The following is a 72,089-nucleotide window of genomic DNA, read 5'->3' on the forward strand; positions in this document are numbered from 1 at the left end:
CGTACGCTGGCCTTACACAAGCGTATGTCGGGCGTAGGGTGACCAGATGCAAACCCTAATGTTTAGGGTTTGCACCCCGTTTAAACAACTTATAACTTCCAAAACCCTTATCCTCTCAGCCTCCCTTGCCCTCTCAGTACCCAACTCGAACCCTAATCCTCTTGTTTGTATTTTGGAGATTACTTTGAGATTTTGGTGTTGTTTTGGTGGTTTTGAAGAGAAAGAAGTTTGAAGAAGGAGAAAAGACTTGAAGGGAACTTGTAGATCCAGGGGATTAGCACCATTTATGACTCATTTGAGGTATCAAGCTTCAAACTTGACTAATGCATGCTTAAATTTTATTTTGGGGTGTTTTATGTCACTTTTGGACTCCATTGTTGAAGTTTCTTTTTCTTGGTAGTTCCATACCATAAGAGCTGTCCTTTTGAGCTCTTGGAAGCATTTAGAGTCATAAAAACCGGACCTTGATGGTTAAGCCACAACCACTATTGGGTTTTGCATACTACAACATCCTATGGTGCACATACAACCCTAAATACCTTGGATCTATGTTTTCACTAATTATACATGCAATGATGTTTCCAAGGTATTAAGGCTATAACTAGCATGCAATTGACATATACCATACAAGATACTACTTAGGGTAACATACGTTTTGTGTAGCTTGAAGTCTTGATGTATTTGGCCTTAAGAGCTTAGCCCCAATAGTGTGGAAGCCTCAAATGAAGTCACAACACATCATGAACAAAGGTTGCTCTTGAGAGAGAATCTCCATGCACCAAAAACACCTCCATGAACTCCAAGTACAAGTCTAGGCGTTGTTGGCTATTAATGGACATATTTATATGTAGGATTCCAAGGGTCATGGGTATAATCCAAATCCATACCCATGGGTGTTATGATCCATGATTCATGTGGCCCAACTCTTTATGTATCCATACATAAACTTGGTCCAACATGGATCATAAGCCCAACACATATAAATATAACTAATTACCATAATTAGTCCCCATAGATTTAATTAGTCTCCTTTGATCACAAAATTAATTCCAATCTAATTCTTGATGAATACTAATTAAAACATATGATTTCATATTAATACTTTATTACAAATCATATATAACCTTCTCTCAAGAATCCATCCTAACAAATTGTCCTGATGATATTCAACCCAAATGGACCATGCTACTCTCGGGTCAAGTACATAACAATAATAGTTATGGGCTTAGACATCTAATCCAACAGTCTCCCACTGGATAAGTCTAAAACTATTATTGCAAGTACGACTCCAAAACCCGACTAGCAATCGTAGCTCTTAAAAGCCGTTGTCGAACTCTGACATGGTCAATGACATGTCCATTAGATAAGGGATCATATATTCCTCCATTCTAGATATCATATGGACTGAGACATGGATTATAATCATTCTCTCTGTCCATATGTTGTTTCCGGATTTCCGATTTATGACGACCGACTAATTGAACAAATGAAATCAGTCCAGGCCCGGCCGAGCACTTACGTTTGTCATCACTAAATCATCGAGGGGCCCATAGATATAGCTTTTATCCCTTAAAGGGTAAAAGGAATGGATAAACTTCGACTCATATGCTTGCTTTATTTACTCATCAAATCACACACAACAATGCGTTTTATAACACCAAGTTACTGGTGCGTTTTCACATTATCAATGTGTAACCAACTTGTAGACTGCAACTCATATCTCTCAGTTTGAAGAATATAAGATATTATCGTCTCATGATCACTCGTGATAAAATCCATGAAGTGATTCAAATGAGCGTGGGTTTAATCCAATACTCAAATCTTATTCCAGGAGCACTCATGAATACTGCAGCTATGTCTAGGCCACCTAGACAAACTACAAACCCATTCATGACAGTGTTGCCTCAATACCTACTTCCAAAGTATGATCGATTGTGGACGATTTGAATAACCTAGTTATTCGGGAAGTCAAAACATGCAAAGTGAAACACAAGAATAATACTAATCCTATATGGCCCCAATACTTGTGAGAGTAAAAAAACACCTTTTATTTAATCACCATATTGATTACTCATTATTCATTGTATAATGTTTCAAATAATCAACTTTATACTTGAATCAAAACAATAGTTGTCCCATGCTCCAAGCAAGCACACTATGTTTACCTATGGTCCTTTGTTTGTGGAATAGATCAATTGACAACACTTCAAATGATACTCATTTCACAATTCCAAATCCTTATCGTAAATGTAAGAATACAAGATTCTTTGCCATTTACTGAAATCTGTTAGATTCTAAACTTATATGCATTGATCCTTATTGTAATGACTATGCAAAAAAGCCACAAAGACTCGGCAACAGACATTACAAAGTATTCCAATGGAGAGCAATTCCATGGAAACGAAGTCTCACATTCAAAGTACATTCCTTTGAACATCCTTCTTGCATTAAGTTTTCTAATCTTGCACATATTTGAAGAACAACTTCCACCTATGGAAACATTTCCATATTCCCATTTTTTACTATCTCTTCCGAACAAGAGTTGCCTCTTTTCAGAATATGTCAATGTGGTCTTTCCAAAAATTAACACTATACTTCCAACCGTCCATGAGCAACCAATCTTTGGTAAACCTCATATTGTCCTCGACAGTTGCTTAATCACTTTAGTCATATCCAGTTGTAGTCATTTTCCCTCTTAATGCCCTAGGCATTTGGAAAATTTAGAACAGATGAATATTATAGCACATGTAACCGATCCTATATCCAAAGCATATGGGACACGATTCATGATGTCTCACATAAAGACATGATACTAGACCCGTCTTTTGCTATAATATTTCTATTTCTATTTGCCATGTTCTCATAGTTCGAATTATGAAAAGGGATGCCATAATCATAATCGAATTTTAGAACGCAAATAAAGTAATCATGACTAAATTTGATTAAGGACTCACAATCTATGCCTTTAGAATTGGAATGAAGTAGAATTCCTCTCCCTTAATTATAGCAAAACAACTTTCCAAACCCTGCGACTTCGCAAATTGACACTTTTGTTTTCTATAATTAACATTGCTAACTTGCAACACCTAACATAATAATCATGCTCCCACTAACATGATAATTATTAGCATAACACTTATGCTCCTACTAGCTTTGACATGTATCCAGAAATCAGGTGGACTTCTAGAAATCAATACTTATTGACTTTCTTACCAAAGTTCAGATTTCTGATACGAGATACTTTGATAAGACTTTATCAAAATCATACACCTTTCCTTAGATAGCTCACATGTGTGTCTAAACAATTATGAAGAGGGATGCCGTAATCATAATGTTTAGACCTTTTTCCATTCTCACTAGTCCATGTTAGTGTGCCGGTTAACCACACACGCTCCACTAACGACTTTGAGAATGCAAATATTACAATTGTTATCTACTTAGTGAAAGTGTTTCCTCACCATCATTTTCATGAATCGGAGAGAAACCTTATAACACTTAGATTTTTATGGTGTATGTGTTCCTATCCATGTAAATTTGTCATAACCATAATCACAAGACAAGGTTAGTGACAAATCCAAACTCATATGGACTGAACTCGTTCAACTTTAACTTCTTGCCACCTGGCAGCACAAGGGCCTACCATTGCTTCCAAGTAGTTATGCAAGCAACCGAGAACTCATAGAATTCACATGCATAGTCAACTTTAACTGGAATGGGCACATAAACAAGAATATGTCAACACGATAGGTTATAAACCTCAAGTCGTGTGCTAGTGATAAACAATACCCCTTGATTAGTTCTTGAGACCCTTTTCAAGATCATTAAGACTCCCACTGACTCCATTACATATGATATTCTCTTGTCAATAACCATTCCTTTACAAACAAATATTCAAGAGTTGGTGTGGATTCTTATCAAGAAAAAAACACTTCACACAATTGGTCTTAGTTGGTCTTTGTCTTATCCAAGACATTACAACTTACAAATTTCAAATGTACAAGAGTAGAAAACATTTTACGCTACATTTGACAAGTGTTTTAAACCTTTATTAAGATTATGTCACTCGAGTTACAATCTTTGAGTATTACTCTAAGACTCAATTTTGGAACGAAGTATGTTTCATCTTTTGATTTAACCATTTCAACAATTCACGATTCCTCTTCTTAGTCAAACAAATACACTAAGATGTCCTTAGAGGATCAATTGTGATATGGTTTTTCATAATCATTAGGATGATCATAAAACATGATACTAAAGTACTCTCCCATCTTTTCAGATTGGAGAAACTTTTATCTTTATGCCTAATTTGATTCTTCTCATTCGTCCTGCCATACATTGAAACTTTTCCAATGTTTCAGAATTATACTTAAACTTGTAAGCACAACCATATTTACTAAACTTTAGTAAATCATGACGAATACCCTTATCGTTCTTTGTGGTGGACCTGATCAGCACACAACCAAGTGTACCCTATCTCCTAGTCCTTCACTTGACTCACATATACATGTGAACAAGGAATTAGTTTTAATTTCCCAAAGATGAAGATTCTAATTCATCATACAATACAAGTTGCATGATTCCAAGTTTCTATCCAACTGAAACTTGGGTGATGAGAATCTTTCCTTATTTGGTAAATTATGACACTACCATAAACGAAAGAATCAAATCCATTTTCCAATATTGCTATCAATGGAATCATATAAAAAACAATTTTCACGAATCCCATTGTAAGGATACTTAAAATAAATAAAATCAAAAATTTTTCTTTTATTTTAAAATTGCGGAAAAACTTATCCTTACAATGCAAATACATATGAAAACTATGTTGTTATCTATTCCTAAGCAATCTATCATAACTCTTAAGCAGCAGCTGAAAAATCTGATCTTCGAATCATGCGATCGAAATCCATCTTCGCGATCAGATTCAACATACTCTTTTCTAAGCTTCCTCTCCTTTTTCGATTCTACAAAACATCAAATGCGACCTAATCACATCATGTAATAAGAATCTCCAAATAGGAACTTAATAGAGTTAGATAGTGGACTTTACCTGAAGCATAGTCAAATTTTTGACTTTTACCATCCTACTGAACTTTCAGGCAAATAAGGCAGCTTCGCAACCAATGCCCATTCCTTTGGCAATGGAAACATATGGAATCTTTAGTAATGGTACATGGGACTATCTCAGACTTAGTCTTTCTATTTACCATTTGGTCAACTGGGTTGACTATGGCCGATCCCTTTCCATTGGAAAGAGAAGATTTTTCTGGACTTCCAATGTTTCTATTTTCAATGTCCATGAAAGTTTGGAAAGTAGATCTTCCAATCAAATTTTGCTTTACCAGTTCTCCAAATCATTGCTGATTCAGCAGCAACAAGCAAAATAGGTAAGATCGATAAGGGTCATGTCGTGGTCTGTCACATAGTAGTCCTTAATGAACTCACTATATGACTCGGAAAGTGATTGAAGAACCCAGTCAACAGTCAACTTCCTTGAAACTTTGACACCCAACTCTCCCAACCTGTCAATATGTGACTTCATCTCCAAGACGTGAACACATATGGACATTGCTTCCCAATAGGTATTGAGTAACCTTGCACTTTTCAAGAACTTGTGGGTTAGGGAGAATAATTGGAGGAGGTGGAGGAAGTGAAGTATGATTTCCAGTCCCATTAATGCGCAACAAAGGGATTAATCTTTCACCTTGATTGCCATTTGGGATATCATCTTCATTTAGGAAAGCTTTATCCAAAAGGATAAGGAAGAGCATAATTGTTATAACTAGACATCTATGAGGGAGAAATTCAAGTTTAGTAGATTTAAGCCCTTAATATAACACCCAATATGAAATATTAAGTCTATGACCCAACACAATATTTTATAACTTGGAAGAGGGATGTTGTAATCCAAGCTACAAAATATTTGAAGGTAGGTAAATGATGATTTACCAATTTCCACCATGAAAAACGAAATTTAACATTAGGTTTTAAATGAATTGAAACTCCTAGATCTTTTGAGATTCATTGAACTATTCAATGGCATGTTTAAATCTCGATTGTGCCCTTCAAGTTTGTGACTGGGATGTCGAGGATCACAAACAAAGAGTGAATAACCATGCAAATTAACTTGGTACACTTAATGTTACAACCACCTAATAAATGTGCCGGTTAACCACACACGCTCCATTGATCTATGATTAACATCAAGCTACCCTTTGCCACATATTTTCAGTCCCAGATTAGTGTGCCGGTTAACCACACATGCTCCACTAACGACTTAACAAGGTGCAAAGTGCAATTTCATGTTTTAGCACCAAATTCACATTTTCCTAAAGTAACTAAGATTGGGAATTTAATAAAGTTTAGTTACTTTATATTTATCCTTATACTTTTAATGAAGGGAGAATTAATGTCCTGTCCTACCCGTTCGGCTAACGACCCTCCACCAGTCAAGGAAGCAGTGGGTGAGAATGGACACCCATTAAACTGTCATTTTATAGGCAGTAACCTTATACCCCCCTTATAGATCGGCTTCGTGAATGAGGCCTACTAATGGTAAGACTGACTTACTCTTATACACACACACATATATATATATATATATATATATATATATATATATATATATATATATATATATATATATATATATATATTAAACCTATAATATTATAATAGTATAAGGGTTGAATTTTAAATTTTTAAAATTCTAAGGGTTGGAATTAAAGTATACATGGGGTGACTTTACAAATTCCAAAAATTGAGGGCAAGTTTTGAACTATTCAAAAACTTTTGGTTTCCATAACTTATGAGTTTAAAGTAGTTTAATGAAAAACTCTTCAAGTTCCATAACTTGAGGACAAGTTATGGAAGACTTTAAAAACATTAAAAAAAATGAGACTCTTCATTTTCATAACTTATGGAAATTTTATGAGTTTTAAAATTCATAAATGAGACTTTTCATATAACTTGAGGACAAGTTACAAAAATACATATTATGAACAACTTTTAGATCAGTTTGGATCGAAAACCAATTATCACATAATTTTTCTATTAATCTAAACTAACTCATAAGAACAAGATAATTCATATCATCAATCTTCAAGAAATTAGCATAAACATATAATCTAATACAAATCTTGAAATTATGACAATTATCTTTTAATTGGATGAGAATCATCATTACCAGAACAACAAAAACAAATTTTATGAACAAAAACACTTTGTGGTAATGATTCTAATCCAAAACAGGCCAAAAAAACTCGAATATATGCTGTCAGGGGCTCCAACTCGCCGAGTTCATGAACCAACTCGACGAGTTGGATGACTTTACACATGGACTCGTCGAGTACCCTGCCCAGACAGCAAAAAAATTTGATTTTTCAAGCAATTTTTAGCAAGTAGCATCAAGCATAATTTTAAAACAACCCATGGCTCTGATACCACTGTTGGGTTTTGCATACTACAACATCCTATGGTGCACATACAACCCTAAATACCTTGGATCTATGTTTTCACTACTTATACATGCAATGATGTTTCCAAGGTATTAAGCCTATAAATAGCATGCAATTGACATACACCATACAAGATACTAATTAGTGTAACATACATTTTGTGTAGCTTGAAGTCTTGATGTGTTTGGCCTTAAAGAGCTTAGCGCAAATAGTGTGGAAGCCTCAAATGAAGTCACAACACATCATGAACAAAGGTGGCTCTTGAGAGAGAATCTCCATGCACCAAAAACATCTCCATGAACTCCAAGTACAAGTCTAGGCGTTTTTGGCTATGAATGGACATATTTATATGTAGGATTCCAAGGGTCATGGGTATAACCCAAATCCATACCCATGGATGTTATGATCCATGGTTCACGTCGCCCAACTCTTTATGTATCCATACATAAACTTGGTCCAACATGGATCATAAGCCCAACACTTATAAATATAACTAATTACCATAATTAGTCCCCATAGATTTAATTAATCTCCTTTGATCACAAAATTAATTCCAAATTAATTCTTGATCAATACTAATTAAAACATATGATTTCATATTAATACATTATAACAAATCATATATAACCTTCTCTCAAGAATCCATCCTAACAAATTGTCCTGATGATATGCAACCCAAATGGACCATGCTACTCTCGGGTCAAGTACATACCAATAATAGTTATGGGCTTAGACATCTAATCCAACAGTCTACCACTTGGATAAGTCTAAAATTATTATTGCAATTACGAATCCAAAACCCGACTAGCAATCGTAGCTCTTAAAAGCCGATGTCGATCTCTGACTAGGTCAATGACATGTCCATTAGATAAGGGATCATATATTCCTCCATTCTAGATATCATATGGACTGGGACATGGATTATAATCATTCTCTCTGTCCATCTATTGTTTCCCAATTTCTGATTTGTGACGACCGACTAATTGAACAAATCAAATCAGTCCAGGTCCTGCCGAGCACTTATGTTTGTCATCACTAAATCATCGAGGGGCCCACAGATATCGCTTTTATCCCTCCAAGGATAAAAGGAATGGATAAACTTCGAGTCATATGCTTGCTCTATTTACTCATCAAATCACACACAACAATGTCTTTTATAACACCAAGTTACTGGTGCGTTTTCACATCATCAATGTGTAACCAACTTGTAGACTGCAACTCATATCTCTCAGCTTGATGGTCACAAAGTTTGTTTAAGTACTTAAATCATGTTTTAACCCCCATCTATGCATGTAAAGACATAAAGTTTGTAACTTTATGGATTAGGACGTCTTAAAGGACCTGGATCTATGTTTTAGACGTTAGGACTGAATGGATGAAGTCACAAAAGGAGTCTTTAGGAAGCTGATCAGTACGCTGGGCGTACACCCTGGTACGCTGCGCGTATTGGGTCAACTTCCCGCTTCTGGTCAAGGCCAGCGTACGCTGTGCGTACGTGCCAGGTACGCCACGCGTACGCATACAGAGTGGCGAATATGGGTTTTTAGACCTTAGAAGTTTGGGCCTGGATTGTTGGGCCTCATGGTCCATTTTGGAATAAGGCCCCTGGGCCTAGAACTGAGATTTATGGTATTGGACCTTTTGGGTGATAATGGGTCATTAGAAATTATTTATTTTGGACTAAGGGTATGTTGGGCTTAAGTTAAGGCCCATTTGAGGAATTGGGCCTAATTTGGAAAATTCGGCCATTGGTGGGCCACTAGTGGGCTTGGGAAGACTAATTAGATTTGGGCCTTTCATGTTATGGTGTTGGGCCTTAGGCATTGGCTAAATTAGATCAGGGGTAAAATGGTCATTTTACCCTTAGAAAGATTAATTGTTTTTAACTAAGGGTTATTGTGATAATGATAGCTCGGGGAGTCTTCGGAGCTGCTGTTAGAGATTTCTTGTCGTGAGATTCTGCATTCAGCCTTGCGATGTGAGTTACCTTCCTGGTAGCAGTGGGCCTAAGGCACCAAGGCCGGCCCACTAGTAGGAGTTGTAGTTAGATGATTGTCTTTGTGATAATTATCTGGTATGTCACTATCTGTTATGTTTTATTTGCTTAATTGCTATGATATTATGTGGTAGTGGTAGGGGTGAAATAGACCCAATATCCAGTTCGAATAGACCGAAGGGGAGGCCAGCAACCAGATATGCTCGACAGTATCCGGTTGAAATAGATCGAAAGGGAGGCCGGCACCCAGATATGCCCGGCAATGTATTTGTTGTATGGTATGTGGTATGATGGGGGAACTCACTAAGCTTTGTGATTACGGTTTTCAGTTTTGATTTCAGGTACTTCCAGCTCGAAGGGGAAAGGGCTGGCTTGATCGCATCGCATCACACCATGGTTTTCCGCACTAGTGATTTTGGGATTATGACTCTGATGATGATTTTATATGTATTGTGGATTGCACACTAAACTATTTATCTTTTTATGGTTTTGGAAAAAGAAATGAAATGGGTTGTTTTATGATTATTAAACTTAAAAATGAAATTTTCAGGTTGTATTTTAAGGGTGTTATAAGTTGGTATCAGAGCCTTGGTTTGAGGGATTCGGACACACCTTCGGGGGTGTCTGGACTCAAATCGAGGGTTTGAAAGGTTTTCACAAGAAAAAATATTTTTTCTAAAACTTAAATTAAGGGTTTTGAGAAAGAACAAAGAGTGTGATGCGTGGAATCGGCTGAGCTCAAGTAAGTTTTCCCTAAGATACCCATATCTGTTTGATATGATATATGATATGATTATGAGAATTGCATGCTAGATTAGGGCTTATGGTCTAGGAAGGATGCCTTATATGCCTACTCTATGTGTATGAGAACTGCATGCTAGATTAGGGCTAAGGATCTAGGAAGGATGCGTTGTATGCATACTATATGAGCTTGTTGAACTGCATGCTAGTACTGATTAGTCCGTGATATGATGGCCTGATTAGGATATGCTTGGTTTTGGTTACTCAACGCTCGAATGCTGCTTGCTTTGTGCTTTTAGGAGTTCTAGTTATCTTTTATTAATTAGTAACGAATATGTTAAGTTACATATTACGAGGACTAAATAGTTTCAGAAGGTTAGGTCTAGCCTCATTTCGTAGCTCTTGTTTGAGTCCAACCATTGTAGGGTAGGACCTCTCATTCAAAGATTTATCTGGTCTTAGTAATATGTAATTGTATTCGAAGGCTAGTTAGGGAGAGGTAGCAAGGACTTCTTATGCAGCTGATAGCGGAGAGTGGGTCGAAGATTACCCTAGGTTAAGCCTAGGATGAGATTAGCATGGAAAGCAATAGTAGTGGAAGAGACTTAGTGAAGTCAAAGTAGTCCTTGAGGAAAGTACGGATAGATGTGAAAGGTAGTATGGGCCCGTACTACTGAAAGCAGAGGATCCATACTCGAGTCAACGAGGGTTGAGATAGAACCAGGGAACTTGTAGTGTGTGTGAGACCTCTCGAGGTTATGTATGACCCTGATGATTGTGTGTTTTGTTTCAGAATGGTGGTGAAACGTCACAGATCAGGAGGTTCAGGGTTTGGGTCAGGTTCGGGTACGGGTTCCAAGCCAGTCGATGATGGATTGCGCGAGTTCATAGCATCCGAGATTACGAGAGGCACCCTTGAGGCGACCCCGATGATTTTTAGGTTGATCAAGGAGGGTATCACTGAGCTGATGGAGGATCGCCTTAGGGCATTCAGGAGTGACATGGCACCTGGCCAGTTTGGGACTCGCACACTCTCCTTCAAGGACTTCAGGGGATGTGGATCACCAGACTTCAGAGGGGTGAAGGACCCCATTGCGGCTAGGAGATCGATTGCGGACATCGAGTCTGCACAGTTGAAGAACTTCTGCCCTGAGTAGTTGATGGTTAGGTATGCTATTGTTTGTTTGAGAGAGCGGGCTAGAGACTGGTGGGAGGCAGTCAATGATACTTTGGGAGCCCCATCCATTGAGATTACGGGCCAAGTTTGCACCAGCTTCCGGGCCGAGTTTGCACCTGCTGTGGAGATTCAGCAGCTAGCCAGGGAGTTCTTGGATATGAGACAGACTACTAAGACAGTGGCAGATATTACCGCCAAGTTCAGGGAGAGGGCCTTGTTGTGCCTCAGTACGCGGGTGATGAGGAGATGAAGAAAACTCGGTACCATGACATGTTGAGAGCTGACATTCAGAAACATGTCAGTTACTCAACGTGCCCGACCTTAGACGACATGATAGCCAGGGGACGAGAGAGGGAGATTGTCATAGAGCACATCAGGAAGAGCAAGGTGGAGACTGGGCAGATGACTGGGTTTCGGGGAAGAAACCCAAGGGATTCGACTCGAGGTCAAAGGGCCAGCAGGGTCGGGGCCGCTGTGGGAAGTGCGGCAAGTCACACGAGGGAGATTGCAGGGCATGGGATCGGGCTGCTATAGGTGTGGCAAGACTGGGGACATCAACAAGGATTGTACAACCCCTACCCCCACTATTCAGACATCACATATGCTTTGTTTTCACTATAACCACCGAGGCCATAAAAAGGCCAACTGCCCGAGATTGGTATCAGGAGCACCAGTGGCAGCACCAGCTCCAGCGACCCTGTGGATCACTGATGGACAACAGGGCAAGCCAGATGCTCCTGTGGTGAGGAGCCGAGCCTTCCAGTTGACCGCCGAGGAGGTGCGTGTCGCACCAAATGTGGTGACGGGTATGTTTCTTCTCCCTACCTTTTATTATGTTTCAGTTTTGATATTTATGTTTCATGTATTTTGTTTTAGGATCGTTCCATGTGAACGGTGTCCTAATGTTGGTGTTATTTGACTCGGGAGCTACCCGATCTATCATTTTTCTTGCACTCAGTAAGAGGTTTGCTGAGTCTTCAGGCACGTTAGATTGTGTGACACCAGTCCAATTTTGGTCAAAAATAAATTGATCAATAATCGTAATTGGGATGAACCAAGTGGTAGAGTTTGTAAAAAGGTTTCCAAAAACATAAAGAACACTGAAATCCGAGTTATAACGAAGAAGTTATGACCAATCGAAAATCCGCGTCAAAACCGGTAAAACACTGTTCAGCGTAAAAAGTGAATTTTCGATAAAAGGATTTTTAGCCTTAACAATCTAAATGAAACTTGTAGAATATGTTAAACCGAGAACGTTCATAAAAAGAACGTCAAAATCTGACTTCGTATGAGTAAGTTATGATTTTTCGAAGTTTCGGTTTAGCAGTAGACAGCTAAAAATTCAAAATATAAATCGATCGATATTTAGCCAACGCAACTTAAACGAGAATCGAAGGTCTCGTCAAAAGTAGCACAACAGTAAAAAGACAGACGAAAACGGACGTCGGATGAAGAAGTTATGAATTTTTAACGGATTCCCGTCCCGGTCTGTTTAAAATAATAATATTAAAAATAAAGACAAAACCGGCCGACGAAGTCTAAATGAAAATCGTAGAGTATGATTTTACCTACGTGTGCATATAAAGAACGCCAAAAACGGAGCTCGTATGCGAAAGTTATGATTTTCGCAAGTTTTGACACAAAAATAAAGAAAAATAGGAAAACCGGGCAATTTCGCATGTGACGCGTCACCTCGCACGTGGCAGCTGCTGAGTGGACCGAAGCCATGCATGGCACCTCCTGATTGGACCGCAGTCAAGGTCCACTAAGAAGCGAACAGCCTCGCATCGGACACCCCGGAGACACCCCCTTCGCATGCGTGGCCTTCTCCCATTGGACTGAAGGTTGGTCCAATCTGAAGCTTCCAGCAGCGAACCGCCTGACCGAGCCCTCGCCACCTGTCCGAACCGAGACACGCGTCTGCTTTTCTTCGCTGCCACGTTGCTGATGAGTCACCTTCGGACCGAACCCTCGCACCCCTATATAAAGGGTGCGAGCTTTCTCGGATGGAAGGGTTTTTCACCCCATTTTGGCCCTTTTTCACTCCTCTCACTTCCATAACTTCACAAACAACCCCGAAGGCCCCGGTATCACGTCTAAAGCCCGAAGCAAGCCCCGGAGCCCCGGAATTCTCGAGAATTCATCCTCTCTCCTGTCGAAACTCTGCCCGTTTTGAGCCGATTTTTCGTCAAACAAACTATTTCCGGGAAACGAAACTCTGCCCGATTGGAGCCGGTTTCTCGTCAAATAAACTCTTTCCGGGAAACGAAACGCTGCCCGAATCACCGCCTATTAAAGTGAGTTCATACCCATATAATTTACCTTTTCAATGGTTTTTAAATGTTTTTTAGGGGGGGGGGGGGTACAAGTTTAACACAATAATAAATTGTGTTAATAACTGTGTGTGATAATAATCACACAGAAAGTTTCCGTATGCTTTTAAGAATTACCAAATACTTCCAAAATAACTTAAAGTCATGTTAAATCTTAAAAGTCATGTAAACTCTGTTAAATTCTATGAAAAATGTTTTATAAACTATTTCAAATTATATAATCACCAAAATCATGTTTATATATGTATAAGTATATAAATAAGATTTGAAGGGCTTAGGACTAACAAACTTGCTTCCTTTTCCTTGTTTGGATGTGGAATTAGGGTTGTATTATTTGTCCGAAGTTCGTTTCCTTCTTAATTATATATATATATATATATATATATATATATATATATATATATATATATATATATATATATATATATATATATATATATATATATTATACATATATGAGTACAAAAGGTTACTCCTTTTGGTATCATCACCTTTGTATCAGGCTGAGCAAAGGTGTTCATCCATGAGAAACCATGCTAATCAGATAGAACATATAAATTATAATAGGTATAATTTATGATTCAAAACTAAAGATACAAGTATGATTCACGACTGTATACTTTCCAAGGAAATTATCAAAATACATTCAACTATAACAAGATATGTATAATACCTTTAATATACGAACAACATATTAAAGAAGTAAAGATACATAATGTCGGGTTTGCATTAGCAAAGGTACTATACAGAGTACCCGAGTTAGCAAACACGAGGTAATAATACATTCTGTCGGGTTTGCATTAGCAAAGGTACTATACAGAGTACCCGAGTTAGCAAACACGAGGTAATAATACATTAGACTGGGTTTGCATTAACCAAGGGTACGATACAGAGTACCAGAGTTAGCAAACACGAAGTAATAATTCATGATTCAAGTATACAAGAATACACTGTTTTACAAGAAACTAGGGTTTCGATTCAAGAATATACTGTCAATCATTATTTTAGAATGATTGGGTTTTAATTCAAGAATATATTGTCAATCATTATTTCAGAATGATTGGGTTTTCAAAACTAATATACATGTAACGTTTAATATGCTTTTTATGAGACTCTATATTCAGGTTGTTTAATTCATTTTAGACAACATAGGAAAGCCCTGACATTATAACCAGAATCTCCAGCCGGGGATCGAAACAAGTGTGTGTAGATCTATATCGGGAATTGACAACCCCGCACTCAGGCTGCTAGCTACAGTCTGTCATACACGCCGATAAGTGACAATTGTTATCACTAGTTTAAACGCCCACAAAGCGTTTGTTTCAGGCCATCCGTCATAGTATGGTTATAATAAAAACTACTCATTAAAAAGATATTAACAATACGTTAGTGTATAAACAAATAAACGAAAGTACACCTTCAAAGTACCAGTTTATAGAATACAAAATACAATGGTTTAATACAGTTTTCATTAACACCTAGTGGAGCCAGGCACACTCTCGATTACAACTTTTCAGAAAGGAATACAAATACAAAACAGTAATACAAAGAGAACGGTTTATGGGATTAAACCACTTATCAAATGGAACTTAGTCATTCAATCTCGGTAAACTAGTATAACATAAAAGACCTTTAGTGGTTAATTCTATAATTCCTTAGTTGCTACATCTGAGTTATACATAAGCAATGTCTGATTGACAGTGAAGTGTGTGACTTCCGCCTTACTTCCTGTTCCTTGTTTGGTTGTGGGCTTAGGGCAGATACACCCAGTTGACTGTCCATTCGATATTGTGTTATGTATAATCAGTATAACTAAGTAATTACAGAGGGAAACTATTGAGGTTATCAGTTAATCACCTCAGGAAATATGGGATTTCCTGGAGAAACCAGTGAACTTATTCAAAGAACTTAGGGTATACTTAACAGAACTAAAATACTTATGAACTCACCAGCTTAAATGCTGATCTACTCTTTCCAAATAACTTGTATTCTCAGGAATCCAGTAGACAGGTACACTCCAGAAGCGTTTGAGAAGACTACCTAGTACCGTACCGCGACTCTTGTCTTCTCCTGTACCTACTTCAGTGTTTGAATATGTAATGTTTAAACACTTATGTAAAACTTATACTTATTAATGCAATGGTTGCTTGTACTTTGTTTACTATATTGCATGTGTTGTGATACTTACCTAAAGTCCTCCGCCCCCGAATGTTTCCGCCATTCTGGTTTGGGGGTGCAACAGATTTTCCTTTAGAGGTGGAGGCTGGTGACGACCGATCTGTCCGGGCATCAGAGGTTTATAGATATTGTGTCCAGAGGATGTATGACGAGCGTTACCTCGTGGATTTGGTTCCCATTCCTTTGCGTGGGAAAAAGGTCATCATAGGGATGGATTGGTTGAGCCCTAATGGGGCGTTGATCGACTGTGAGCAGTAGTTGGTTCGGGTTAGGGCCCCAAGTGGGGGAGAGCTGGTGATTCAGGGGGAGAGACCGCAGCATGGATCGGCCATGTGTTCAACAGCGAGGACTAGGCGCTACCTTCAGCAGGGTTGTGCAGGTTACGTCGCCTATGTTATGGACACCCGGGAGGAGGGTAAGGCGACCGTGAGTGACGTGCCGGTTACGCGGTAGTATCCGGATGTATCCCCGGAGGATTTTCTTGGGGTACCTCCGGAGCGACAAGTGGAGTTCAGGATTGACCTATCGGTTAGCTCCTACCGAGATGCAGGAGTTGTCTATACAGCTGCAGGAACTGTTAGACAAGGGATTTATCAGGCCGAGCAGTTCGCCTTGGGGAGCACCGATTCTGTTCGTGAAAAAGATGGACGGGTCACACCGGATGTGTATAGACTACCGGGAGTTGAATAAGGTAACGGTGAAGTACCGTTACCCACTTCCGAGGATTGACGTTCTATTTGACTAGCTACAGGGAGCATCTTGGTTCTCCAAGATCGATCTGCGATCAGGCTACCATCAGATGAGAGTCAGAGATGTAAGTCCCAAGAATCAGCTTGATGTATCAATCAGATCCACTTGATGATGCGGAATCCCAATCAAGTGGATGATGCAAGATATAATGGAGAAGAAGAAGAAGAAGAAGAAGAAGAAGAAGAATAACGTGTTGAATCTCTATGATGTATTGAATAATATTCAATGATGCTCCATACACATGAGATTCACACACAAACACACACTTCTTCTCTATACTTTCTCTCTCTACAATATGATTATGAATGAATGCTCCTTGGACTCCTCACCCTTACATCTATATATATATATATATATATATATATATATATATATATATATATATATATATATATATATATACCATTCTATAAACCATACATATTTGTGGTCCCCCAAAAAATTAAGACATTGTCTTAAAAAACAAGGGAATGGATTTTCAGCCATTGGATTTTAATAGAATGGTGTGGATTATATTAATTGCAATCCATGTGAAGTCTTTTAAACCAATCACAAGACACTTACAATTATTTAGACATCATGTACAAGCCTTAAAGCTTCTTTTAACTCACTCCCACTTACACGGATCGATGAATCATCATTTTCACTCGGATTGTAGAGTCCGTCATTCGTATACCAACATTTCCTCTATTTTGCCCTAACCCTAATTTACCCCAAATTGTTTTCACTCTCATCATTTTCTCAAAAATCTACCGTCACCACCAAGACTGTTCTTTACCACAACTACCGCTTACCCCACCCTCCCAAACAGCCGCTGTTGCGTCCCTCCGGCCTACACAGACACACACACCTTGAAACCCCTCCGACCTATACACTCTCCACTAACCTACTTTCTTACCTTTAAATTCCATGTTCACCACTTGATTCCTCCTTCACCACTCAATACTACCTTCAACATATCTGAACATCCACCATTCTTTTCTATCTATGTATGCACGAATCTGTAAATCACCACAAGTATACCATGACAATACACCACGCAACGCCACTTTACCAAATCTGAACAGCTGCCACCGAGGTATCTCTCTTCACCTTCATCCATCGTCCCTTCTTTATCATCTTTATTTTAGTTACAAGACCTCATTTTATCCCTATCTCTCTATGTGTGTGTTTTTTTTATGATTGTGTTTCTTTTTCACAGAGGAAGAAAGGATTGTGTTGGTTGTGGTTTATGGAAGGTGGACCTTGTCTACAAGACATCCAAGGATATAACTGGTAATCTATTTTTTCAATGTAATGGCCTTTTAGGGTTTGTTATCCCCTCCCTTAATGTCTCTGCGATCGACAATGGAGAGGATGGCCACCACTACTCAGATGTCAATCTGTCTACATACATATACCACCACAACACACAATTGTTTCAAAATACCCTAGCCAAACAAGCCCCTTCCTATATTCTCATTCCATGCTTGTGAACAACGAAGGCTGAAGCAACGAAAACCGAGTAACTTTCTCTTAATGGTTTCATGGTGGTTGACAAGGTTTTCCTTGTCTATCAGTTACCACTGTCGTCGCTGTCACCTGACCTTCACTTGGTTCTAATGAAAAGAAAAAGAAAAGAAAGGTTTGTGAATTTGTAAACTCGATATGGAGATTTTTGGGTCCAATTTTTAGGGATTACCATATCATCCTCATCTCTCTTTATATCTCGATCTACAAAAGCAAGTGAGAATCATTTGTGTTTTTTGTGTTCCTTCCTTGATGAAGGCAGATCCAGTTCCATTATGTTTTTCTCATTTTCCTGAATTATTTCTTTATTATTTTTGTGTTCTTGCTTGATGAATGTTTATGTTCTATTTGAGTTTCAGGTTGTTGTGTCTGATATTCAAGTATTCAAGTATCCAGGAGCAGATGTATTCAAGTATTCAAGTATGCAGTTGTGTCTGATATTTGTATCAGGAGCAGATGTATTCAAGTATCCACGGCCAAGGTATCTCTATTACTATTTTGTAATAAAATACACACACTAGAGCAGGAAAGAAACACTATTTGGAAGGGGATTGTTGAATTTGTGGTAGTATGATACTATCAAGTTTCAGCAACTTTAAGAGACTACAAAAGAATAAAATGAAAGGGTATCATGGTCCCCTTAATATTCTTTGGTACTTAATTAAGGATTAGAAAAGTACTAATGGGATTGTCATAAATCCTTTCTGGCTTCAAAAAATACAGGTTATCACCCATTTTTTCCTTTCTTTTTTTGTAATAATTTCATATCTTATCTTTGTGTGTATTGAGTTCGATTTATTATGGCATGTTCTATGATTTCATGGTTAATAATGCTTTAAACAGATGTTTGATTTTGTGGATTGGTTGTACGATGTATTCATTTGCAGATTTGGTTGAAATTCTTATTCTAATATATTAATTTTGATGTTATTTTTCCACCACAAGTTACAGGAATTTGTGGTGGATTTGCAAATATTGGATGATCAAGGAGCTTTATAGCTTGAAAGCAACAATGCTAAGATGGAAATGAACAGTTCAAATTGTATTTATCATTTATTACAATTTCTTAATTTAATGACCAATTTATTTACAAACTTGGTTAGACTAATCAATTTTCTTGACACATATCATATTTGTGAAGTTGGATTTGATTTTAAGACAACTTAATAATGATGAGTTGCATTGTGTTCAAGGTTTGAGATAATTTCAACGCCTACTTTTATAATTTCAATGTCCATTATGTTTTCTTAAGAGTTACATACGTACATTTAGATAGTGACATAAATTTTCCCTAAATAAGACAATTTTTCCCTTGACCAAGTTTTGGAGATGAGGACATTGTACAGAGTTACTCTTGGTTTGAGGATTTTGATAGATCATTGTCAGTTTGTCACAGATGTTTTCTAGCTTTGGTATTTGGTTTCACTAATGTTAAATGGTGGTATTAAGTGGTTGTTCTATATAATATTTCATTTTATTTTCAATTATATATCAAAAGTAAAAATAGTTAAATGAAATTGATTTATTTTACTAAATCAGTTGTATTTTTAATTGTTTTCTCTTTTATAAATATAAGAAAATTTTATGTCATAAAATATTAATATTAACATAAAAAAGACAAAAAATTTATTTTGATTTAATTGCATACGAAATTATAGTTCCAAATTCATCAGATACATAAATACCATATGTTTATTACATGTTTGATCGCTTTGGTTTACTGAAATTAATATATTTAGCCCGCAAGGTTAATTTCATGATTGAAGGTCCAGAAAACTTAGGGGTGGCAAATCGGGTTATCGTGTCGTGTTTTTGTCTGACACGACACAGCAATGTTCTATGTAACACAAAGACGACACGACATGATGTCGTATTTTTTTTAACTAAAACAAAAACGAACCGATTAAAAAACGACAAACACGCCACGACACAACAAATATAACATAATTAATAAATTAGTTTATTTAATTAATATTTAATCATACATAACACGAAAAACACGACAAACACGAAAAATATGAAAAATAAATGCTAAATCGTGTCAATTTCGTGTCGAATTTTAAACACGAACACGACACGACACGACATCCTGTTTTTTACATTTAACACGAACATGACACGAACACAAATTCGAATTTCAATTTCGTCCCAATTTCATTTCGTGTCGTATATTTTTGTCGTGTCGTGTCAACAATTGCAACCCCTAAGAAAACTACACATTTGTGTATTACATGCTTGGTCCCTTTGGTTTGTTGAAATTAACATATTTAGCCAACAAGATTAATTTCATCCTTGATGGTCCATCAAACTACACTTTTATAACACTTTTGGGCCTCTTATTCCATTTCCGTTAAAGGGAATCGTTCATGGACCCTTAAAGGGAACCGTTCATGGACCAAACATGTAATTTACTCTAAATAGTAATATGAATGTAACATTTCAATCTCCATCCGAACAAAAAAATCAAGACCTAAGAATTAAGGGTTTGTTTGATAGTTATTTATTAGGTTAGAAGCTTAGACCGAGTCAGAAACAACATTGGATACCAAACACTTGGACTCAATCCAAAGTTTTTTTTTTGGTCCGGATCAAATGAAAGGTAGTGGAACCAAATCATGGAAATGGAAACGAAACAAATCATGGAAATGGAACTAAACCTATTCATGAAATGATTTTGTCATTTCACAAAAAAATAGTATACTTTTATTTTTAACCCAAAAAAAAACAATGTAATTTTATTTCTAACACAATATAGTTAGGAGAAAGCAAACTTATCATCGTTTTCCAAAAAACAGAACATGTATCGATATTTTTTTTCATAATCACATTATGCACCCCCTTATAAAATAATGGTATAATAAAAACCAGAACAATAAATAACACCGAATATTAAACTATTACACCCCCGCATCCGCTAAAAGGTTGAAATGAACTATCGAACACGAAAAGGATACTAATCACCGCATTAAAACTATCTACCGAAAAGAACTATCTGGCGCCGCTGCATCGCGCGGGTACGCTACTAGTATATATATATATATATATATATATATATATATATATATATATATATATATATATATATATATATATATATATATATATATATATATATATATATATATATATATATATGGACCGCAAACTCAAGGGCCAAACCCAATGCTAGGCCGAAAACACATGGGTTTTCGGTCCAAGCTACAAATAAACTAAATATTATTTTCGGCCCAAGACTAAAAATAATAAATGCTTAGAAAAGCAAAGTATAAACCATATTTTTGACCCAACAATCTACCCCTTGATTTATAGCTTTCTTTTCTTTGACCCAACAAACCCCCCCTAAAAATGTAGCTGACTTTTCTTATCAATATTCATTTGGAGCTTGGCTTCAGCTTTTTGTCTTCTATTTCTTCACAACTTCAAGATGAACAACTGAATCTTCTAGGTAAATGACTTCATCTTGAACATATGGGCTTTTCTTAAAAATTTGACTTTGAACGCATGTTGGGTGCGGAGGCTTCTTGTATGGATTCTTGAAAATCTGCGCTTTCAGCTTGAGAATCTTCAGAGAGAACGAATCTTCTAGATCACTTCAGCAGGTACATAGATTGCAACAAATTGATTGAGGAGGCTTCAATGGAATTTGTCACATAATCTTCAAGTACAACTTCACCTTGCTTCTGGGGTTAAAAGATTTAATGTTGAAAGAATAATCTTCATTTCTTGTTCCTTCGAATGAGCGGTACAGCCTCCTTGATCCTCTTCTTCCTTTGAGTTCTTCTTGAGTCTATACCTCCTTTGAATTCTCGTTCTAAGAAAAACAAAACTAAAAATAGAAACAAAACTAAAAACAAATTTAGCACATGAAAAAAATATTTTTGGATTTTCATATTTTCTGAAAAAGAAATAAAAATAGAAATTAAATTTTTTGTATTTTCTTGAATTTTATGATTTTTCTTAATTCTCTTCCCCTTAAATTTATACATAGAGTAGAACTATGAACAAATTTACCAAAAACAAAAATAATAACTAAATTTAAGACTGATTTGGGATCAAAGTTGTCAGATAATTCAATATCGTTTATCAGCACACACCTGCATGTTTAGATCTGGTCAATCGCCGGTATTGTTGTCCACTTAAACACGAAGAATAGTGACAAATTTGGACATATTATAAGTGACAAGTCATTGCACCTATATTTCTAAATAATATTCCTAATAAGACCATTTAGCTGACGACGACCAAGGATATTGTTGTCCACTTAAATTCAGCTGCGAGATCTACAGACAACCTATAAAATTTGTAACGCCCCGATTCTTAGATATTGATTTTTGATATAAGATTTTTATGGATTTCAAGGTCTACTCGACGAGTTGGTTGCCAGACTCGTCGAGTAGCAGCGGGTTGGTCCACGTGTTTAAGTGAACTGCTCGCCGAGTCCAAGTACGGACTCGACGAGTAGGAGCTGGAGGATAAAACCCTAATTTTCGGGGTTTTGCACCCTATTTAAAGGATCATTAGCCTCCCCTTTCACAGCCCCTTAACATTCCAAAACCCTAATTCGTGTGTGTATGCTACATTGGTGTGTTTAAGCTTTGAAGAAATATTTTGGTGAGAAAACCTTGGGAAACAAGTGATTAGAAGCAAGGAACTCGTGGGAATCAGAGATATACTTCAGTTGGCACCCTTTTGAAGGTGTAAGCTGTTACCTTGGCTCATTTCTTCCTAGATCTCTTTTGGGTGAGTTTTTAGGAAGCCTTTCTAGTGTTTGAGCTAAGATCTGAAGTTGCAACTTCAGATCTGAGCTCTCTTTGGTCTCTAAGTCCATAAAGTTGTCAAGGTTGGCAAGTATGAACCTCCCCTCAAGTGTAAGACTTCTTTGCAAGCTTGGTTTTGTCATTTTAAGACTTTAGAGCATTGCATGCACGTAAAGTTTGCAACTTTACATGATAAACATGCCTTGGGAAGCTGGATCTGCAATATGGAACCTTAGCATGGCTTAAAAAGCATCTGTATGGATGGAGGACTGAAGGGACTCGATGAGTTGCATGGTCAACTCGGCGAGTCCGATGAAGATAGTCGTGGGCTCGGCGAGTCAGTTGAGTGACTCGGCGAGTCGGCTAGGGTTTTCCCGACCTTTGGACACATTTGGACTTGGCGAGTTGTAAGGGAAACTCGATGAGTTGGCCAAGGAGTTTACAGCCGCAAACTGTAGGAACTCGACGAGTCACTTTAGTGACTCGGCAAGTTGACAAGTTATGCAAGGAACTCGGCGAGTAGCTGAGGGTACTCGATGGGTTGAGGTCAACATGGATTGTTGACCTTGACCGTTGACTTTGACTTTGACCAAGGGTTGACCAGTTGACTTCTAGGGACATTTTGGGAATTGGAAATTTACAAGCATGGTTCTATCGTGGTTATAGGTGGTGGAGTTGTGTCGGCGATCTGAGTGTTTGAGTTTATCTTCGAGTCGACAGTGTGAGGTGAGTTATCCTCATTATACTAAGGGGTCTAAGGCACCAATGCCGGCCCATTGGATATGATTTCCTAGGAGTTGGTAGTATGTTAAGTATGAGTTAGTGTTGCATGTTAGTTGCTATGCGAGTTCTGTAGATCTGTAGGACTACCTGTAGTATCATGCGATTATATGTATGTTCATTATTTGTGTTATATGTCGACATATTATGTGAGATGGGTTGAGGTGATACTTCTCCGTGCGGTAACCAACAAACCCGGTAGCATTACAGATACGAGCTAAGGGAGACTCATACTATGGGCTCGGTGGTAATCCAGATGTGAGCTGTGGGCCCGAAAGGCATTCCAGACTCACACTGTGGGCCCAGGGGGTAATCCAGTCTGTAAAGTTGTGGACCCAGTATATGATGTATTTGTATATGTGTTATGTGCAGTGTATCGGTATTTTGGGAGAACTCACTAAGCTCTCAAGCTTACAGTTTTAGTTTATTGTTTCAGGTACATTTGGGGATCGCGGCAAGGCGAAGGCATGATCGTACAGCTCCTCATGTTTTGATTATGTTTCTGGGAAAACTCTGATATAGACTATTTTGAAAACAAATCTGTAATAATTGTTGATTTTTAAATGTTTTGAAAAGTTTTAATTTGGCTTGGAGTTTATGGGTGTTACAAGTTGGTATCAGAGCCTTGGTTTGAGTGAATTGGAGGAACACTCGTGTGAATCCAGTCTCAAATCAAGGAAAAGATTTTCAAAATTATTTTTAAATGGTTTTCAAAATAATAATGGAGGATGCAGAGTGTACGATCAGCCGGAGCTAGTAAGTAGACCCCAAAATACCATGTAGCTATTTGATTATGTGATATGTTAGAACAACAGCTATTTGCAAGACTAGAAACTTAACTGAAACTTAACTAACACTTAACTAACAGCTAAAAGCAAGTAAAAATCAACTAAATTCAATAATCAAAAGGGTTTCAGTTTAGGTTCGATTCATTTACTCCTATGGTTAATTTTATGGAAATGCAATGGATTAATTGTTATTGGTTACCGACTAAAGTGATTAGATTCACATCCGTTATTACCAATCCTTAGAAAACAAATTAATTTAAGTAGTGATCAAGTGACTAAACTAAGAATTTCCTAGTTTAATTATTCGGATTAAATAAGACTTGTAATTAGCTAATTAAATTAGTAATTCAATTAACCCCTTGTTGATGGTTTATCAAACAAGCTCACACATTAATTTACCCATTCTCTAGTTAATCCTAGTTTCACATTCACTATTCCTAGGCACATAACAATGTGTTCACATAAATCACATGAGATAAGAAATTAAGAGATGTTCATGCAGCTTAATTACTTAGCAATTAACAGAAAATAGTTATGGTTAATGCATAAGGTTCTTTAACAAGCTTAATTTAACAAAAATTCACCAAATAACAATCAATCCAAACATAAATTAATCCATAGGAGCAAACTTATCTACCCTAAACAGAAACTAACAAAATTAGTTCATAATTACAGCAGATCAAAACGTAAAAACGAATTCAATCAATCCAAACATGGTTCTATTCAAAGATAAAGTGGAAAAGTAAACTTATGTTGCCTTAATATTCTTAGAATTGAGGATTAGGGTTCTTCTCACGTTCCTCAGGTCTCCACAGTCTCCTTAGTCGCCAACTAATCTTCCAAAATGCCAGAGGGGGTTTTGGACTCGGAATTCACCTCTATTTATTGTTTTCAGAAAACAGAGGCTACTCGTCGAGTAGCCAACCGAATCGTCGAGTTCCCTCGTAGAATCTGTGTACGGAAAGGACTTTGTGTTTTACTTCGCGAACATTCGTGCCTACTCGTCGAGTAGACGTCCCTACTCGCCGAGTCCTTCAGGATTCTGGCTCTTATTTTTCTTTCTCCAATTCCTGAGCTTCCGAATACATCTCCTGCGTCCTTTTGCTTCCGAGCATATCTTTTGGACTGAAAATACAATTTAAACACAATTAAGCACCTTTTGTCCATAAATTGCAAATAATTAGCCAATAAATAATAAAAATCTATACTAAATATATAGCTAAATATGCACATATCAAAATACCCTACACTTGACTTTTGCTTGCCCCCAAGCAAAACTGAATTTTAGCACACTAATATTACATAAGACAATCCCAATTAAACCCAGCTATTATGCCAAGACCGCAACGCATGCATTTGTGTCTAAAATTTTCCTAAGGACCCCCCTCAATTCTAAATACTCACAATCCTCATAAACATTCGTCCGCTTCTTTTGAACAATGCTCATTTTATACATCCCTCCGAATCCATCCGCAGAAAACATCCTAACCTCAAGGTATTTTTGGTCAAGCAACCCGAGCATACATAATCTAGAAAATTACAATTTTCTGATACCACTATGGAGCTCTTTTAATCTAGAAAACTTCACTTCTTGGATATTTGATCTTGATTTCTTTGAATTCACCACTTTTTGATTTTTGGTATCTTCAACTTTTGAACTTTTTAGAATTTTGATCTTCAAATTTACACTTTAATAGCTCCAAAACTCTTTCAACTTTTTCTTGTAATTCTCTCTTTTTTTTCACATGTAACTCACTTTTTTTTTCACTCAAAACCTACATGCTTAAGCAGGGGCGTTCAACTCCAACCTTTATTAGTTAAAGTATTAGTTTTCCTGGATACATTTCAAGTACACGATGCTAAACATATTGCATCCCTCAAACTAAGCGACGTTGTGTCTTTGTCCCATGATTTCACTAGAATAAAGGGGGCCACAAATGCACTATAATGTGTATAGGCTCAACTAAACATTTGGGTCTTCATGCAATCATGAAACATAACACTAGCATGATGCCTAATTGCTTTTTATCAAATTTTCTAAATTAAGTCCTACCAATTTTAATGCAAAATTTTGAAAATTAAGCCTAAAATTAGGATTCTAATTAACTAACATAACCAACCCCCTACCCCACACTTCATTCATGCAATGTCCCCATTGCATGTTATGCATGATAAAGAACATAAAAGTAAAGAGAGAATTGGAACAAACTCCCCTGGGATAGCAGTCGCGAGGTTGATTTTCTTCATTGAAAGCTCCATCTTCAATTGAATTTAGACATGGGAACAACTCATCCATGTCTTGGGTGTCAAATCTCGTGTGGTACAACTCCAAATATGCAGGAAAATAGTCTCGAAAATCTTCAGGAATTAATCTTCAAAGAATATGAGCGAAGCCCGTATCATATGTGGTCAAAATCCAAGTTTTGGTAGTGGAATATTGAGTGACTCGCCGAGTCACTACGGCTGCTCGGCGAGCAGAAGGGCTTTTAGAAGAAAACTCGTGGTATCGCAAGAGGACTCGCTGAGCCGAACTTATGCACTCGGCGAGTACAACGCTGAGTGATAAATAAATCTTCTGCTTTTGAGTCCGTTTCTGATGTGATGGGTTATGGCAATTTAGTGTCTCTGCTTCATTTTTCTTCAGTAAATAACACTTTTAAACCCTCTTTGATAACGGACTCGACCTTAAACTCAAAACTTGCACATTATCATCTAGACCCGACCCTTACTCTAGCCTTGACAATTGAGACTCTTGCATGCATCCTAGCTTCAATCTGAAAAAAATAAGAGCAAACACAAGTGATAAAAAAACAAACTCCTACTTTAACGTCCTAAAAGTTCAAAACCCACAAAACAAATAAAAATAGTTTTCAAACATCCAAATTAAAAATAAAACAAAACATCAATCTTCATCCTCCTCTTCGTTTCCTCCAGTTCCACTTCCACCAGCTTGGTTACTTCTTGCTTGCACTCTCTCCTCCAACCTTGGCACATAGGGAAATCTGGGTCCAGGCCTTGGTGCGATATTCATTTGTTCAACTAAATAAACAAATGATTTGTTGTTGTAGTTCATGCTTTTTCCAAGGTCGTCCTAGTACCTTCTTGCCTCCATGTTGTACCAGTCCATGGGTAACTCTTCATCCATCGGAATGACCGGTGGGTCTTCTAGGACGGGCTCTCTTCTTTGCCTTACCCTTCTTCCTGGCTCCTCGGGCTCTAACACTGCATCTGCATTCGGGATTCAAAATGCCCCCCACCATAATCCTCAATGATCCTTGCCCTCCAAAATAATGTGGTGCTAAACAGAGGAGAAGGAATCATTGTCAATACCCTTGCTGCACCTTGGTCCAAGATCCCATACGACCTCGCCAGCTTCGTAACAAACATGCCCCCGTTGATTTTGGAAGTGATGCGCTCCTTGACCGCCCCCTCTGCTAAATATTTTGCCAAACAGTATGGCAAATTGCAAAAAACATCAGGAGTGATAATGCTCCACATGTAGAAAATGTCAAGAGTAGGGACCTTATCATCATCCTTTCGCATGTTAATAGTACTTGCGATTAGACGATGTATCAGGCGATGAATTGGGGAACAGATACTCCCCTCTTGAGCAGACGATGGAATGTAGACCCAGTTTGCAATTGTATTCCACCAAGTAGATGCAACCACCTCTTCAAGCAAGTCCTTGTGACAATGTTCCAAGAATGTTTCAAAGTTTTCAGACATGATCACATTTTGATCATAAATTCCCAATCTCCATGCGAGCTCCGCCATGCTGCACTGGCGCACTTCTCCTCCAAAAAAAATGTAATAACATTTGGACTATAATAATCATCACCGCCTCGGAAGGATATGGTAGCAAAGAATTACCAGCAAAGTTCTTGGTAAACTGGCTCTTGAATCTTGAACAATCGGTTCCAACCGTCACAACCTATTTTCATCCCATCATTTTCGAAAGACTTGACCAAATAAGGAGTCAAATCTTCCTCCAACCCGGTTTGACCCATCCAATGCCAGTAGATTGCGTTGGGGACATAAATCTCCTTTCGTTTTAGTGTTTCCAGCTTGTTTTTCGTACAGGCGAGTGAAGATTTGGAGGTTATTTGTGGAAAATTCAGCCATGGGATGTCCCCATAGCCGCCTCCCTTTGAACTTTGTCCCCTCTTGGACATATTTCCTGCAAAGCAAAACCAAGCAAACCACAAACAAAACACATAAAAGATTAAAAATGACCAAATACTGGGCATCTGCAACGTGGACTCGCCAAGTAGAAGTCCTGCTCGACGAGCAGGATGAACTGTGCGAGTCGGTCCGTGTTTTAATTCCGATTCAGGCGAAATCAACCATCCAAACAGACAAAATTAGTCCAGGGGTTTGTCTTGGTATGTCTATTAAGCATAAATTTGCAAGAAATCATGTCTAAAACAACCTAATTTGACCTAACAATCAAAACCCTAGGATTGGAGTAAACCCCAAAATCGAATTTTTCATGGATTACAGCCACAAATCTACCCAAGACATGAACTTTAACAAGATTAAGTGGGAAAAATGTTACCTTTTTGGTTGAAGATGCAAGGAACACAATAAATTGAAGATGAAGAGTTAAGAGAAGAAATGCTCGTCGAGCGGCTGGTGGCTGCTTGCGAAATGGTGTTTTACCAATTAGGGTTAAAACACCTTATTTACAGAATGTAAATTAAATATTTTTTTTCGGGTAAATACGTGTACTCGCCGAGTAGAAGTTCCTACTCGCCGAGCAGATACGTGAATCCGCGTTTTCTCAGGAATTTCCAAATGGACTCGCCGAGCAGATACATAGACTCGACGAGTTTTTCGTTCTGTTTGACAAAAAATTGAGTTTTTTAATTTTACGCCACCAACCCCACACTTGAACATTGCTTGCCCTCAAGCAATCATTTTGATCACAGAAGAAGATTGATAAAAGCAAATCCTAAAAGAAACAAACACAAAAGGAAAGAGAAAAGTAAAAGAAAGCAAACTCTAAACTCGGATTGCCTCCCAGAAGTGCTTCTTTTTAAGGAGTCGTTAGCTGGACTCCTTCCCGCTTTACGTTTCTATAATTTCTTCCAAATGCAGCCCTTCTTCAAGTCCTTCATCTTTTGGGATTCCTTCTTCATATTTCTTCACCCTATGCCCATTAACTATAAAAGGAGTTCCATCTCTTGATAAAAGTTCAATAGCTCCATGTGGAAAGACTTGTTTCACCACAAAAGGACCATCCCACCGTGTCTTTAGCTTGCCCGGAAAAAGCTTTAACCTCGAATTAAATAGTAACACCTTTTGTCCTTCATGGAAGTCCTTATTACCCTTTAGTCTTTTGTCATGCCAATTCTTGGTATTTTCTTTGTATATCAAGGAACTAGTGTAGGCCTCATTTCTAAGCTCTTCAAGGGCATTCAATTGCATTAACCGGTTGGTTCGAAGTTCAGCCAACTCAAAATTGCACATCTTTAAGGCCCAAAAAGCTTTATGCTCTATTTCAACCGGTAAGTGACAATTCTTTCCATAAACTAGCCTATATGGTGTAGTACCAATAGGTGTTTTGAAAGCTGTTCGAAAGGCCCAAAGTGCAACATCAAGTTTATCCGACCACTCCTTCCGATTTCCTCCAACCGATCTCTCCAAAATCCTTTTCAACGCTCGATTCGTCACTTCAGTTTGGCCACTCGATAAATAAATTGTGTTTCGGATTATGTGATGTAAACAATATACTTGATGTGAACAATGACGGTTGTAATGTATTAATGCATGGTGATGTTTATGAGCGTCTTTTGTGTGATGTCAATCGATAAATAAATTGTGTTTCGGATTATGTGATGTAAACAATATACTTAATGTGAACAATGACGGTTGTAATGTATTAATGCATGGTGATGTTTATGTTATGTTTCATGTATATTCATTGTGATGATATTTCAATTTAAGTCACACGAGCCCTCGGACGTTTCCGCCGTGTGGTTCGGGGGTGTGACAGGTTGGTATCAGAGCTCTGTTTATAGTGAACTGGCATATCTAACCACACATTGATATGCAACTATAAACCCAAAGAGGGACTAAATAACTCTGAACAAAACAAATAAAATATAATAATAAATACATTTCCTTCAGAATACAACTATCACATGCCCTGGAGCGATCGCGATGGTCAGTAAACCTAAGGCATACCCCTTTTGTTAACCAAGAGGAGAGCATCAAACCAATTACAATAACAACTAAAACGTCTTAGGAATAAAAATGGTTTAATCATATACCCCTTGCAGACAGTATGGCTAGCTTCCATCTTCCTGGAGATCCGTATCTTCCCAATCAGGGGAATAACGGATAGCTAGAGGAATCCGACGAGGAACCTGAAGAGGACCCCATGGAAGAAGAGGAACCGGAAGAGGAAATCGAAGAGGGACCTGCAGAACCTGTGGCAGACATTGAAGAAAAAGAGTTTGGTAACGACAGCGACGATGATTCGGACACTGAGTCTGTAGTCATCAACCCCCCATACCCAGTGAGGGTGCCAGCTCACCGAATGGGCCATAACGGCCCTACCCCTCCCTGGGAAATCTACGTAGGATGTACCCTAACCTTAAATCACCACGCATTCCAAATAAACTTGATTCATGTAACTATTAGGAGTTTTGATGTGATTATCGGCATGGATTGGTTAATCCCCCATCATGCTGAAATTATGTGTCGCGAGAAGGCCGTTCGCCTTCATCTCCTTAACCGCGAAATCCTAATTATATACGGGGACAAACCCAGTGCGAACCTCCGTCTCATCTCATGTATTAAGGCACAAAAATGTCTACAAAGGAGAGCCTTTGCGTTTCTGGCACACGTTGTGGATAAATCTAAGGAAGAGATTAACATTCGAAACATCCCAGTGGCTTGCGACCTCCCGGACATCTTTCCTGAAGATCTTCCGGGGATACCCCCAGAAAGACAAGTCGAGTTCCGAATCGACCTTGTGCCAGGAGCTACACCCATCGCCAAATCACCCTATAGGTTGGCTCCTGCGGAGATGCAAGAATTGTCAAGCCAACTCAGCGAACTCTTGAGCAAAGGATTCATCCGACCTAGCTTCTCACCCTGGGGAGCTCCGGTCCTTTTTGTTAAAAAGAAGGACAGAATCTTTAGGATGTGTATCGATTATAGAGAGCTGAATTAGCTCACTATCAAGAATCGCTACCCACTTCCACGAATCGACGATCTATTCGACCAACTTCAAGGAGCGAACTACTTCTCTAAGATAGATCTGCGATCCGACTATCATCAACTCAAGGTCCGGGTGGAGGATATCCCCAAGACCGCTTTCCGAACTCGCTATCGACATTATGAATTTGTTGTAATGCCCTTCGGTCTAACGAATGCCCCTGCTGCATTTATGGACCTGATGAATTGAGTTTGCCGACCATTCCTTGACAACTTTGTAATCGTTTCATCGACGATATCCTAGTCTATTCTCGAAGCGAAGAGGAACATAGTCGACATCTCCGACAAATCTTGGAAACCCTGCGAGCCGAAAAGTTGTACGCAAAACTCTCTAAGTGTGAGTTCTGGCTCCGTAGCGTAAACTTTTTAGGGCATGTTGTCAGCCAAGAAGGGATGCATGTGGACCCTTCCAAGGTTAAAGCCATTGAAGCATGGGCCGTCCCGACGACACCTACAGAAATTCGCCAATTTCTGGGACTCGCAAGCTATTACAGAAGATTCATCCAGAACTTCTCTAGAACAGCCAAGCCTCTTACCATGCTTACACAAAACGGCGTACCATTCGAATGGATAGAACAGAAGGAGGTTGCCTTCCGAACTCTGAAACGAGCTCTCTGTAGTGCTCCAGTACTATCATTACCAGAGGGAACCGAGGACTTCGTAGTTTACTGCAATGCTTCAAATCAGGGTTTAGGCTGTGTACTTATGCAGCGTGGGAAGGTGATAGCTTATGCATCCCGATAACTAAAGACACATGAGGTGAATTATACCACTCATGATCTCGAATTAGGAGCTGTGGTCTTTGCATTGAAATTTTGGAGGCACTACCTCTACGATACAAGGTGCACCATTTTCACTGACCACAAAAGCCTCCAACACATATTGAATCAAAAGGAGTTAAACATGAGGTAGCGAAGATGGGTTGAGCTGCTAAACGATTATGAGTGTGAAATCAAGTACCACCCAGGCAAGGCTAACGTGGTAGCTGATGCCTTGAGCCGGAAAGAATACTCGAATCGTCGTGTGAAAACTCTCTCGATAACCATTCAATCACATTTATCGTCCCAAATCCAAGAAGCCCAGTTGGATGCGATGAAGTCAGAAAACATAATGAGTGAAGCATTGCGAGGAATGGAAAAGAACTTGGAAGTCAAGGGGGATGGAGCCTATTACTTCATGAACCGAATTTGGGTCCCTAAACTTGGGGGATTCAGAGAGGTAGTCATCAATAAGGCTCACAAGACACGATACTCCATCCATCCGGGTTCAGATAAAATGTACCTGGATATCAAGCAATATTATTGGTGGCCTAACATGAAGGCAGAAATTGCCACTTACGTTAGCAAGTGCCTCACTTGCGCTAAAGTGAAGGTAGAATATCAAAAGCCCTCGGGAATATTACAACAGCCTGAAATACCCGAGTGGAAATGGGAAAGGATTACCATGGATTTCGTGACTATATTACCCAAGATAACGGACGAGCTGGATGCTATATGGGTAATCGTCGATAGATTGACTAAATCCGTCCATTTCCTGCCAATAAAGGAATCTTACAAGATGGAGAAATTGACCAGAACCTACATCAAGGAGATCGTGACACTCCATTGAGTGCCAATATCTATCATATCAGATCGAGATAGTAGATTCACTTCACGTTTTTGGCAATCACTTCAAAAGGCTATGGGAACACAACTCGACATGAGCACTGCTTACCACCCACATACGGATGGTCAAAGTGAGCGAACCATTCAAACGCTTGAGGACATGCTTAGAGCCTGTGTGATCGACTTCGGCAAGTCTTGGGACACCCACTTGCCTTTGATTGAATTCTCCTACAACAACAGTTATCACACGAGCATCAAGGTTGCTCCCTTCGAAGCGTTATACGGTCGTAAATGTAGATCACCGTTATGCTGGGCTGAGGTGGGTGATACCCAGCTAGCAAAAGGGCAAGCTCTGAACAGTGCTTTAACAGGGCCAGAAATCATACGCGAAACGACAGAGAAGATAGTTCAAATCAGAGCTCGACTTCAAGCATCACGAGACCGACAGAAGAGCTATGCTCATAAACGACGAAAGCCCTTGGAAATTCAAGTCGGGGATCGGGTGTTGTTAAAGGTCTCTCCCTGGAAAGGGGTGATTCGTTTTGGGAAACGGGGAAAATTAAACCCACGATACATTGGGCCATTCGAGATTCTTGCCCGAATCGGGCCAGTGGCCTATAGGCTGCAGCTACCTGTTGAGCTCAGCAGCGTACACCCTGTGTTCCATGTTTCCAATCTGAAAAAGTGTTTGTCCGACGAAACTCTTATCATCCCATTGGAAGAAATCAAAATCAACGAGAATCTCCTGTTCGTCGAGGAACCAGTTGAAATCATGGACAGAGAAGTGAAGCGTACTAAGCAAAGTCGCATTCCAATTGTGAAAGTTCGTTGGAACGCAAAGCGTGGACCGGAATTCACATGGGAACGCGAAGACCAAATGAAACAAAAGTACCCTCACTTATTCTTGAATTCTCAAATCTAGCTTCAAAAAGAATTTCGGGACGAAATTCGCTCTAACGGGGGGATGATGTCACAACCAGGAAATTCTAATGCTTTTGTAAACTTTAACAAGGATAACATTTGTAACTAAAGCTTGAAAGCATGCATGATGTTTATTCAATGACAACAAAATTCCATCAAACATTCTATACAAACACTTCAAATAGTCAACAAAAGATTGGAAACCCTAAAAATCCCGGGTTAAGTCCAATATGGACTAGGATTTCCTTATTGGGCCTAATGGACCGATAAGCTTCCAATTTGACTATTTTGGGCTTAGAACTCTTAAATGGGCTCTAATTGGACCCCCCCCCCCCTTTCATGAAACTTAACATCTTGGGCCATAATGGATCTAAAATGAATTAGTTTATCTTTAATGGGCCTTGTTGGGCCATAACAAATCTAATTAGCTCTAATGGGCCATGAATCCATTTTTTTATGCAAATTGGGCCGTGAACCACCCTAAGGGCCCAATGGGCGGAAAACTTCTTTATGGACCTCATAATTTCGAACCAAGATAAGTGGGCCAAATTAATTCATTTCCTTCCTCCTAGCCCAAAATTTCGGCCCAAGTAGAAAACAAAAAAAAGAAGTAAATGGGGAGGGTTGACTTTAGGAGGTGCCACCTCTATTTTACACACCATGTATCCATACATGGACCAACATGCATCCATAATAGTCACTTCACTTCTCTCTCTCTCTCTCCCCTCTCTTCTTCTTCTCGGCCGAGAACCACCAACCATACACACACACCACACAAATTCTCTCCATTTCTCTCAAAGATCATCCTCTTCCTTCCTTCAAAGAAATCTCGAAAATTAGCATAGATTCAAGGATCTTCTTCAAGTGTTATCAATCTTTGGTAAGTGCTAGCATACACAAACATCTTCTTTCATTTCAACATCTAGAACTCTTTCTTACAAAGCTTTACTCCATGAACACCTTAGAAGCTTCTTAAGTTCGAAATCAACTCAAGGAGGCTTGCTAGGACCAAAAATCTTCTTCATTTCTCTTCAAAACCGAAACATCAAAGCAAAGGTGAGTTTCATACCCCCTTGTTTTCGGTTTTTACTTATTTTTGGGGGGATAATACAAGTGCTATCTGTTGATCTATGTGTGTATGCTTGTTATATGTGATTTCTTTGGTTGTGTTGTGAAAACATGATATTATTTGCTATATCTCGAAATCTATGGTTAAAGTGTGAAAGATACATAAACAAATAACCTAATAAACAACATACTTCAAAGATCCAAGAGTTTATATGTTTAAGAAGTGAAAAACAAAGCCAAATATTCCTATATGTGTCATTTTTGCAAAATAACAAAGATTTGATTAAAAGATGATGTTTTTCGGTTTTACAAGGACAAAATGGTAATTGTTTATATAAAAATCGGATTTTATGGAAATAATACTTCTCAAGGGGCTTAAAACATAAATTTATGATTAATGGGCTTAAGATTTGGGCCTCACACTTTTTTTGGGCCCAAAGTTTTGAAAAATAGAGATTTTTGAGGACTAAAGTTGTAAATTCATCAAAATATGGGTCAAAAACATAAATAAACTATTTCAGGGGCTGAAAACGATTTTAGTGCAAATTTGGACTAAAAATGCAAACTTTTCGGATTTTGGGCCAAAATTGTAAAACTTACGGAATTTGGGCCAAAAGTGTAAACTTTTTTTTACAAACAAGGGCTGAAAGTACCAAACATTGTATTTTGGGGCTGAAATTGTAAAATAAACTATGTTTGGGCCGAAAATGTCAAGAAAAATGATTTAAGGACCAAAAATCTCAATTTTCACCAAAAAGGACTAAAAATGTCATTTTTATTAAATCAATATTTTGGGTCAAATATGATAATGTTTAAGGCTGAAATTGTAACTTTATGTGCAAAAGGGGCTGAAATGGTCAAATCAATATTTTGGGTCAAATATGATAATGTTTAAACATTTGGGTCAAGGATATTAAATCTATAACGTGTGGTTTTAAAAGTATATATATAGGTTTAGGTTCATTTGAGACCATTCTAATTTTGTGAGACCGTGAGACCAAATCTAAAAATAATTTTAAAATGCAAAATAATTGGAAAAATCCAAAAATTCTTTTTTTAAATATTATTTTCGGAACTTGAATTAACTAAAAAAAAATAAAAAAATAAAAAAATATATATAAAAAAAATAAAAAAAATAAAAAAAAATCCCATTTTTTTTGAAAAATACGTGAAATATTCTAATAGAATATTACACTGACATATTCTAAAAAATAATTTTAAAATGCAAAATAAATGGAAAAATCTAAAAATTCTTTTTTTAAATATTATTTTCGGAACTTGAATTAACTAAAAAAAATAAAAATAAAAAAAAAATCCCATTTTTTTTGAAAAATACGTGAAATATTCTAATAGAATATTACACTGTACATATTCTAAAAAATAATTTTAAAATGCAAAATAAATGGAAAAATCCAAAAATTCTTTTTTTAAATATTATTTTCGGAACTTGAATTAACTAAAAAAAAATAAAAAAAAATAAAAAAAATAAAAAAATAAAAAAATGCGTCTCACGGTCTCACAAAATTAGGTCGTCTCACATGAACCTAACCCTATATATATATATATATATATATATATATATATATATATATATATATATATATATATATATATATATATATATATATATATATATATATATATATATATATATACAACCAAAGTGTCGTTATAAATCAATCGTCCAACATTTTAACGTGGTAAGTAATCATTTGGTACACAACAACTCTTATACTACAAACTTACATCGATAAACAGCTAAACAATACAATGATTTGGGCCCAACATTCTCTATCATGCTTATTGGGCCTTTGTGACCCAATTTCATGATTATTGGGCCCAATATAATCAACACATGTTTATTGGGCTTCCGGTGACCCAAATACATGCCTAATGGACCCTTAATAGCTTTTACATGCTATTGGGCCTTAGTGGCCCATTTGCATTGCTAATACGGTCCAAATAACTTATCATATGCTCGATGGGCTATAACGTGTCCGTAGCATACTCGACAGCCTGTAATAACATACAAAGTTAGGTGGCCTCCGTCATCCTCTTTCTTGTCTGTTAGGCTTACTTCATATTCACGTAAACATCAAACGGGAAGTAGTCAATGTTATTCAAATTCATGGGGTAATAATTGGGACTTAGTGAGAATTATCGGTTGGCACCAACGAGTGTCGGTCGTAGCCTGTAGTTATAATCAGAGTCTCCTGGAGGGAAAGCGAGAGTTTGTGTATAGATCTATACGGGGGTGACTCCCCCACACCTGAGCTGTTCGCTACAGTTAGACTCCGCCAATCTAGGGTGACAAAATCTTAATTCAAAATCGGCATTTGGTATAATGCCAAGACAGGCAAAATAGTCATTATTATGCATGGTTATAACGACTCACATAGAGATCCATTACCATATCATCATTCATGAGAAATCACATTCATACGCTGTGAAGATGCAAAGTGATTCATACAATAATGCAATACTATCATACTATTTGAATTGGAAAACATCGGGTTTTCCGGGGCACGACAGTATTCACTTTTACATATAACAGCTACAATACAAAGAACAATTATGATGAACATTCACTTTTACACGTTTTGAAATCACATACATATACACTTGTGGGATCATCACATCTTTTTTTTTGTAAACAGTTTTCGTTTCAGAAAATATCAGATTTTCTGGGTTTTACAAACGATACAAAACATTTTTCACATCAAACCTGCTTATGAACTCACCAACATTATATATGTTGATCGTTTTCAAAATAACTTGTGTTCTCAGGTAACCGTTAGAATGAAGAATTATCAAGCGTGTTTCTGAGCGTCTTTTGTGTGATGCCAATCGATAAATAAATTGTGTTTCGGATTATGTAATGTAAACAATATACTTGATGTGAACAATGACGGTTGTAATGCATTAATGCATGGTGATGTTTATGTTATGTTTCATGTATATTCATTGTGATGATATTTCAATTTAAGTCACACGAGCCCTCGGACGTTTCCGCCGTCTGGTTCGGGGGTGTGACAAACCAGCTTAGGATCTTCTTGCTGAATAGGGGCCAGAGGAGTTATAATCTTCCCACTCCTAGTTGTCACGATATTTATATGTGCACCTTTTGGATTACTTTCGGTATTACTAGGAAGTCCACCCGGTCGTCTCTCGTTCACTTGTTGTGCAAGTTGGCCCGGCTGCTTTTCTATGTTGAGAATAGATGCTTGCTGATTCCTAAGCAGAGCTTGTTGATCTTTCATCATAATTTTGTGTTCTCTCAACATATTTTGTTGATCTTTGATTGCAGCATCGGTATCACTATGTCTTTTCTCGGACGCGGCAACGAATCTTGTAAGTATATCTTGCAAATCTGATTTCTTTTCATACGCCGGTTCCTCCTTTTGATAAAAGCCTCTATCTTTTTGCTTATATTTTTCCTCCCTTGTCTTTTTATACTCTTCATATGGTAGCCATTCTTTCTTGGGTTTTCGCCAATTGTCATCATACCTTTCACCACTTGAATAGCACACTTGCACTTTCCGGTTCCCGTTTTCATCAAGGTCACAATCTTTAGTAAGGTGGGGCCCTCTATAATTTTCACATCCCACTCTAATGGCATGGATGGATTGGTCCATCTTAGTCATTCTTCGGTCCATGCTTTCCAATTTTGCCATCATTTCCTTCATGTCATCGGTAATAGAATTCACCGCCCCTTGAGTTAAGTCATTCCTTAGGTTGTGATATTCTCTAGAGTGTTTAGAGAATTCTTCAATTAGAGCCTTTATCACTGGGGGTGCTTTCTTTGTGAGTGGTCCTTGCGAATCAAGGAGTTGCCTGGTTGTCACATTTACTCCATCATAGAAAATGGAGACTTCTTGTTGGCTGTTTAGATCGTGATGTGGGCAATTTCTCAGTAAACCCTTGTATCTTTCCCGTGCTTCATAAAGTGACTCTTCATCTTGTTGTTCAAAATTCGCAATGGCTTTCTTCAATTTGGCTATCTTTGAGGGAGGGCAAAATTGGTTTATAAATTCTTCTTTCATTTTAGTCCAAGTAGTGATGGATCCTGGAGGGAGTGATTTCAGCCAATCTTTCGCGGCTCCCTTGAATGTGACTGGTAGCATACGTAGCAAAACAGTGTCGCGAGCCACATTAGGGACATTGAAGTAGTCGGCTATGTCATTGACCTCGTCAAGATGCTTGTATGCGTCTTCACGATCCTTCCCGTAGAATGGGATTTCCTTAAGTTGAGCAAGTATGTGGCCCTTAAGTTCAAAGGTGGCAGTTGCGGGAATCGCGGGTTGCACAAGTCCCGGGCCGATGTCGTCACACATCCTTCTCTTCCATTCACCCATGGGAACTTCATCGATGTTGGCCATGGTGTTAGCTAGTTCGCCCTCTATGTCGCTTCCTTCTCCAAATTCGCTTTCTTCCTTTTCGGATTCATACACGATATCCTCCTTCTTCGAGTCTTCGTCTGCCTCTGAAAAGTTGTTGGATTCTCCCACTTTCTTGCCATTTTTCTTACTAAAAACAGATTTGAGATTCTTCAACGGCGAATTCTTCGATGTTGCGGTTTCTCCTACGGTTTTGCCTTTGTTTTTCCTCAAAGTTGCTTCCGAGTCTTCAAGTGATGGAATCAAAGGTGTACCTCCTCCTCTGGTCATAAACGTCTGCAATCAAAACAGAAAACACGCGTAAAAAGAACAAAAATAAAATAAAAACGAACTTCTGTTTCAGCGATGGACTCGTCAAGTAGGTGCGACTGCATTCGGCGAGTACAGAGCTAAAACATAAATAATTTAAACAAAAGTTCTAAAAACAGAAAAACTTAAAACTTAACCTAATAACTAAATTATTAAAGCGGTAACTTTGTGCAAGGTGGATCTCACACAAAGGATCGATAATACTGGAAATTAGATGTAATTTTTGAACCGTTCCCCGGCAACGACGCCAAAAACTTGATGTGTATAAAAATGCACTGGTTTTATCCTACTTTTAGTTATAAATTTGATACACAAAAGGCAGTGGACCTGTCAATTGGTAGTATAATATAGCAAGCAGGGTATCGAACTCAGGGAACGGAAATTAATCTAACTACTAGAATTATCTAAAACAATTAGTAAAATAAAAGGGTTTTCTCTAGTTTTGCAAGACTAGAAACTTAACTGAAACTTAACTAACACTTAACTAACAGCTAAAAGCAAGTAAAAATCAACTAAATTCAATAATCAAAAGGGTTTCTGTTTAGGTTCGATTCATTTACTCCTATGGTTAATTTTATGGCAATGCAATGGATTAATTGTTATTGGTTACCGACTAAAGTGATTAGATTCACATCCGCTATTACCAATCCTTAGAAAACAAATTAATTTAAGTAGTGATCAAGTGACTAAACTAATGAATTTCCAAGTTTAATTATTCGTATTAAATTAGACTTGTAATTAGCTAATTAAATTAGTAATTCAATTAACCCCTTGTTGATGGTTTATCAAACAAACTCACACATTAATTTACCCATTCTGTAGTTAATCCTAGTTTCATATTCACTATTCCTAGGCACATAACAATGTGTTCACATAAATCACATGAGATAAGCAATTAAGAGATGTTCATGCAGCTTAATTACTTAGCAATTAACAGAAAATAGTTATGGTTAATGCATAAGGTTCTTTAACAAGCTTAATTTAACAAAAGTTCACCAAATAACAATCAATCCAAACATAAATTAATCCATAGGAGCAAACTTATCTACCCTAAACAGAAACTAACGAAATTAGTTCATAATTACAGTAGATAAAAACCTAAAAACGAATTCAATCAATCCAAACATGGTTCTATTCAAAGATAAATTGGAAAAGTAAACTTATGTTGCCTTAATCTTCTTAGAATTCAGGATTAGGGTTTTTCTCACGTTCCTCAGGTCTCCAGCAGTCTACTTAGTCACCAGGTAATCTTCCAAAAAGCCAGAAGGGGGTTTTGGACTCCGAATTCACCTCAATTTATAGTTTTCAGAAAACAGAGGCTACTCGTCGAGTAGCCAACCGACTCGCCGAGTCCCCTCGTAGAATCCGTGTATGGCAAGGACTTTGTGTTTTACTTCGCAAACGTTCCTGCCTACTCGTCGAGTAGACGTCCCTACTCGCCGAGTCCTTCAGGATTTTGGCTCTTTTTCTTCTTTCTTCAATTACCGAGCTTCCAAATACATTTCCTACGTCCTTTTGCTTCCGAGCATCTCTTTTGGACTGAAATACAATTTAAACACAATTAAGCACCTTTTGTCCATAAATTGCAAATAATTAGCCAATAAATAATGAAAATCTATACTAAATATATAGCTAAATATGCACATATCAAAATACCCCACACTTGACTTTTGCTTGCCTCCAAGCAAAACTGAATTTTAGAACACTAATATTACATAAGACAATCCCAATTAAACCCAGCCATTATGCCAAGACCGCAACGCATGCATTTGTGTCTAAAATTTTCCTAAGGACCCCCCTCAATTCTAAATACTCACAATCATCATAAACATTCGCCCACTTCTTTTGAACAATTCTCAGTTTATGCATCCCTCCGAATGCATCCGCAGAAAACTTCCTAACCTCAAGGTATTTTTGGTCAAGCAACCCGAGCATACATAATCTAGAAAATTACAATTTTTCGATACCACTATGGAGCTCTTTTGGAATTCTTCACTTCTTGGATATTTGATCTTGATTTCTTTGAATTCACCACTTTTTGATTTTTGGTATCTTCAACTTTTGAACTTTTTAGAATTTTGATCATCAAGTTTACACTTTAATAGCTCCAAAACTCTTTCAACTTTTTCTTGCAATTCTCTCTTTTTCTTTTCACATGTAACTCACTTTTTTTTCACTCAAAACCTACATGCTTAAGCAGGGGCGCTCAACTTCAACCTTTATTAGTTAAAGCATTAGTTTTCCTGGATACATTTCAAGTACACGATGCTAAACATATTGCATCCCTCAAACTAAGCGAGGTTGTGTTTTTGTCCCATGATTTCACTAGAATAAAGGGGGCCACAAATGCACTATAACGTGTATAGGCTCAACTAAATATTTGGGTCTTCATGCAATCATCAAACATAACACTAGCATGATGCCTAATTGCTTTTTATCAAATTTTCTAAATTAAGTCCTACCAATTTTAATGCAAAATTTTGAAAATTAAGCCTAAAATTATGATTCTAATTAACTAACATAACCAACCCCCCACCCCACACTTAATTCATGCAATGTCCCCATTGCATGTTATGCATGATAAAGAACATAAAAGTAAAGAGAGAATTTGAACAAACTCCCCTGGGATAGCAGTCGCGAGGTTGATTTTCTTCATTGAAAGCTCCATCTTCAATTGACTTTAGACATGGGAACAGCTCATCCATATCTTGGGTGTCAAATCTCGAGCTCCAAATATGCAGGAAAATAGTCTCGAAAATCTTCAGGAATTAATCTTCAAAGAATATGAGCAAAGCCCGTATCATATGTGGTCAAAATCCAAGTTTTGGTAGTGGAATATTGAGTGACTCGCCGAGTCACTACGGCTGCTCGGCGAGCAGAAGGGCTTTTAGAAGAAAACTCGTGGTATCGCAAGAGGACTCGCCGAGCCCAACTTATGCACTCGACGAGTACAACGCTGAGTGATAAATAAATCTTATGCTTTTGAGTCCGTTTCTGATGTGATGGGGTATGACAATTTAGTGTCTCTCCTTCATTTTTCTTCAGTAAATAACACTCTTAAACCCTCTTTGATAATAGACTCGACCTTAAACTCAAAACTTGCACATTCTCATCTAGACCCGACCCTTACTCTAGCCTTGACAATTGAGACGCTTGCATGCATCCTAGCTTCAATCTGAAAAAAATAAGAGCAAACACAAGTGATAAGAAAACAAACTCCTACTTTAACGTCCTAAAAGTTCAAAACCCACAAAACAAACAAAAATAGTTTTCAAACATCCAAATTAAAAAAAAACATCAATCTTCATCCTCCTCTTCGTTTCCTCCAGTTCCACTTCCACCAGTTTGGTTCCTTCTTGCTTGCACTCTCTCCTCCCAACTTGGCACATAGGGAAATTCGGGTCCGGGCCTTGGTGCGATATTCATTTGCTCAAATAAATAAACAAATGATTCGTTGTTGTAGTTCATGCTTCTTCCAAGGTCGTCCTGGTACCTTCTTGCCTCCATGTTGTACCAGTCCATGGGTAACTCTTCATCCACCGGAACGACTGGTGGGTCTTCTCGGACGGGCTCTCTTCTTTGCCTTACCCTTCTTCCTGGCTCCTCGGGCTCTAACACTGCATCTGTATTCGGGAATCCAAAATATCCCCCACCATAATCCTCAATGATCCTTACCCTCCTGAATAATGTGGTGTTAAACGGAGGAGAAGGTATCATTGTCAATACCCTTGCTACACCTTGGTCCAAGATCCCATACGACCTCGCCAGCTTCGTAACAAACATGCCCCCGTTGATTTTGGAAGTGATCCGCTCCTTGACCGCCCCCTCTGCTAAATATTTTTCCAAACAATATGGCAAATTGCAGAAAACATCGGGAGTGAAAATGCTCCACATGTAGAAAATGTCAAGACTAGGGACCTTATCATCATCCTTTCACATGTTAATAGTACTTGCTATTAGACAATGTATCAGGCGATGAATTAGGGAACGGATACTCCCCTCTTGAGCAGACGATGGAATGTAGACCCGGTTTGCAATTGTATTCCACCAAGTAGATGCAACCACCTCTTCAGGCAAGTCCTTGTGACAATGTTCCAAGAATGTTTCAAAGTTTTTAGACATGATCACATTTTGATCATAAATTCCCAATCTCCATGCGAGCTCCGCCATGCTGCACTGGCGCACTTCTCGTCCAAGAAAAAATGTAATAACATTTGGACTATAATAATCATCACCGCCTCGGAAGGATATGGTAGCAAAGAATTCCCAGCAAAGTTCTTGGTAAACTGGCTCTTGAATCTTGAACAATCGGTTCCAACCATCACAAACTATTTTCATCCCATCATTTTCGAAAGACTTGACAAAATAAGGAGTCAAATCTTCCTCCAACCCGGTTTGACCCATCCAATGCCAGTCGATTGCGTTGGGGACATAAATCTCCTTTCGTTTTAGTGTTTCCAGCTTGTTTTTCGTACAGGCGAGTGAAGATTTGGAGGTTATTTGTGGAAAATTCAGCCATGGGATGTCCCCATAGCCGCCTCCCCTTGAACTTTGTCCCCTCTTGGACATATTTCCTGCAAAGCAAAACCAAGCAAACCACAAACAAAACACATAAAAGATTACAAATGACCAAATACTGGGCATCTGCAACGTGGACTCGCCAAGTAGAAGTCCTGCTCGACGACCAGGATGAACTGTGCGAGTCGGTCCGTGTTTTAATTCTTATTGAGGCGAAATCAACCATCCAAACACACAAATTAGTCCAGAGGTTTGTCTTAGTATGTCTATTAAGCATAAATTTGCAAGAAATCATGTCTAAAACAACCTAATTTGACCTAATAATCAAAACCCTAGGATTGGAGTAAACCCCAAAATCGAATTTTTCATGGATTACAGCCACAAATCTACTCAAGACATGAACTTTAACAAGATTAAGTGGGAAAAACGTTACCTTTTTGGTTGAAGATGCAAGGAACACAATAAATTGAAGATGAAGAGTTGAGAGAAGAAATGCTCGTCGAGCGGTTGGTGGTTGCTTGTGAAATGGTGTTTTACCAATTAGGGTTAAAACCCCTTATTTACATAATGTAAATTAAATATTTTTTTCGGGTAAATACGTGTACTCGCCGAGTAGAAGTTCCTACTCGCCGAGCAGATACGCGAATCCGCGTTTTCTCGGGAATTTCCAAATGGACTCGTCGAGCAGATACATAGACTCGACGAGTTTTTCGTTCTGTTTGACAAAAATTTGAGTTTTTAAATTTTACGCCACCAACCCCACACTTGAACATTGCTTGCCCTCAAGCAATCATTTTGATCACAGAAGAAGATTGATAAAAGCAAATCCTAAAAGAAACAAACAAAAAAGGAAAGAGAAAAGTAAAAGAAAGCAAACTCTAAACTCGGGTTGCCTCCCAGAAGCGCTTCTTTTTAAGGAGTCGTTAGCTGGACTCCTTCCCGCTTTACGTTTCTGTAATTTCTTCCAAATGCAGCCCTTCTTCAAGTCCTTCATCTTTTGGGATTCCTTCTTCATATTTCTTCACCCTATGCCCATTAACTGTAAAAGGAGTTCCATCTCTTGATAAAAGTTCAATAGCTCCATGTGGAAAGACTTGTTTCACCACAAAAGGACCATCCCACCATGTCTTCAGCTTGCCCAGAAAAAGTTTTAACCTCGAATTAAATAGTAACACCTTTTGTCCTTCATGGAAGTCCTTATTACCCTTTAGTCTTTTGTCATGCCAATTCTTGGTCTTTTCTTTGTATATCAAGGAACTAGTGTAGGCCTCATTTCTAAGCTCTTCAAGGGCATTCAATTGCATTAACCGGTTGGTTCGAAGTTCAGCCAACTCAAAATTTCACATCTTTAAGGCCCAAAAAGCTTTATGCTCTATTTCAACCGGTAAGTGACAATTCTTTCCATAAACTAGCCAATATGGTGTAGTACGAATAGGTGTTTTGAAAGCTGTTCGAAAGGCCCAAAGTGCATCATCAAGTTTATCCGACCACTCCTTCCGATTTCCTCCAACCGATCTCTCCAAAATCCTTTTCAACGCTCGATTCGTCACTTCAGTTTGGCTACTCGTTTGTGGATGATAAGATGTCGAGAACCTATGATGTACCCCATATCTTTTCAACACTTTGGCTAATTGATCATTTTCAAAGTGAGTGCCTCGGTCACTAATGAGAGCTTTAGGGACTCCAAACCTTGAGAATAACTTCTTAAGAAACCGCACCACCACTCGAGCATCATTAGTTGGTAATGCTTGAGCCTCCGTCCATTTCGATATGTAGTCGACTGCCACCAATATGTATTTGTTCCCTTTTGACATTGGGAAAGGTCCCATAAAGTCAATCCCCCACACATCAAATACCTCACATACTTGAATACTATGTTGGAGCATTTCATTTCGGGATGATATGTTCCCCGCTCGTTGGCACGAATCGCATTCTTTGACATATTGAGCCGCATCTTTGAAAATTGTAGGCCAATAAAACCCAATATCAAAAATCTTCTTATCCACGATATGCGCTCCATGATGTCCCCCGGCGGGCCCGCTATGGCAGTGTTCCAAGATTTCCCAACTTTCTTTCCCGAATACACATCTTCGTATCATTCTGTCCGCGCAACTTCGGAAAAGGTATGGCTCGTCCCAAAAGTAGTATTGGATTTCTGAAAAGAATTTCTTCTTTTGTTGGCGGGTTTACTCTTTTGGAATATATTCAGTAGCTAAGTAATTAGCTATATCCGCAAACCATGGCACCTCCCCTGCTATTACTAAAATATACTCATCGGGAAAATCATCTCCAATTTTGTCTTCTTCCAACTCCTCCAAAAGCGGGTTCTCTAGTCTTGACAAATGGTCGGCAGCTACGTTTTCCATTCCCTTTTTATCTTTTATTTCAATATCAAACTCTTGTAAAAGTAAGACCCAACGTATCAATCGGGGCTTAGCATCTTGTTTAGCAAAAATATACTTTAGGGCAGAATGGTCGGTAAAAACTATCGTCTTGGATAAGACTAAGTATGGCCGGAACTTGTCAAATGCATATACCAGTGCTAGCAACTCCTTCTCGGTAGTAGTGTAGTTCTCTTGAGTTGGGTTCAAAGTCTTGCTTCCATAGTAGATGGGTTGAAAATATTTATCAACCCTTTGCCCTAAAACAGCTCCCACAGCATAATCACTAGCATCACACATTAGCTCGAAAGGAAGATCCCAATTTGGTGCTATCATGATAGGAGTAGTGGTCAATCTTTCCTTCAACAAATGAAATGCTTCATGCCATTCTCTAGAGAAATTGAATGGAGTATCCTTCAAAAGTAGTTGAGTCAAGGGCCTAGTGATCTTCGAGAAGTCTTTAATAAAGCGACGATAAAATCCTGCATGGCCAAGAAAACTCCTTAATCCTTTTACGTTTGTTGGAGGGGGTAACTTAGCTATTGTGTCCACTTTTGCTCTATCCACTTCTATCCCCTTCCTTGAAACTTTGCGACCCAAGACAATTCCTTCCTTCACCATGAAATGGCACTTTTCCCAATTAAGGACAAGGTTTGTCTTCTCACATCTAGCTAGCATCAAGTCCAAATTAGATAGGCAATCGTCAAAAGATGACCCGGACACCGAGAAATCATCCATAAAAACCTCCATAAACTTCTCAATCATATCGTGGAAAATGGCCATCATGCACCTTTGGAAAGTAGCCGGTGCATTGCATAACCCAAAAGGCATGCGTCTATATGCGAATGTTCCACTCGGGCACGTAAAAGTGGTCATCTCTTGGTCTTGTGGGTCGATTGGAATTTGAAAATATCCCGAAAAGCCATCAAGAAAACAATAATATAGATGGCCGCAGAGCCTTTCGATCATTTGATCTATAAATGGCAATGGAAAGTGATCCTTGCATGTGGCATCATTTAATTTTCTGTAGTCAATGCAAACACGCCACCCGGTTACTGTTCTATAAATGGCAATGGAAAGTGATCCTTGCATTTGGGTTAAGTTTTCTTTGGCGTTGCACTACAGCTTTAGCTCCATCTTCTAAGTTAATATTGTGAGAACAATAAGCTGGGATAATTCCTTTTATGTCGGTTATTTTCCATGCTATAGCACCTTGCCTCTTCCTTAGTATACCCACAAAACTTTCTTTCTCATGTTTGGCCAAATCAGCGGCTATAATTACAGGTTTTTGTTGGCCAACTTCAAGAAATGCGTACTCCAAGTGAACTGGTAGTGCTTTAAGCTCAACTTTCGTGTTTTGAATGTTGAACACGTCGAGTCCAGTGAGGGGACTCGTCGAGTCCTGGGTAAAATTCGCGACTGATCGGGCTTCTTCGAATGGACTCGTCGAGTTGGTCGAGGATACTCGACGAGTAGGGTGTTATGTACTTCTGATCAGATCATTATATTCAGCTTCCTCGAGCAGTCTCTCTATTTCCAACAGGTCTCTTTCAGCATCAAATTCTTCTTCAAATGTGACGGTGGACTTGTTTGGCTCATCTTTATTCCATTCCTCCATTAGCTCTTCCAACATATCAACCGAGAATTGCGTATCATCACTATTCCTTGCATGCTTCATGGCTTGATCAACCCCAAAAGTCACTGATTCGTCTCCCACTCAAAGAGTAAGTTTAGAATCTTACATGTCAACTATAACACTCGCGGTGTTTAGGAAAGGTCTTCCAATTATGATTGGGACTTGAGGGTCTGCTTCCATATCTAATACTATGAAGTCCGCGGGGAAAACAAACTTATCAACCTTCACCAATAGATCTTCATATATTCCCCTTGGGAATGTGACCATTTTATTTGCTACGTGAATTTCCATCCGTATGGGCCTTGGGTCCAGAAGATCTAACTTCTTGAAGAATGAGTATGGCATGAGATTTACACTTGCCCCCAAATCCGCCAATGCATAAATGGTAGCTAAGTTCCCGAATTGACAAGGCAAGGTCAAGCTTCCTGGATCACCCTTCTTCTTAGGTAGTTTATTCAACATGGCAGTTGAACAGTTCTCATTTAGGACCACTTTCTTCACTTCTTCCATCTTTTTTCTATTCGTTAGAAGCTCCTTGAGAAATTTTGTGTATTTGGGCATTTGTGCAACCGCCTCTATGAATGGCTTATTAATTTGAAGAGCCTTTATGTATTCCAGAAACTTCTGGTAGTCAACTTCATTCTTTTCTTGTCTAGCCCAGGCTGGATATGGCAGTGGAGGCTGATATGGCTTCACAGGAGGGTTGTTTTTCTGTTCAGGTGGGGGACTCGTCGAGTCCGTAACTTCGACTCGGCGAGTCGGATCGGGAATTTGTGATTCTTCATGTTCTGCTTCTTCCTCTTGAACCAGCTTAGGATCTTCTTGCTGAATAGGGTCCATAGGAGTTATAATCTTCCCACTCCTAGTTGTCACGATATTTATATGTGCACCTTTTGGATTACTTTCGGTATTACTAGGAAGTCTACCCGGTCGTCTCTCGTTCACTTGTTGTGCAAGTTGGCTCGGCTGCTTTTCTATGTTGAGAATAGATGCTTGCTGATTCCTAAGCAGAGCTTGTTGATCTTTCATCATAATTTGGTGTTCTCTCAACATATTTTGTTGATCTTTGATTGCAGCATCGGTATCACTATGTCTTTTCTCGGACGTGGCTACGAATCTTGTAAGCATATCTTCCAAATCTGATTTCTTTTCATACGCCGGTTCCTCCTTTTGATAAAAGCCTCTATCTTTTTGCTTATATTTTTCCTCCCTTGACTTTTTATACTCTTCATATGGTAGCCATTCTTTCTTGGGTTTTCGCCAATTGTCAACATACCTATCACCACTTGAATAGCACACTTGCACTTTACGGTTCCCGTTTTCATCAAGGTCACAATCTTTAGTAAGGTGGGGCCCTCTACATTTTTCACATCCCACTCTAATGGCATGGATGGATTGGTCCATCTTAGTCATTCTTCGGTCCATGCTTTCCAGTTTTGCCATCATTGCCGCCATGTCATCGGTAATAGAATTCACCGCCCCTTGAGTTAAGTCATTCCTTGGGTTGTGATATTCTCTAGAGTGTTTAGAGAATTCTTCAATTAAAGCCTTTATCACTGGGGGTGCTTTCTTTGTGAGTGGTCCTTGCGAATCAAGGAGTTGCCTGGTTGTCACATTTACTCCATCATAGAAAATGGAGACTTCTTGTTGGCGGTTTAGATCGTGATGTGGGTAATTTGTCAGTAAACCCTTGCATCTTTCTCATGCTTCATAAAGTGACTCTTCATCTTGTTGTTCAAAATTCGCAATGGCTTTCTTCAATTTGGCTATCTTTGAGGGAGGGAAAAATTCGTCTATAAATTCTTCTTTCATTTTAGTCCAAGTAGTGATGGATCCTGGAGGGAGTGATTTCAGCCAATCTTTCGCGGCTTCCTTGAATGTGACTGGTAGCATACGTAGCAAAACAGTGTCGCGAGCCACATTAGGGACATTGAAGTAGTCGGCTATGACATTGACCTCGTCAAGATGCTTGTATGCGTCTTCATGATCCTTCCCATAGAATGGGATTTCCTTAACTTGAGCAAGTATGTGGCCCTTAAGTTCAAAGGTGGCAGTTGCGGGAATCGCGGGTTGCACAAGTCCCGGGCCGGTGTCGTCACGCATCCTTTTCTTCCATTCACCCATGGGAACTTCATCGATGTTGGCCATGGTGTTAGCTAGTTCGCCCTCTATTTCACTTCCTTCTCCAAATTCGCTTTCTTCCTTTTCGTATTCATACACGATATCCTCCTTATTCGAGTCTTCGTCTGCCTCTGAAAAGTTGTTGGATTCTCCCACTTTCTTGCCCTTTTTCTTACTAAAAACAGATTTGAGATTCTTCAACGGTGAATTCTTCGATGTTGCGGTTTCTCCTACGGTTTTGCCTTTGTTTTTCCTCAAAGTTGCTTCCGGGTCTTCAAGTGGTGGAATCAAAGGTGTACCTCCTCCTCTGGTCATAAATGATTGCAATCAAAACAGAAAACACGCGTAAAAAGAACAAAAATAAAATAAAAACGAACTTTTGTTTCAGCGATTGACTCGTCGAGTAGGTGCGACTGCACTCGGCGAGTACAGAGCTAAAACAGAAATAAAAACGAACTTTTGTTTCAGCTCACCCGCATGTTCACAGAGAGGACGATGTTATGCCCAGAGTTTGCTTCTGAGCAGGCTCAGTGACCCCTTATCTGATCATGCTCAAGACTGACATCCGTCAGTTTGTGTCTACCCAGTGATGTGATACTCTTTTGGAGTTGCAGGAGGCCGCTAGGCGGCGTGATTTGGAGATTGAGCTGCAGTTGAGGAAGCAGCGGTAGGCCCCGACACAATCGCAGTCGGCGCCTAAGTGGTATAAGACCACTGATTCTAGGACCGGGGGTCAGCAAAGCCGCACTTGTGGAAAGTGCGGCAAGAGTGATTCTGGGTTTGTCGAGCCGGTAGTGGGTGCCACAGGGTGTGGCAAGGAGGGGCATTATGCGAAGGACTATCGCCAGGCCGCCCCGGTTCTGAGTTTGAGGTTATGTTATCGCTATGATCAGGTTGGCCACATGAAGGCCAACTGCCCATTGCTTGTCGCTAAGCCGGCGCAGGTTCCCGCGCCAGCTACATCGAGGATTTCTTATGGGGGGCCAGTTAAGGCAGAGCCTCCGAAGGCTCAGGGGCGTGCCTTCCAGCTTACAGTGGAGGAGGCCAGGGCACAACCAGATGTGGTTGCTGGTATGTTTCTATCCTTTATCTCATTTATTATATATGTTTTATGCTTATCCATTATACCTGTGATTAGGTACGTTTTTAGTGAAATACTTGCCTGCTTTGGTTTTAATTGACTTGGGGGCGAGTCATTCTTTTGTATCTCAGACATTTAGTAGGGAGTTCGGTGTGCCGGTCGGCGAGCTAGAGTGTCCGTTGCGAGTCTCTATCGCCAACGAACACGGGGTTTCTGATTCTTCGGTCTACCGAAGATGCGAGTTGGAGATCTTCGGATTGTCCTTTCTGATAGATTTGATACCGATTCCATGGGGGAGGTGTGCGTGATCGTAGGGATGGATTGGCTTAGTCGATTTGGTGCCATGATAGATTACGAGGGCCAGCGGGTAGTACTTCGAACCCCAAGTGGGGGAGAACTGATTGTATATGGCAAGGGCACCAGAGTGGGATCAGGGTTTTGTTCAGCTGCCAGGGCTCAACAGTACATTCAGCACGGGTGTGCGGGTTATCTAGCATATGTGGTGGATACGCGGGTGAGAGATCGGACTTCAGTTTCAGAGGTTCCAGTGGTTAGGGATTTTGCCGACGTATTCCCTGAGAAATTTCCAGGGATACCTCTAGAGAGGTAGGTCGAGTTCCGGATCGACCTGGTGTCGGGTGCAGCCCCTATCGCCAAGGCTCCGTACCGGCTGGCGCCACTCGAGATGCAAGATATGTCTTCACAGCTGCAGGAACTGCTGGGTAAGCAGTGCATTCGACCTAGCAGTTCTCCATGGGGAGCACCGATCCTCTTCGTCAGGAAGAAGGACGGTTCGCACCGGATGTGCATCGATTATAGGGAGTTGAACAAGTTGACGGTGAAGAACCGTTATCCACTCCTGAGGATAGATGATCTATTTGATCAGTTACAGGGTGCATCTTGGTTCTCTAAGATTGATTTGAGGTCAGGGTATCATCAGGTCCGGGTCAGAGAGGAGGACGTGGAGAAGACTGCGTTTCGGACTCGTTACGGCCATTACGAGTTCGTGGTGATGCCGTTTGGGCTCACCAATGCACCGGGGATTAAAGTATTAATTTGGGCAGCACTTCGACTTTAAATATGACTTTTTGTGATGAAACTGGCAATTTTAGTTGAAAACCAGGCCTTGCGTGGGCAGAGTTTCCATAACGAGTCCTGAACGCCGTCTTCTGGATATCCTCATCCCGCACTCTCATCTGATGATATCCAGACCTCAAATCTATATTGGAGAACCAAGACGCGCCCTGCAACTGATCGAACAGATCATCGATCCTTGGTAAGGGGTAACGGTTCTTGACCGTCAACTTGTTCAACTCCCAGTAATCAATGCACATCCGATGTGAACCATCCTTTTTCTTGACAAAAAGGATCGGCGCTCCCCACGGCGAGCTACTCGGTCGAATAAACCCCTTCCCCAGTAGCTCCTGAAGCTGCAAGGATAACTCCTGCATCTCTGGCGGCGCAAGGCGATAAGGCGCCTTGGCGATAGGCACTGCCCCCGGAACCAAATCAATGTGGAACTCCACCTGCCTCTCGGGAGGTACACCTGGCAACTCCTCGGGGAAAACATCCGGGAACTCACGCACTATCGGAACATCATCAACCGAACTCGGCCTCTCTGCGGCCACTCGCGTATCCATCACATAAGCTACAAACCCGCTGCAGCCCTGTTGTAAACTCTGTCTCGCTCTGGCAGCCGAACAAAATGCTGACCCACATCGGGTACCATCGCCATATACAGTCAACACTCCCCCACTAGGGTCTCGAATCGTCACCATCTGCCGCTCGCAGTCTATAACCGCCCCAAATCGGCTCAACCAATCCATACCCACTATGACACAAACGTCCCCCATCGCAATCGGGACCAGATCTATCGGGAACTCAACACCGAAGATCTCGAGTACACATCCTCGAATCACGTCAGTAGCATACACCGCTCGCTCGTCAGCTATGGAAACTCATAGAGGTCGACTCAACGCCTCTCGTTGAATACTGATGTGCTGACTAAACGCTAACGAAACAAATGATCGACTCGCACCCGAGTCAAATAACACCAAAGAAGGTACAGAACTCACAAGGAAAGTACCTACGTATATCATAATATAAGCACAATCTCTCAACTCAGCATAAATAAATGAAAGAATACATACCAGCCATGACATCGGACGCTACACGAACCTCCTCCGCTGTTAAATGGAAGGCTCTCCCAAGAGCCTTTGGTGCCTCGGCCTTCACTGGCCGACCCTCTGTAGCTCGTGCAGTAGCAGGGGCAGATCCCTGCGCTGATCCCTGTAACAGCTGCGGGCACTCGGCCTTCCGATGGCCCGTCTGGTTGCAATGAAAGCAAACCATAAATCCCTTGGGGCAGTCCTTGGCTATATGCCCCTCCTTGCCACATTTGTAGCAAGCACCCGACCGACAGACTCCATCATGTCCCTTGCCGCACTTCCCACAAGTGCGACCCTTCTTTCCTCCTGATCTCGCATCGGCGGGCTTAGCCCGCTTGGCGGTCGGCTGAGACTGAACCGGCCGCCTATCCTTCCCCTGAGACTCGGCCTCCTCCCTGGCCTGAGTCTCCAGCTCAATCTCACTCTTCCGGGGATTTGCCTGGAGCTCGGAAAATGTCCGATAAGTCGAGTTCGCCACGAACTCCTGAATGTCTCTCCTCAGAATGCTCAAATACCGGCTCATGCGTGCCTGCTCAGACGAGACGTGCTCAGTGCAAAACAGCGCCCTCTCGTGAAACATCTGTGTAATCACAGTCACGGACTCCGTCCCCTGCTTGAGGAACAAAAACTCCTGCGCCAACCGTTCCCTCTCCACCGGGGGAACATACTCGTCTCTGAACATGGTGGTGAACCTCTCCCAGGTCACCTCCGAAATCTCTGCAAGAGTGAAGTTCGTCGTCACGAACTTCCACCAGTCTTTCGCCCCCAAGCGAAGCTGGTTCAGTGCAAACTGAAGCCTCAGGTGCTCCGGACACGAACAGGTGTAGAAGCATCCCTCGATATCAGAAATCCATCTCATCGCAGCAATCAGATCCTGCGTCCCATCAAACTTCGGTGGCTTCGTATTGCTGAACTCCCGGAACAGCATCGAGTCACCCCCCTGAGGTCTAGCAGCAGCCACAGCTGCAGTAGCTGTAGCAGCCGCAACCTCAGTAACCGCTGCATATCTCTCATCGAACGTCTCAATCAAAGTGGTCTTAATAGACCCAAACATCGCTGGTATCTCTGCTCGGATAGCCACAACTACCTCATCGTGGATCATCTGACGAAGCTCCTCGTCACTCACGCCGCTGGTCCCTGGTCTGTGGCGTGTCCCAACCATGATGTCTCTGAAATATGACATAGAAAAAAAATCAGAGACTCGCTCGAGTATACTCGCACTCGATAACTCAACCCTACTTGTTCCCTAGTACCCTAAAGATTCTTACTTGGACTGCGCACTGATCCGGTGTTTTCAGTAGTACGGGCCCTATACTACCTTCCACACCGCATTAGCATTCATTCCAAGTCCTCCTCCTAGGATCCCAGATCACAAGTACTCTACATCTCGCTAAGCATAGGCTACCCTTCGGTAGACTTCTCATAAGCTCCTCACTACTACCTACTCACTCTCAAAGCATCTCATAACAGTAGTAATCTCCTTGGCTAAGGCATCACAAATCAGGCCACTCTAGTCCTAATAGGAATACCTAGCCTACTCTAGCATGCATAACATATCATATCATATCTCATAACACATAATGTAAGGGTATTTTGGGAAATCACCGTTCGGGCGCTGGCTGATCGTACACACTGCTTCTTTCCGCTTTCCTCACATTCCTTTACTTTTTCGAAAAATTGTTTCTTTTATGAAAAACTTTCTCAAATCCTCAGTTTGAGTTCAAATACAGCCGAAGGTGCATCCGAATCCCTCAAACCAAGGCTCTGATACCAATTTGTAACAACGTAAATTTCCAAAACAATTTTTCATTTTTAAAACATAATTTCATTCGTAAACATAATATCAAAATCCAATGTAACACATGTCCTCCAAATAAAACCATCCCAAGATCTCAAATACATATAACTCCATCAATGTGTACAAATCATGTCGGCGCCTTCCCGCGATCCTCGCTAGTACCTGAAACACATATCACATAAACGGTAAGCATAAATGCTTAGTGAGTTCCCCAAAATACCACATACAACACATACGCCACTCAAGGCTACAACTTTACAAGACCTTCCGGTCAATGTGTCTCAGGGGACTTCCGTCCCATAGTCCTGGTAGACCTTCCGATCCCACTTCTCTGACCTTCCGGTCCGTATCATCTTGACCTTCCGGCCCATACACTGTTGACCTTCCGGTCCATATCATAACACGCATATTATAACATAGCACATACATATCATATAACAGCAAGCATCACATACTCATCATAGCACATAAGACCTTCCGGTCACACATCATTACCACTCTAGGTAAAGTATAGTGAAAAGACTCACCTCGTACGATGTTGGATAACCTCTCGTGCTCAATAACCCGACCTAGCCTCCTCCTATCAACATAATAACATCTCTAATCAATACTTTCTCTTGTCTTCATTTCTAAAAGGGTGGGTAAAAGACCATTCTACCCCTCCCTGTCCTTTCTTGAACCAGCTTGACCAAAACCCTAAGGTCAACTGAATTCAACTCTGGTCAACGGTCAAACTTTGACCAAACTCGTCGAGTGCACTAGTGTGACTCGGTGAGTCCATACGTGTCCTCTTAATCTTCATAAATCCTCACTCGACTCGTCGAGTTAACCTTTCACTCGACGGGTTACCACTGAACACGAATCGCGGGGCAACCCGACTCGACTCGTCGAGTCCCCTTATGGACTCGGCGAGTTCCTTCCATGGCAACACTCAAATGACCTTCTGAGGTTAGATCTGTTTCTCTAACCTATAGATCTGACCTTACCATACTAAATAATCACGTAAAGGTCCGACCTTTACACTCATGCAACGTTCCATATGCTTCTTTTGGTGAAATAGCCTCTAAAATGGCAACCTAGGCTCATATCTCTAATGGAATAGCATAAAGCAGGGAGGTTGGGGCTCTCTGGACCTCTCAAGGTCCAGATCTAGAGTTTAACAATCAAAGGGACATCATAAGCATCATATTCAAGCCAATAAAGGATAGAGAAAACCCTAGATTCAAGGGTTCTACACCAAAACAGAAGAAGGGTTCGATTTAATACCTCAAAGATGAAGTTTCCTTGCTTGAAACCACAAAATAGCAACCCCCTTGACCTTCTTTCGCTGGAATCTCCTTCTTCTTTGCAAAAACCACACCAACAAGGATTAAAATAGCCCTTCTCCTCACACCACACGCTCAAGCTCACTAGGGTTTCTCTCTCTGGACTGGTAGCCGCAAATGAGGGCCATAAGGTCCCTTAAATAGGGCACAGGCCCGAGGATTTAGGGTTTCCGCCCACAGCACGGACTCGTCGAGTCCATCCATCGACTCGTCGAGTCCGTTCATTAATCCAGTCAGCAATCGCGATCCTACTCGACGAGTCGAGGCGTCAACTCGTCGAGTCCCTCCTCTTGACACAACTAAATAATTAGCAAATATGATACCTGGAATTCCGGATGTTACACAGCGGTGGTTTAAGTGAACCAAATTCCACGGATTGGTATTCAGACTTAAACCGTCAGAAGTTCAATATATGAACGGATCCATTAGGAGTATATGGATACAAACCATAGGAATGACTTAAGTAAAGTACTAGGTAATAATAAATCCTAATATTCTAAAATATTATGTTGCTCCAAATTTTCAGAAGAATGGTTGAACAGGAAGATAGCCATACTCCAGAAGTGGGTGGAGATCCTAAACCTAGTGAGGAACGACTCTTGGGTAAACTTACTAGTATTATTCGGCAGACTCTCGAAGAACACAAGAAGAATAATGATAAAGGCAAAGAGAAAGCCACTGGAGAATCTTCAAAAGGGGAGGTGAAGCGTCCCTCGTTCAAAGATTTCAAGAGTAGTGGTGCTACGGAGTTTTCTGGTGTCCTTAATCCTATAGTTGTTCTAACTTGGATTCAGAACACAGAGAAAGTATTACATATCTCTCATGTGATAAATGAAGACAAAGTTAATTATGCCTCCGCAATGTTCACCGGAGAAGCCTTGGTATGGTGGGAAGCAACTATTGAAGCTCTTAAAGAGTATGATCAGGAGAATTTATCTTGGGGAATGTTCAAAACTCGCTTACTAGAAAAATATTGTCCTGTAGATATGAGAAGAAGATTGGAGAAAGAGTTTCTTGAACTTAAGCATGGAGGGATGACCGTGAATGAATATGATATGCAATTCAATCAAAAAGCACGGTTTGCTACAAATTATATTCCAACTTAATACGAGAAAATTTAGTTATTCATGGAGGGACTACGGCATGAAATCAAAGATTTTGTAGCCAGTCGGGATTTTCTATCCTTTGACAAAGTTGTTGAGTTTGCTCGAAAGCGCGAGCATGACTTACAGATATGTGGTGCCACTTTTTCTGTTCTGAAGCATCCACGTGTTGATCGAACTGTTCCTATTTCATCTATTCCACCATCCCAATCTATTCGAGCTGATTCTGTTAAACAAACACAATCTCATAATGTTGGATAAGGTGTCTAAGTCCATAACTATTTCTGGTAGGTACTTGACCCGACCCGGCATGGTCCATTTGGGTTGCATGGCACCATGCAATTGGATAAACTAAAATGAGAGAAATAACACTTATGGTTTATTAATATATTATAAGTTCTAATATATTAATAATATTATTTAATTAGTTTGATCAAGAATTAATTTAGAATTAATTAAGTGATCAAAAGATAACTAATTAAATATATGGGTAGATTATGTAAATCTTCCATATCTTATATAATGGGCTAAGAGGCTCCATGGATTATCAAGTTGGGTTCCACCCAAAGGATGCTCCATAGATGCTCCATGGGAGTTACAAACCCATGGGTCATGGAAATGAAGAGTCATGACACATTAGGGTTTACATGGTGTAACCCTAGATGTGTCAACACTATATAAGAAACCCATTCTCCACCAAAATTGGCGACACTAAGAAACAAGAGGGCTAGAGCCGATTTTGCAAGTGTAAGATTCTCTCAAAGTTGACTCCTTTGCATTTGGTGTTGTGTGAAGCATTTGAGGCATCACACTTGGGGTGCTAGACTCACAAGGTTTCAAGGATCATAATCAACAACAAGGTAAGTTATTCTATCTTTCATTCAAGTTAAAAATGTTCCCCATGTAAGCTAGATAGGAATATAACCTTGGAATTCAACTTTGCATGATTATTAGACAAACATAGATCCAAGGTTATTAGGGTTGCATGTACACTTAGGAAGTGTTAGAATACTCAAAACCCATCAGTGGTATCAGAGCCTGGTTTGTTTGTTGTTTTTTTTTTGTGCAAACAGCTTGAAAAAAAATCGTTTTTCTGTTTTCTACTCGTATGAAAGTTTGCACATTTGTTGCTGGAAATGGACTAGAAACATTACCCTAAACTGTTTTGATGTTTTAAAGCTTGTTTTAGATGGTGTAATGTTTATGCTAATCCATTTACAATGACAATTATTAAAATTACAAGTTCTTTTTAAGTGTAATTTTTGATTCTTAAAAGTGTTCATATTCATGTTCTTGAACTTATGAAGATTAGATGATCATAGGAATTGTTTGTAACCTTCATGGTAGTTTAATTCATGATCATAATGTGTTTTAATGGAGTCCATAACTTGTCCTCAAGTTATGGAAAACCAAAAGTCTCACTTTTATTAAAGCCATTAAAAGAACACAAGAGTTATAAAAATGAAGAGTCTTCATTTTTATTACTCAATTAATTCATAAGTTATAAGAAATGAAAAGTTTTGGAAGTTTACAAAACTTGCCCTCAAGTTTTGGAACATGTAAAGTCTTGATTAAAACTTTAGTTCCAACCCTTAGAATTTTAAAAGTTAAAATTCAACCCTTATACTTTATAATATTATAAGTTACTAATATATATATGTATAACGTCAAGTCGTCTTACCGCTAGTACGCCTCATTCACGAAGCCGGTCTATAAGGGGGGTATAAGGTTGTTGCCTATAAAATGGCAACTTAATGGGTGTCCACTCTCACCCACCGCTTCCTTGATCGGTGGAGGGTCGTTAGTCGAACGGGTAAGACAAGGACTTATAAATTCTCATTAAAAGTATGATAAATATTATAAAGTAACTAAATGATTTTATTAAATTCCCAATCTTAGTTACTTTAGGAAAATGTGAATAAGGTGCTAATCCATGAAATTACACTTTACACTTTGTTTAAGTCGTTGGTGGAGCGTGTGTGGTTAACCGGCACACTAACTTGGACTTAACAAGGTATGTAAAGGGTGACTTAAGGTTTACCATAGCATCGGTGGAGCGTGTGTGGTTTACCGGCACATCGATTGAGTGATAAACCTTGAGGGTACCAAGTGATTTGCATTGTTACTTCACACCTCGTTTTGTGATCCTCGGAATCCCAGTCACAAAACTTGGATGGCACACTCGAGATTGAAACATGCCTTTGAAAAGTTCATTGAATGTCAAAAGAATCTAGGAATTTCTAAGAACCAATTAAAAACCTAATATTTATATTTCGTTTTTCATGGTGGAAATTGGTGAATCGTCATTCACCTACCTTTCAAATATGTTATAGCTTGGATTACGGCATACCTCTTCTAAGTTATAATATATTGTGATTGGATCCTAGCCTTAATATTACATTTGGGTGTTTTATTAAGGACTCTCTTAATATCTAAACTAATCTTGTCCTCTTCTTTCAGATGTCTTCAAACAATGCTGCTTCTGGCTCTAATCCTAATGGCTCCTTTACCCTTATGAACTTGTGTGGGAAAGTCACTTTTGATGGATCCAACTTCAATGAATGGATCAGAAACATCAGGATGATTACCTGCTACGAGGACAAAGAATATGTCCTTGACAAGGAGCTTAAGGAGATTGATGAGACCACTGCAACTCCCCAGGAGATCGCTGACTTCCGGGCACATGAAAGGGATGCTACAAAAGTGGAATGCATCATGTTGGCCACCATGACAGCGGAACTCCAAAAGTCCTATGAGGACTTCTACCCTTCTGAAATGCACCAAGATCTGATGGAAAGATACCATCAAAGTGCACGACAGGAGAGGTATGAAATCATATGCTCTATCATAACAACCATGATGAAGGACGGGGAATCTGTCACGAGCCACATGGAGAAAATGCAAAGGTATGTGGATCGGTTGCTGAAGCTTAATGTGAACTTCCCTGAGGAGCTTGCAATAGATATCATTTTGCACTCCTTACCATCGTGCTATGATCAATTCCGCATGACATATCACATGAATAAGGAAGAGGTCACACTCAGCAAACTTCAGGGACTCCTCAAGACCGCAGAAACAGGTCTTAAGGGTAAGTCGGTTGTTAACACTCCTACTCCAAACTCCGCCTCGGTTTTGGCAATCGGGAAAGGTGGAGGGAAGAAGAGGAAGAGCTCTTCGAAGGGTACCAAGGCTAGGACCCTTGATGGCTCTTCTTCAAGTGGAACCAAGAAAGGTTTTGTCACTCCTTCTTCTAACCCTAAAGAGGTTGAATGCTTCTATTGCCATGAAAAGTCACATTGGAAGCGGAATTGCCCAAAGTACCAGCAAGATGTGAAGGATGGGAAAGTTAAACCCAACCATGCAGGTATTTACACTATCTTATCTAATAACTCACCCCATTCTAACTCTTGGGTGCTTGATACCGGTTGTGGTATTCATATATGTTCTGATTTGCAGGGACTAAGAAGAAGTGAGAATGTGGAGCATGGAAGAATAAACTTAATCATGGGGAATAGGAAAGCTTTACATGTCACCAAGATTGGAGTTTATACTTTATCGCTAAGTAGTGGGTTTAGTTTAGATTGAATAAATGTTGTTATTCGCCAGAAATGGCAAGAAATATTATTTCCTTTCATGCATTGTATAAACAAGGTTTCACCTTTTCATTTGATAATGAAGTTGGTTCGATTAATGCTTTCTTTAATAATGTTTTTTATTTTAAAGCATTACCTTGTGATGGTGTGTATGAAACTGTATCTGTGGTTGATAACTTAGGAAATAATGTATTGTATATTGATTCTGTTAATGATAATAACTTGGATAAAGCATCATTATGGCATTGTCGTCTTGGACATATAAGCAAGAAACGCATAGGCCAACTCCAAAAGGATGGAGTATTGGAGTCATTTGACCTAAAGTCAGATGATAGTTGCGAATCATGCTTACTTGGAAAAATGACAAAGTCACCCTTCACAGGTTCTTGTGAGAGGGGTGAAGGTTTGTTGGATCTTATACACACGGATGTGTGTGGGCCCTTCAAACATGCCACAAGGGATGCTAATCGTTATAATTTGACTTTTACTGATGATTACAGTAGATATGGATATGTCTACTTAATCAAGCATAAGTCAGAGACTTTTGAGAGGTTTAAAGAGTTTAAACAGGAAGTCAAGAATCAATTGGGCAGGAACATTAAGATGCTTCGATCCAATCGAGGTGGTGAGTATCTTAGTTCAGAGTTCCTCGACTATCTTAGGGAATGTGGGATTGTCTCACAATTGACACCTCCCAGGACACCGCAGTTGAATGGTGTAGCTGAGAGGCGTAATCGAACCTTGTTGGATATGGTTCATTCCATGATGAGTCGAGCTTCTCTACCAATCTCATTTTGGGGGTATGCCTTAGAGACTGCCGCCCATATCCTTAATCTAGTTCCCACAAAGAAAGTTGCCAAAACTCCTCATGAGATGTGGACTGGTAAAGTACCCAAACTAGACCACATTAAGATTTGGGGTTGCGAGGCTTTCGTGAGACGCGAGACTCACGATAAGCTCGAACCTCGAAGTGAGAGGTGTATTTTCATCGGCTACCCACAAAAATCCTTTGGTTACCTCTTCTACAGACCTAGTGAGAATGTGGTATTTGTAGCTAGGAGGGCTTTCTTGAGAGAGAGAGAGAGAGAGAGAGTTCATAAGCCAAGGAGATAGTGGGAGGCAAGTTGACCTTGAAGAAATTCAAGAGTCAAGTGGTGAAGGAACTTCAAACCCTAGCACTCAACTTGAGGAGGAAATTCCTGTTGAGCCAGTTGACAAGTCTGTACCTCTGAGGCGTTCCACAAGGGTTAGGAATGCACCTGAGCATTACTATGGATTCCATATTACTGCGGATGGTGATACACTTATCAGTGATGAGACACTGATAGGTCTGGATGAACCTAACAGTTATGCAGAAGCCATGGCAGGCCCTGAGTCAGCCAAGTGGAAAGAAACAATGGACAGCGAGATACAGTCCATCTATGACAATCAAGTTTGGAACTTGGTTGAGAATGTACCAGGTCGTAAGACTATAGGGTGCAAATGGATCGTCAAGAAGAAGACCGACATGGATGGTAATGTACACACTTATAAGGCACGACTAGTTGCAAAGGGTTTCTCAAACTCCGGGAGTTGATTATGATGAGACCTTTTCTCCAGTGGCCAAGATTAAGTCTATTAGGGTTCTGTTAGCCATAGCTGCATTTCATGACTATGAAATATGGCAAATGGATGTCAAAACCGCTTTCCTTAATGGAAAGTTGGTTGAGGATGTTTACATGAGTCAGCTAGAGGGTTTTGTTAATACAAAGTACCCTAATAAAGTGTGTAAGCTTGAGAAATCCATTTATGGGTTAAAGCAAGCACCTCGCAGATGGAATCTTTGCTTTGATGAGAAAGTCAAAGAATTTGGCTTTTCTAGGAGTGAAGATGAATCTTGTGTATATGTCAAGGCTAGTGGGAGTATAGTTAGCTTTTTGGTATTGTATGTGGGTGACATACTACTCATAGGAAATGACATCCCAACTCTGCAGGAAGTTAAGTCCTGGCTTGGGAAGTGTTTCTCTATGAAGGACCTAGGAGAAGCTGCCTATATTCTAGGGATAAGGATCTTGAGAGACCGGAGTAAAAGACTAATTGGACTTAGTCAGAGTACCTACTTGGATAAGGTGCTGAAGAGATTCGGCATGCAGGACTCCAAGAAAGGAGAGTTACCCATCCAGAGTAACGCCAGATTGAGTAAGACACAAAGCCCTAGTACTGAGGCTGAGATAGCAAAAATGAGTCGAATACCTTATGCTTCGGCTATAGGATCAATCATGTATGCTATGACGTGTACTCGACCTGATGTAGCCTTTTCTTTGAGCATGGTTAGCAGGTATCAGGGGAACCCTGGCAAGGCACACTGGACTGCGGTAAAGAATATCCTCAAGTACCTACGGAGGACTAAGGACTGGGTCCTTACCCTCGGTGGGAGTGAAGACTTGAGAGTTGTAGGGTATAGTGATGCTAGCTTTCAGACTGATAGGGATAATTTCCGCTCTCAGTCAGGCTGGGTCTTTACCTTAAATGGAGGAGCAATTTCTTGGAAGAGTTCCAAGCAAGAGACAGTGGCTGATTCAACTTTCGAATCAGAGTATATAGCAGCTAGCGAGGCAGCAAAGGAGGCGATATGGCTAAAGAACTTCATTGGAGACCTTGGAGTTGTACCAGCTATTAAAGAGCCAATGGAAATTTTTTGTGATAGTGAAAGTGCAATTGCCTTGGCCAAGGAACCAAGGGATCACGGGAGATCCAGACACATCGACAGAAAATACCATTTCATCAGACATCGAATAGAAGAAGGACTCCTCGTGGCAAAGAGGGTATCATCGGATGAGAATCCAGCAGATCCCCTCACGAAGGGACTGACTCGGGTTAAGCATCTCCAGCATGCTCGGAGCATAGGGCTGAAGGATGATATTAGATTTAGTAGTTAGATAACCTTGAAATTTGTAAAGTGTAATTGACATTAGATGATGAATAAAAGGTGTTTTATTTATGAGTAAAGTGTTGCTATCTCTTGTCGATCGTTTACTATATTTCTTTTGCATGTTTTGACTTCCAGAATAATTATGTTTTGTATATCATATTATTCGAACCTCCACAGTCGGTCATATGTCGGAAGTAGGTATGAATCAAGACTGTTATGATTGGTTGCAGAGGTCTAAGTTGTTAGACATGGCTACAACACTCATGAGTGCTCATAAGTTCTGAGCATTGGACTCAACCCACGCTCACTGGAATCACATCATGGAATTTATCTCGAGTGCTCGTGAGACGGTAATATCATATAAGTCTTCAAACCTAGATATATGATTTGTTACTTATGAGTTGGCTATGCATTGATTGTACGAAAACGCATTGGTAACTCGATGTTATAAAACGTGCTCTTGTGTATAATTCAATGAGTAGTAGAACAAACATATGAGTCGAAGTTTATCTGTTCCTTCTTGGATTAGAAGCTGATATCTGGGCCCCTCGATGATTTTGTTTTGACCTATGTACCGGGCCCGGTCAGAACTAAGTTGATGTGTTCAATTGAGTTCTATGTCAAACAAATCGGAAATCGGGAAACAAACTGCTGGACACAAAGTAAGACACTGTTCCATGTATTTGTCCGGCTGATATCTAGAACAGAGGATTATATGATCACTTATCTTAAATGGCGTATCATCATCTTCTCAGTTCCGAGAGACCTTGAAAGAGCTACGATTGCCGATCGGTTCCTGAAGTATTGCTGTTATAGTTATTAGACTTATCCAAGTGGGAGACTGTTGGATAAGGTGTCTAAGTCCATAACTATTTCTGGTATGTACTTGACCCGACCCGGCATGGTCCATTTGGGTTGCATGGCACCATGCAATTGGATAAACTAAAATGAGAGAAATAACACTTATGGTTTATTAATATATTATAAGTTCTAATATATTAATAATATTATTTAATTAGTTTGATCAAGAATTAATTTAGAATTAATTAAGTGATCAAAAGATAACTAATTAAATATATGGGTAGATTATGTAAATCTTCCATATCTTATATAGTGGGCTAAGAGGCTCCATGGATTATCAAGTTGGGTTCCACCCATAGGATGCTCCATGGGAGTTACAAACCCATGGGTCATGGAAATGAAGAGTCATGACACATTAGGGTTTACATGGTGTAACCCTAGATGTGTCAACACTATATAAGAAACCCATTCTCCACCAAAATTGGCGACACTAAGAAACAAGAGGGCTAGAACCGATTTTGCAAGTGTAAGATTCTCTCAAAGTTGACTCCTTTGCATTTGGTGTTGTGTGAAGCATTTGAGGCATCACACTTGGGGTACTAGGCTCACAAGGTTTCAAGGATCATAATCAACAACAAGGTAAGTTATTCTATCTTTCATTCAAGTTAAAAATGTTCCCCATGTATGCTAGATAGGAATATAACCTTGGAATTCAACTTTGCATGATTATTAGACAAACATAGATCCAAGGTTATTAGGGTTGCATGTACACTTAGGAAGTGTTAGAATGCTCAAAACCCATCACATAATACCTCTCATGGACGCGGTAGGTCACAATCTTTTTCTCTTCAATCGCCATCGTGTCGAAATTGTGGAAAGAATCATCCGGGTGAATGCATACTAGAAAAAGGATCAGTGGTCTGTTTTGGATGTGGAGAAATAGGCCATAAGAAGCCCATTTGTCCAATGAAGGATGTTACATGTTTTTCTTGTGGTATTACTAGTCAGGTGACGGGAAGTCAAGTTTCTGTTCAACAATCGGCGAGAAGTCAAGCTCCTGTTCAACAACCAAACAATACTACAACTAAAAAGGAGGAGGTGCAAAAAGCTAAAGGCCGTGCATTTCAGATTACCACGAAGGAGGCACGCGAGGACCCGAATGTTGTGACGGGTACATTTCTTGTCAACTCTAGACCTGCTCACATCTTATTTGATTCTGGTGCCTCAGATTCTTTTGTATCTCATGAATTTGCGCATTCTTTTCAACTTGCTTGTTATGCACTCGCGCAACCATTTCACGTAGATACTGCGGGAAGTATATCATTACTTGCTGATAAAATCTATAGGGATTGTGTCGTAGAAATTGAAGGCTATAATTTTCTTGCTAACTTGATCCCTATCTCCTTGCCTAACTTTGACATTATTCTCGCCATGGATTGGTTGTCAAAGAACCACGCAGAACTCTTATGTTACGAAAAGATAGTACGTATTCCTATTGAAGGGGAAGATCCTATTTATGTTTATGGTGAAGAAAGACTCAAAATCTTAAAAATCCTCTCATTCCTAAAAGCTCGTAAATTTATATCGAAGGGGTGCCCTATCTATCTAGCCTACACAGTTGATATCTCAAAAGAGGATAAGAAATTGTAAATGATGTCCTGTTGTTAACGAATATCCTGATGTTTTCCCCGAAGATTCGTCTGCACTTCCTCCGGACAGGCAAGTAGAATTCTGAATTGACCTTGTGCCTGGTGCTGCTCCGATTGCAAAGACTCCTTATCGTCTTGCGCCAGCTGAGATGAAGGAAATGATGATCCAACTACAGGAATTACTTGAGAAAGGCTTTATTCGACCGAGTACCTCTCCTTGGGGTGCTCCAGTTTTGTTTGTCAAGAAGAAGGATGGATCAATGCGAATGTGTATTGATTACCGTGAGCTAAATAAGGTGACTATCAAGAACAAGTACCCACTACCTCGCATTGACGACTTATTTGATCAACTTCAGGGTGTTAGCTATTTTTCGAAGATTGATTTGAGATCTGGCTATCATCAGTTGAAAGTACACGAGGAGGATGTTCCGAAGACTGCTTTTCGTACTCATTATGGACATTTCGAATTCCTTATCATGTGGTTCGGTCTAACAAATGCTCCTGATGTATTCATGGATATGAGGAATCGCGTATGTCGTCTAATGCTCGATAAATCTGTCATCGTATTCATTGATGATATTCTAATCTATTCCAAGTCTGAATCTGATCACGCCGTTCATATTCGTGAAATATTATAACTTCTTCGAAAGGAGAAACTATATGCTAAATTCTCGGCCATGTGATTTCTGGTGACGGTATATCCGTAGATCCTACCAAAATCGAAGCCATTCAGAATTGGGAAGCGCCACGTAATGCTTCTGAAATTCGCATTTTCTTGGGTCTCGCAGGATATTATCGGAGATTCATTAAAGACTTTTCACGCATAGTTGTACCTCTCACAAGTCTTACACGAAAGGAAGTAAAGTTCGAATGGGGTGAAGCCCATGAAAAAACTTTCTCAACTCTAAAAGATCTTTTGACTCATGCTCTGATCTTATCACTTCCAGAATGTGATAATGATTTTTCTGTGTATAGCAACGCTTCAAGATTGGGACTAGGTTGCGTGTTGATGCAACATGGTAAAGTAACAGCCTATACCTCAAGACAACTAAAAGAGTATGAAAAGAATTACGCCACCCATGACCTTGAACTTGTTGCAGTGGTGTTTGCCCTAAAACTTTGGAGACATTATCTTTTTGGTACAAAATGCCAATTGTTTACCGACCACAAAAGTCTCAAGTACATATTCAGTCAGCAAAATTTGAATATGAGACAACAACGAGCCATGGAGCAGATCAAAGACTATGACTGTGAAATCCTATATCATCTTGGAAAGGCTAATGTAGTTGCTGATGCACTTAGCCATAAGGTTTATCATAATAGTGTGTGTTATGTTATTTCCCACACTACCGTAAGATTCACTATTCTTGATGAACTAGAGAAATGGCAAGTAGAGGCTCTAAAGCCATAAAATGTGAAGAAAGAAGGGATGGTGCATTATGCTGATATTTTACTTGATGATCCACGTGGACTGAAAGTATTTAAGAATCGACTATGGATTCCAAAGATTGGTGGATTAAGACGGAAGATTTTTGATGAAGCCCATAAGTCTAAGCTGTCAATACATCCTGGTACAAGTAAAATGTACTATGATGTACGAGCCGATTATTGGTGGCCTGGATTGAAGAGAGACATTGGAAGATACGTGCAGGAATGCTTAGTATGTTTACAAGTCAAAGCGGAACACCAAAAGCCATATGGTAGTCCAGAAGGTATTAATGTCCCTATGTGGAAATGGGAGAAGTTGTCCATGGATTTTATTACCAAATTGCCAAATACTGCTAGACAGCATGATAGCATTTGGGTAATTGTCGACCGCCTAACTAAAAGCACCCATTTTCTCGCCATGCGTGAAACTGCCCCTATGGAGAAATATGCACAAGTATACTTAGATGAAATCATTGCGAGACATGGGGTGCCACTAAAGATTATTTCCGATCGTGATACTCGCTTTACTTCTCATTTATGGGCGAGTATGCAACGTGAATTAGGATCTCAGATTGCTCTCAGCACAGCTTATCATCCCCAGACAGATGGTCAGACGGAGAGAACAATCCAAACAGTAGAAGATATGCTTCGTGCATGCGTCTTGGAATTCGGTGGTAACTGGGACAAATAATTACCTCTTGTCGAATTTTCATATAATAACAGTTACCACGCTTCAATCAAAATGCCACCATATGAAGCATTGTATGGACGTAGATGCCATCCTCCATTATGTTGGCGTGATATAGGACAGAAAATCCGTGGAGACCCTGAAATGATTCAAGTCACCACTGACAAGATTCAAATCGTACGAAAAAGAATGAAAGCGGCCTAGGATCGACAGAAGTCCTATGCAGAAAAGAGGAGACGACTCATAGAACTCCAGGTGGGTGATTTCGTAATGCTGAAGGTGTCCCCATGGAAAGGCATTATGCGATTTGGGAAGAAAGGAAAACTAAGTCCTAGATTTGTTGGTCCTTTCAAAATCATCCAGAGAATTGGTAAACAAGCATACCGCTTAGAATTACCTGAAGATTTGGCAGGTATACATGATGTATTTCATGTGAGTTATCTGCGTAAATGTTTAAGCATATATGATGAAACGGTTCCATTATCCGAGGTGAAATTGGACAATAAATTAACATATGTAGAAGAGCCTGAAGAGATCGTGAACGAAAGAACGACTAATCTACGTAATAAAGAAGTGGAGTTGGTGCTTGTCAAGTGGAAACACCATCGAGGCCCAAATTATACTTGGGAAAATAAGAATAAGATAAGAACGAAATATCCCCCATTTGTTTAAATCGTTGTAATTTCGAGGACGAAATCCTCAAAAGGAGAAGGTATTTGTAACATACACGTTGTTGAATGTGTTTTGTATTTAAAAGTGAATAATATTATGAAATATTATGTGATTTTGAGTGTTGAGTTCTAACAGATAGTTTTTACTACAATTGAAGTAAAACTATGTTTAGAATCACTCGGAAAATATTGGAAGTTTTATGAGATTCCAATCAAAAGTCAAATATTGAAATTAACGAAAATTTCAAATTTCAAATAAGTAAATTATATTATTGAAAGTTGTAAATAATCTCGTTAGAAACATTTAGGCGAAAACCTCATCGAAATCCGAGTTATAACCAAGAAGTTATGACTATTTGAAATTTCGCGACAGAACCGGCACGACGCCGTATGATGTAAAAAGTGAATTTTCGATAAACTAGTTTTTAGCTTTAGTGATCTAAATGAAAGTTGTAGTATTCGTTGAACCAATAATTTTCATAAAAAGAACGTCAAAATCTGACTTCGTATAAGGAAGTTATGATTTCTCCAAGATTCGGTATAGCAGTAGACAGCTAAAAACTCGAAATAAAGATCAAGTGATTTTTAGCCGATACAACTTAAACGAGAATTGAAGATCTCGTTAATAGTAGAACAACGGTAAAAAGACATACGAAAACGGACGTTAGATGAAGAAGTTATGAATTTTTAACGGACATGGTGTACGCCCAACGTACATGGTGTACGCCCAGCGTACTGAGCCGCAATCGTTTACGCATCAGGGTACGCCCAGCGTACATGGTGTACACCCAGCGTACTGAGCCGCCATCCTTTACGCTCCGCATAATAGAGTGTACGCCCAGCGAAGAGGTTACCAGGGCAGTACGCCCCGCGTACTTGAAGATTACGCCCAGCGTAATCCGGGTTTCAGCCCCTATAAATAGTGAGCAAGACCTCCGGGTTCTTGTTTACAAAACATATTCTCTCTCACTCTCTACTTCTTCATTACCCACTTTTAACCCCCCCGAAGCCCTGTTATCATTCCCAACACTCGAAGCAAGTCCCGACGCCCCGAAGACCCGAGAAAATAATATTTTCAAGTTGAAACTCTGCCCACACAAGGCCCGGTATTCAACTAAAATCCTCGGTTTCGTCACAGAAAGTCATATTTAAAGTCGAAGTGCTGCACAAATTTATAATTTAATCCCTGATTATTTCACGGTGACTTCAATATAGGTACAATTATATGTTATGTGTTATATGTTCAATGTGCTTTCCCATGTTAATATGATAATGAGCTATACCTTTGACATAAGCATCACTTGGGTACTGTTATGTAGCATTTGGCCATGAAGTGTATGACATAAGCATCACTTGGGTACTGTTATGTAGCATTTGGCCATGAAGTGTATGACATAAGCATCACCTTGGCATTAGCAGAATATAAAGACAGGGCTGAAAGCCTGTGTATTCTAGCAAAATGATATTCTGAAATTATATTTTCTGCGCCACTTGGGTTGAAGTCTTATTGATGTATATCAAGTATTGAAATTGTTATGTCTCATTGATTACAAATATTTGAATCTGATTATTCGTTGATACGGAAAGCCTGTCATATTATACTCATTTTCCTTTCTTATTCTTTGTCCCTCTTTGCTTCTGTCATATTGATATGTATATGGCATAATGTTATATTGTAACTGTTATTGAACTCACTAAGCGTCACCCGCTTATCCCTCTCAATGTTTAAACTATTGCAGGTGATAAGCATCCAGTATAGTTATGTACTGGTAGAATATGTAGAATAGATAATATTATAGCTTTTGTATTGTATTCCTGGGAAAGTATGTAATATATAAAACTTTGTAAAAATCTTAATAGTCAGTTTGTATCCAGTCTATGTAATTAAACTATCAATGTAAAATATTGTTTTATGAATATGCATGTAGCATGTTTTGGAGTAACTTGGAGTGATAATAATGTCTTTAGTATGAAAGTTAGGGTCTTTCAGAGACCCTCCGTCAGCGGTTATGCGAGGCTCCAGTCTTGACACTCCCGGAAGGAGTCGAAGACTTTGTGGTGTTTTGTGATGCATCCATCCCAAGTTTGGGGGCGGTCCTCATGCAGAGAGGATGAGCGATAGCCTACACATCGCGGCAGCTGAAGTCGCATGAGACTAGATACCCTACGCATGATTTGGAGCTGAGAGCAGTGGTGTTCGCTCTCAACACTAGAACAAAAATGACCTA

General features: G+C 39.5%; 1 protein-coding gene and 2 non-coding genes across 3 annotated transcripts; 2 read left to right on the forward strand and 1 right to left on the reverse strand.

Moving 5' to 3' along the window:
• Positions 1 to 39,171: 39,171 nt before the first annotated feature.
• On the forward strand, positions 39,172 to 39,278 carry LOC145110298 (small nucleolar RNA R71). The gene has a single exon (XR_013709682.1). It is a non-coding gene; the product is annotated as a small nucleolar RNA R71 (small nucleolar RNA).
• A 6,011-nt stretch (positions 39,279 to 45,289) lies between these two features.
• On the reverse strand, positions 45,290 to 45,811 carry LOC145106950 (uncharacterized). The gene is made up of 2 exons (XM_079043862.1): positions 45,456 to 45,811; positions 45,290 to 45,335 (listed from the first exon to the last, which is right to left on the reverse strand). Exons 1-2 carry the CDS (start codon positions 45,809 to 45,811, stop codon positions 45,290 to 45,292), a joined length of 402 nt encoding a protein of 133 aa, XP_078899988.1.
• Positions 45,812 to 50,181: 4,370 nt separating this feature from the next.
• On the forward strand, positions 50,182 to 50,288 carry LOC145110315 (small nucleolar RNA R71). The gene has a single exon (XR_013709698.1). It is a non-coding gene; the product is annotated as a small nucleolar RNA R71 (small nucleolar RNA).
• Positions 50,289 to 72,089: the final 21,801 nt, after the last annotated feature.

This window comes from Lactuca virosa, chromosome 4 (genome assembly GCF_052849685.1).
Source record: "Lactuca virosa cultivar CGN04683 chromosome 4, Lactuca_virosa_CGN04683_v6, whole genome shotgun sequence".
Taxonomy (NCBI): Eukaryota; Viridiplantae; Streptophyta; class Magnoliopsida; order Asterales; family Asteraceae; genus Lactuca; species Lactuca virosa.

Bases quoted from the DNA above. Each gene is read 5' to 3' on its own strand.
- LOC145106950 (XM_079043862.1), bottom strand. From the start codon at position 45,811: ATGCAATTGAATGCCCTTGAAGAGCTTAGAAATGAGGCCTACACTAGT. The intron at 45,336-45,455 runs GTAAAGCGGGAA...TGTTTCTTTTAG, and splicing joins TTGGAAGAAATTACAGAAAC to GATTTGCTTTTATCAATCTT.